Source organism: Ictidomys tridecemlineatus, chromosome 4 (genome assembly GCF_052094955.1).
Source record: "Ictidomys tridecemlineatus isolate mIctTri1 chromosome 4, mIctTri1.hap1, whole genome shotgun sequence".
Lineage (NCBI taxonomy): Eukaryota > Metazoa > Chordata > Mammalia > Rodentia > Sciuridae > Ictidomys > Ictidomys tridecemlineatus.
The window spans coordinates 6,619,036-6,670,960 of record NC_135480.1 but is presented as its reverse complement, the minus strand read 5'-3'; the positions used below and the strand labels follow the sequence as shown (position 1 = coordinate 6,670,960).

The following is a 51,925-nucleotide window of genomic DNA, read 5'->3' as shown; positions in this document are numbered from 1 at the left end:
CCTAAGTGGTCTCACTGTGCATGAGCACTGCTCTCCTCTTGGTCACTTTTGTATCCTGATCCCTAGTGGAGTCTGTGAAGAATAATAGAGTCTCATTAAATACTGGATAGATGAGTGAACAGATGGATGAGTGACAGATTATTGTGGTTATGATAGTTTCTAGAGCATCCCCATTTTTCAGATCAGAAGGCAACCACAGAACCATTAGGGAATTTGATGAAGTTTCGTCAGTCATCAAGTAGTGGTGCTGGAAGCCATCGGAGGCCACAAAATGCAGAGTGCTGGCTCCTGCCACTGTGCTGGTAGACCTCCTGGTGAAACCTCCCTGAACTCACTGAAACCACACCAAGCTATGGGCTGCCAGGTGCTCTGAAACTACAGCTCATCATCTTATTTAATAGCATCACCCACCCAAACCACAGATGACCAATTCCTCCTGAGGGGGAAATCTTCCTCTCCTGCCCAAGTCCAGTATCATCAGCCTGCCCGAGAGTCTCACCTGTAAGAGCTAGTTTCCAAGAGGTGGGCATTTTTTTTTTTAGGGACTTGGCTGTCGGGTCTGGCCTGGCTCTGTCATAGGAGTGACGATTTCAGGATGTGCCTGAGTTCAAACCTCTGCTTCCTAATCGGTCAACCAGGGCAGATGGCTTAGTACCTTCAGCTTCCACCTCTGTAAATTGTGAAAAGAATGACACTTACTAAGCATGGAGATCATTATGGATTTTAGGTGGATTAAGACACGTTAAACCCTTAGAATAGGACTGGGCATACTAAGTACTTCAAGTATATACGGTTATTTTCACTGTTCTTTGGCACCAAACCCTACTGCCATTTGTAGTGGGAAGAACTCCACTCCTCAAGCCTGAGGTTGTCCACAGATGGCTGTGGGCAAGGTTGGCATGCATGGGCCACCTAGTGCCTACAGCAGGGAGGAAAGGTGGTGCCCATCAGGAGCTTAGCAGATGACAGTCCCCATTCCACCCCTGTAGTACCCATTCTGTCCCTGTAATGCTCCTAGGACTGAACCTTTCTCCTGCCCTCCAGAGTCCCCTCTATAGTGAAGGAGTGACCCAGAGAAAATTTTCAGATATAAGGATGAGCACTGAAAGAAAGGTCTGAAGCACTGTTTGACATCAACGTCCCTAAAAACCACGACCTTCAACTTTCAAGCAAGGCTTCTGGCCCAAACCCACATAGCCAAACCAGCCCCCTAGGGAAAGTCCCCACTCTGTGGAGCGGTGGCTGGGGAGAAGGGAAACCCAGCTCTAGGAATGCTGGGTTCCCAGGTGAGAAGCGGTGCTTTCATTCCTAAGAACAGGATTCCTGGGAGAGGGTCACCCAGAGTCCCACCAGCCACTTTAAAGACTCTCAGTGCCATGTCAGCCCATGTGAAGACCCCTTGGGACGGACTTCTAAAAAGCACGAAAGGTGCCTATCCTGCCAGGGGAGGCGAGGGAGTCAGCAGATTTTTAAGTAACACTAACGTTTAACAAATCAAGCAGCTAATTACTGAGCAATTGGTATACTCTGGGAAAAAGGCCTGAGTAAGGCCTTTCCCAGTGGCTGTAAGTCCGCGGTGCCAAAGACAGGTGGCGCTAAAGACTCATTCACAGACATCCAGAGAATGGGAATCTGACGGATCCGATGAGCGTAGGAAGGAGAGGGCGCCAGGACCGAGTTTGGAGCATCCGGGTCAAATGTGAGGAGCTGGGACGACTAGCGGGTCTGGGCATACCCTGGAGGTGGGGAAGCCAGCCGCCCGAGTGGGCGGGGCTCGCCTCCCCAGAAGTGTGGGAGGAGTTGTGCCTTCGCTGGAAGCGTGGCTGGGAGAGTGGTTGGGCTTCGTTCTCTACCTGGACCGCATTTGTGCGCAGTTTGTGGAGAGTGGGCGGATATTTTTTAAATGTCTTTTTAGATGTTGATGGACCTTTATTTTTATTCTTTTGTTTATATTCGGTGCTGAGAATCGAACCCAGGGCCTCACACAGGCTAAGCAAGTGCTCTACCACCGAGACGCCACTCCAGCCCGGGAGTGCACGGATTTCAAGGGACTGTCGAAGGCGGGACTTGTGGGCATCTTCAGTGGGCGGGCCCAAGAGGAGGGGCTCTGTGTGGGTGAGCCCTCACCTGTGTGAAGTGTGGGAGCTGTGCGTGGCCCGAGTTCCTCCGCGGGATCCACGGGGTGAGGGGCGGGGCCTGTAGCCGGGGGCGGACCCTGCGGAAGAGTTGAAGGGGAACTTCGCACGTTTCCCTGGAGGGCGGGGTTTGCGTCGTCCCTCCTGGACAGAGTTAATGCCTCCGCTGCGGAGCCTCAGGTTCTGTGAAGGGCGGAGCTTGCAGTCGTGTTAGGGCAAATAGTTGCGAGAGAGTATGTAAAGTCTGGATAGAGTCGCACCTCCAGGAATCCAGGACTGGTAGCTCTGCCAGTCTGCCGACCAACCCGAGGAGGCGGGGCCCATGGTGTTGGTAGGCGGGACTGATAGGTCGGAGGGGCGGGGCAATAATTCTGTAGGAATCTCTGAGCTGGTAGGTGGACACGTCTTGAGGCCTTGGGGGCGGGGCTCTGGCCCGCTCCCTAGGGGGTCTCCAGACAGCAGGGGTGGGCGTGGCCCGTGGCTTCAAGGGGCGGGGCTGATAGCGCCGGGCTCCTGGGCGGCTCCTGGGTTGGGCGGGGCCTGAGAGCCAGCTCTGGGTCTGGGAGGAGCCAGGGCTCGGCGCTAGCGGGGGCTCTGCCCTGGGAGGCCGTCTGTTTAGGCCCGCACGCAGCTCCGCATCTGGTGCTCATTACCGGATGACAAAGAGCCGGCTCTGGGCCCCCTTCCCTATTCCCATCCCCCCCTCCAACTGCAGTACATTTAACTCCTTCTTGCCCTCGGGGCATTCTAGAACCCCTGCCCCGGGTCAGCTGAGGGAACTACAGTGAGCTACCGTCTGCGTCCCGGGAGATCTTGCCGTTCCCCAGTCTTCGCCCACACCTCCTTCCCAGACCCAGGCGTCTGAGCAGCCCTGCGACTCCCGGCCCCATACAGCAGACCTCCCTGGCGGCATCTGGGAGGTTAAAAGCTGGGCAGTATCTGGCGGGGGCGTCTGGTTTGAGTTAGGGGAACGTGAGAGCCGGCGACCAGGGGCGGTGCGTAGCCTTCCCTCCGCCCCCTCTACACCCCCCCTCCCCCGTTAGTCCACAGCTCCGGGCCCTCCTCTCCTGGTCGCCTGGGGCCCTGTCCCTGAGCCAGAGGGTGTCACAGTGCTCCAGGTAGAAAAGGGGCATTGGGCCACCCCTCTTCGCCTGCCCGGGTGGTGGTGGCGGCTTTGCCCCTTCTTAATTAGAGGCCCCAGAGACTGAAACTGAAAAATTACAGAGGCAGTGGGAACCGGCGCCACCCTGGCCCAGGTCCCGCCCCCTCCCCCCAAGGCTGTGAGCCCAGCAGGAGGGAGGTTACCCCACACGCTGTGATCTTTGACCTGCCTATACTCCAGTTCCTGGGACACCGCAGTCCTGATGAGCCTGCACCCTCGCTCAAGCTGGGCCCTGCTGAGTTTTTCAGACCCGGCACCACCCCCATTCCACAAGCGAGAAGAGCAAAGTGGGATCCCCAGGGGTCCCTCTTACTCCTGAGGCTGCTGGGGAGCTGATCTGGGACCTCTCTCTTGAGTTGGGCTCTCTTTCCATCATCTCAGCTTCCCCAGAGCAGGAGGGAAGAGCCTCCAAGAGCACCCACAACCCAAGGGCCTCAGCAGCCTTGGGTGTCCCTAAGTACCAGGCCCCAGTTTCTGGGCAGCCTGGGAAGAGGGAAGGAATGTTCAGAAGAAAGTTAGGAGAAACTCAGCCCCTAAATGCCCCCTTACTTTCCTGATTCACCAGCCCCAGAGTCTTCCCCTAAATCCCAGTTTGGCTGTAGTTCAACAGAAGCCGTAATCTCAGGACCCTCCCCCAGATTCAGTCCCACTTTCTTGGAGTTTTGGTAAATAAAGAGGAACAAATATAGAATTCTCTCCATGCCAAACCTCAGATTCCCAGGCTTGCTGTGTGACTATGGGCAAGTCTCTACCCTCTCTGGACTCCTCCTTCCTGAGAATTCCCCGAAGTACTCTCCCTTAAGAGGTCTTACCTTACCTAGACAAACCGAAGGAAGAGCCATTCCCTTTTTCCTGAGTCCTCCCAGACCCTCCCCTCAGGCATCAATGGGGGCCAAGAGCTTTGAGTGAGGTTGGCACCCCATTTATTGGAGAAGATCCCAGCACCCACCCCCTGAGGTCCTGAGGGCCTTGGTGTGTCCTCTGCCATGAGTGCTGAGCCCAGTGAGCAGGAAGCCTTCTGTCCAGCCGGATAGCCCCCCATGGGTCTCTGGTGCAGCCCCAGCCATGTGTCCAGCGCATGTCCCTTCCCCCTACCCTGCAGGGGACATCTGTGCCCCATCACACGCTGGTTCTGCAGGTCTGTACCCCTGTGAGGCTGTCTCTGGGGGGCATGGGTTCCGTTGGGCCTTTGCTCCCGGCATGGGTGACCCAGCGATAGCAGTCAGTAATACGCTTGTTGGGTGCATGGGGGCCACAGCGGGTGCAGTACACAATGCCCAGTGCAAGCAGGACAACCAAGAAGACGCATGTGGGCACAAGGAGTGCCACCAGCAGCCATCGGTCATCCCTCTGGCTTCGACCTGCCAGACCAGCCTCTGCCAAGGGTGTTGGGGCTGCTGTAGGTGCCACTGAGGGCAGCCATGGGGCCAACTTGGGACTGGAGCCCCCTTCCCTTGGGACTTGGGGGGCTTTGGAATGGGGATGTGTAGGGATGATAGGTGAGGTCTGGTTAGGAGGGGTTTGAGGAGGGAGGGGAGTGGAGAGAGCTGGGGATTGGGTGACAGCAGGCACAGGGACTTGATAGGCAGGGGTCACAGGGGACCTGGAGGTGGGGAGCAGAGAAGGCTGGACAGTAGGGATGATGGACAGCTGGGGAGCCTGGGTTCTAAGAACTAGAACATCTGGGGCCAGAGGGGATTGATGGGCACTGGGGGTGGTGTCAAGAGGGACAGGGTTAGATGGGATTCCAGGAAAATGAGTGGTGGTCTGGGTATCTGATACCTGGGTATTTGGAAACATGGGGGAGTGGTGGCCAGGGAACAGTTTGGGATATTTGGCTGAGAACATGGGAGGCTGATGGGCAGGGGGCTGTGCTGGGTAAGTGACAGAGTTAATTCGGGGCCGGTGGGCAGTGGGCAGATCTGGATAGTTGGTCTCAATCATGGGGAGCTGGTGGTCAGGGGGCACAGCAGGGCGTGTGGCAGGGACCAAGGGGGGCTGACGGGCAGGGCTCAGGGGTGGGTATGTGGCAGAGATAATAGGGGTCTGGCGGGCAGAAGGCAGTGTGGGGCGTGTAGCAGAAACTACCATGGGCCCAGTGGCAGAGAGCACGGAGGATTGGTAGGGAACCCTAGGGGCACTGAGTGGGGGTGGCCAGGTGGGCTCAGGGTAGGGTCTCCTGGGCTCTCGGTTCTCTGGGAAGCTGGGTCTATAGGCCAGGCCGAAATCTGGAGGCTGTGTAGGCTCCATCCACATGATCCCAGGCATCTCTGTCCAGCCACCATCGAAGACCTCCCAGGCCTCATCTTCATCCTCTTCCTCCCCATCATCCAGCAGTTCATCACCAAGGTCCTGGGAAGCCCTGGCGCCCATGGCCCCTGCGGGACTGCAGCTGATGCCATCCGCCTCAAGCTCATGACCCTCACTGCAATAGCACTCGAAGCCACCAACATAGTTGACACACATCTGCTGGCACACACCAGCGATCTGGCACTCATCCGTGTCCACACAGCGGTGGGGCTCATCCTCTGCTGGTCGGAAGCCCAGGCGACAGTGGCAGCTGTAGCCTTGTGGCCCACCAGGCTCACACTGTTGCTCACAAGGGGCTTGAGCGCAAGGGTCCTCACAACTGTGCCCATCTGCTGCCAGTCGGAAGCCCTCGGAGCAGCGGCAGGACACACGACCATCCTCCTCCTCCACACACTCGTGATCACAGCCCCCATTGTCTGGGCCACAGCCAGTCCCTGGGCAGAGGGGCCCAGTCTGGGACCAGCCCACACCACCCTCAGGCTGATTCACGCAGAGCAAAGAGGCTCCCCTGCCAGCCTGGCACTGCACGGCAGCCACAGAACCAAAGGGCAGCCACTCGAACTCGGTGGAGACCAGGTGAAAGGGGGTGGTGTAGACAGCTGGGCCGGCCTGGCCAGCTTCTTCTGGCAACGCCGGGCAGGCCCCCTCGAAGCCAAACTGGCATAGGTAGCCATCCACGGGCAGCGTGCACGAGCCTTCTTTCCAGCGATGCTCACCACTCGCCTCAAGGGCCACACAGCGCTGGGCCGGGCAGGGCCCTAACTGGGCAGCCTGGCCCCAGTTGGTGAAGGCCGTGTCCTGGTCTCCCGTGGTCCACGTGAAGCCGCGCAGCGGGCGCTGCTGCTGGCATTGCCGGGCCTGCCGCTGCAGCCCGATCCACAGCAGCTTGTTGGTGGGGCCAGCGCCCACGAGGCTGTCCACGCGCCGGGCCTCCTCGGGGGTCCGTGGCGTGGCCAGGTCGCCCCCCAGCTCCCGGCAGGCGCGCCAGGCCTCCAGGAAGGTGCGGCGTTTCGGGAAGAGCGCGTAGCAGCTGCCGGGACCGCAGGCGGCGCGGGGCTCGGCGTCCCAGGAGTCCTGGCCCAGCGCGGGCACCGCGGCCGCCCAGGCCAGCAGCAGGCGCAGCAGCATCGCGACGCCCCCCGACTGGCCCGGCCCGGGCTCGCGGCGGCTCTTGACAGGGGGAGGGGCCGGGGCCTGCGGCGGGCGGGCCGGGGGCGGGCCGGGGCGGGCCTCGTAAGGAGCGGGCTGGGGCGGCCGCCAGCTCCCGGCTCCCGCTCCCTCGGGGCCGGGGGAGCAGGAAGCAGTGGGGTGGGGGCTCCGGGTGGGGGCGGAGGACGGGGAGAGGCGCGTTAGCTGGCGCCCCGGGCCGCAGGGCGGGGAGTCCCGGGAGAGGGGAACGCCTGCCCGGAGGCAGCCCGACCCTCCGAGGTCCCCAGCGAACCCCAGACCGGGCTCAGGCCACGGGGTGAGGTCGCGTCCCAGACACTCGCAGGGACCCGAATCAGGACACACCAAGCTCCACACAGCCCCGAACGGTCTCACAGCCCCACCTGCCCCTCTCACGTCGCACATGCGCAGGCTCCTCTCCCCCTCCCCACGCGGGAGCAAGGGCGCGTGGGCACCCTGCGTGTGTGTCCCAGCCAAGCCCTGCACCTCGCCCGGGCCCACGCGGGCCTGTGGACCCCATCCCACACGCAGAGTCCGCCTGACGTGCTGCATCCCTTAGGTGCACCTTAGGTGTGGCATCCTACGTGGCCTAACCCATCAAGTCCCTGGAATTCCTGTGCAGGCTCTGACGGCGACCACCTCGATGACCCAGGCGCGGGAATCCTCAACCGCTCACGATTCACCAGCCCCTTCCTCAACTCACCCCACCCTCAAGCTTTCTGGCTCCAGCTAGGCCAGCTTAGGGGGGAGGGGAGGGAGAGGGACAAGGGCTGTCTTCCCTTCACCCCTGCTCAGCCTGGGGCCCTGGGAACCTGGGCTGAGAGGGGGAGGAGGAGGCCCCCAAACAGGAAATGCCTCTCTGGGCTCCTGCTGCAGGGTGCAGTGGGCTAGGGGGCTGGGTGGGGGCTGGGCTACACTCTGGGTGAGCAGGACTGGCTGCAAGGGGACCAGTGCACAGCCATGTATGGGCACAGGGCAGGCAGGGACACATTGCATGTATATGACATAGGCATCACCTCGTGGAGCCCCCTTCCTGCCCCCAGGGCCCACTGCTCAGGCCTGGTGGGGGTCCTCTTCCTGTCTCTCCTGGAGGCCTCTGGAGGAACTTGAGCCAAGCTGGTCACCCAGGATGGCCCCTGGGGAGCCAGCTGAAAGATTAACCCACGCACATCCGCTGTATTCTTTTTGTATATTATGTTTTATTTAGAGACAGGGTCTCTCTGAGTTGCTTAGCGCCTCACTTTTGCTGAGACTGGCTTTGAACCCACCATCCTCCTGCCTCAGTCTCCTGAGCTTCTGGGATTACAGGATTATTTATTTTATTTATTGTTTTTTAAGAGATGGTTTTTGCTATGTTGCCTAGGAACATCCTCCCTCAAACTCCGGGGCTCAAGTGATCCTCCTGCCTCAGTCTTCTGAGTAGCTGGGACTACAGGCATATGACTTTGGCAGATGTTCTTAGCAGATGTTTGAATCTGAGGTGAGGCTGTGGAAGACACTGCCCCATAGGACACTGCCCTGGTCTAGCTTCCTGCTGTGCTGCTAATCTGCTGTGTGACTTTGGGGAAGTCACTGACCCTCCCTGTGCCTCCATTTTTCTTATCTACAATATGGGGATAATGGGCCCAGGCTTTTTTTTTTTAGCTCAGCTGGGATATTGTATCATCACTATTTGCAAATGTGCTCTGTCAGCAGTGAGCATGAAACATATGTTCCTTAGTCTTCCCAACAAACCTGGGTGAGGCCTTCAGTCCTAGCTAGTGTCTGAGAACCAGGGCTTTTGAAATGCATGCCATGTGCCTGGAAGTTCCTTCTTACAGGGTGCACACCTGGGAAGCACACAGAACTACTCCCCTTCTCAGGAAAGAAAAGTCAATATGGTGCAGTTCACCCTTCCTTTGGCCTAGGCCCAAAACCTTGAGCTCATCCTTGACTTGTCTCTTTCTCCCACACCCCACATCCAGTCTCGGCAAATCCTGCTAGCATTGTTTTCAAAATAGACCCGGAATCTGAGCACTTCTCACCATCTTTGCCACCCACCCCTGGCCATGCCACTAGCATCACCCATCTAGAGCCTTACACGCCACCTCCCACCCCCAGACCTCCTAACTTTCTATTGCCCTCGCCACCCTGCCAGAGGGATCCTTTGAAAATGTAGGTCAGGGCTGGATATGTAGCTCAGTGTTAGGATACTTGCCTAGCATGTGTGAAACTGTGTTCAGTCCCCAGCTATACACACTCTCATACTCTCTCTCTCTCTCTCTCTCTCTCTCTCTCTCTCTCTCTCTCTCTTTCTCTCTCTCTCTCTCTCACACACACACACACACAGTGGACCAGGCAGGCATGGTCCACCTATAATCTAATCTGCTGTGTGACTTTGGGGAAGTCACTGACCCTCTCTGGGCCTCCATTTTTCTTATCTACAATATGGGGATAATGGGCCCAGAGTTTTTAGCTCAGTAACTCAGGAAGATGAGGCAGAAGGATTGCAAGTTTGAGGCTAGCCTCGGCATCTTGGCAAGACCCTGTCGCAATAAATAAATAAATAAATAAATAGAACCTAGGTCAGATCTGGTCCCTCCCCTGCTCAAAACCCTCTGAGGTCCCATCTGACTCAGAGGAATGACCCCAAGTCCTTGCCATGTGATCTGTTCCTAAACTACTCCGCTCCCTTTTACTGTGGCACCAGGCACTCAACCTCAAGATCTTTCCCTGTGGTCCCCTGCAGGGAACACTGTACCAGCAATGTCCAAATGCTCTGCTTCTCCACTTTCTTCAGGTCTTGGTTCAAGTGTCAGTTCCTGATCCCCACCTCGCACTGTTCCACCATCCCAGGGACTCCCTGGCCCTGGATCTTGCTGCGTTCCCTGCTGTGCACTTATTACTCTGACAATGTATATATTTATTTGTTGCTTTCCTTATGACCTGATTGCTCCTAGCCTTGGCATTATTGATATTCAGGGCTGAATAACTACTTATTACAGAGTCTGAGCTCTGCATTGTAAGATGCTTAGCAGTGTCCTTGGTTTTTGTTGATGTTGGTAGCATCCTTCTAGTTGGGACAATCAAAAATGTCCCCAACTGGATGCAGTGGCACATGCCTGCAATCCTAGCAACTTGGGAGGCTGAGGTGGGAGGATCGAAAGCTTGAGGCCAGGGCTGGGGATGTGGCTCAAGCGGTAGCGCACTCGCCTGGCATGCATGCTGCCCGGGTTCAATCCTCAGCACCACATACAAAACAAAGAAAACTAAAAAATAAATATTAAAAAAAAATTCTCTGCTCACTTTAAAAAAAAAAAAAAAAAAAAAAAGCTTGAGGCCAGCCTGAGCAACTTGGAGAGTCCCTAAGCAACTTATCAAGATCCTGTCTCAAAATAAAAAATTAAAAGAACTAGGTATGTGGCTCAGTGGTTAGGTGCCCCCTGGGTTCCTTGCCTGTAAACCCACCAGCAGAAAAAAAGTTTCCAGACATTAGCAAATGTTCATATCACCCCCGAGAGAACTTCTGCCCTTGGAGACTGCGAGCTCGTGGTGGCGGGGTCATTCATTCTCCTCTTCCCTACTCCATGCCCGGAGTGAAGAAAACTCGGGGCCCATAGATGCTGAGCTCTAAGGTGTGTGGAATGATGAACAAGACTCCAATGTGTGAAGAGCCTGGCTCAAGGAGATGAACTGTGTGAGCTGGGATCCCACCTGGGACAGAGACCACTTGCTCCCCACACTTGCTGGCCATCCCCAGGAGTCTGACCATCCCAGAACTGGGAGAACCCTGCAGACAGGAAGTCTTTTTGCATTGGGGGGGGACTGAGGCCTAGGGAGTCTCAGAACCACTTAGTGAGTGGGCTCAGACCAGGACCAATGTCTCCTGATTCTTAGTCCAGTTCTCTTTTTGCTGTAGCACCCTGTGGCACCGTTTGAGCAGAGACTGGGAATCAGGAATGATGGCAGAAATGCAGTTGGAGGCAGGAAGGCAGACCAGGAAGAGGGCACAGCCTGGATGAAAGCACAGAGGGCTCAGATGGGCCTGGAGAGCACAGCACTGCACTGGGCCCAGGGAGAGCCTCAGGAGGAGGTGAGGCCCGGAGAGAGGGAGCAGAGCGGAGTAGAGGCCTGGCTCGGCAGCTGCCATGGGGACAGAGGCATGAGGAGCCATCTTCAGGGATGGTGTGCGGTGGGTGGAGGGGGGCTGGAGGCCAGGGACCAGTGAGGAGGCTGTTGCAATCGTCTGGGAAAGGAGAAGGAGCTGGCTGGAGAGCAGGGCAGCAGGGCGGGCCGGGCTGGGGGAGGCAGCCTCTGGAGGCTCTTAGGGACGGTCCTGAGCCTGGTCCAAGGGTGTGGTGAGCCCAGTCATGATTCGGGCAATGGCCAGTGCTGGGGCGGCTAAGAGAAGGCTGCAGGCCATCTGGCAAGTGGGTGGGTCAGATCAGAGGTCAGGACCCCAGCTTCAGTGGGGTCAAGGGGTTGGGGACAGGCAAGGGAAATAGGAAATAGGGGGAGGAGGGTCAAAGGTCACATTCCAGAGGTACTATAACTTACTGGTGGAGGGAAGCCTGAGAAGGATGGGGGCTGGGGAGCAGAGGAGGGGCATCTCTGGACCCAACAAAGTTAAAGGGACTTGAAGACACTCTGGATGCCTAGTTTAGGAAGGTTCCTAGTACTCACTTGTCTCCTCCAAGTTGGGAGAGGTAGAGTAGCAATTCCCTAAGAACTTTCTGCTCTAGTTGGAATGGGGGGCACAGTGAGGACCACATCAAAGGTCTGGGATGAGGAGCTGGAGACAGGGCTGGTCGGGGCTTACTCTTCCTGCTGAGCCTGATGGGTCTTGGTTTATCCCAGCACAGAGAAGATGTTAATTGAAGAAATGAATGCTTGGAGCATATGTGGTGGGTATATGGATGGTCGTTTGGATGCATGGGTGGGTGCATGGATGGGTGGGTGTGTGAATGGATGCATGGATGCATGCATGGGCAGATGGTTGTATGGATGCCAATGTGGAAAAATGGTCAGGAGGAAGTATGGATGAATGGATGGTTGGTGGATGATGGACAGATGGATAGATGTAGGAATTATTAAGCGGAGGAGTATGTGGATAAGATGATATTTAGATGCATGGTTGGGTACAGGGACATAGGTTAAAGTCATAGGCCCCGTTTCAGAGCTAGTAGCCGCCATGGTGTGTGGTATGCTCACAACGGAACTCTCCATCTCTGCAGGAGGACATCCCAGGAACATGGAACAGCTTGGGCTACCACTGCAGGGATCAAGTGGGACTCTTCCCTGATACTACACAGTCATTCTCTCTGCTGGGGCCTGAGGCCAATGAAACTCCCACTGGGGGAGGGGACAATGTATCTTCCAAGCTCAGGACACCAGGCTCAGCTCACATTGAGGGTCAGGTGGCTGGGGTTCCCTGCTCTGATCATGGCCCACATAGGGAGTGCTCACACACCTCAACGGGACACGAAAACACAAGCCCAAGCCACCAGAAGGAGCCCTGGCTGGCAGCGACTGGGACAAGCAAGAGGCAGATGGTGGTTTTGGATACAATGTGTGGGCCATGGGGAGAGGTAGGCAGCCTGCAGAGGGGCTGGCCTGGAGAAGGCTCCAGAACAGCCAGGGCCAGGGGTCGGGTGTGGTTGGGGGGCGCCCCCTGAGCCAGCAGGCATCCTGGAGAGCCTTGGCACCCAGGCTGCTGAGCCAGCACATTGTTCTGTGTACAAGTCACCTCCTTGCCTCCTTCTGTCCCATCCCCCATCTCCCTCCATGTCTAAATTCTTCCCAAACCAATCCAGCCATGAGGCTGTCAAGAGGAAAGGCTGAAGGGTGGGTGGGAGGCGCCTGGTCTTGGGTGGGAGCCCGAGGGGAGGTGGAGGAGGGAAGGGAGACCTGGCAGCCTCCTCCCTGCTGCACCACACCCGGTGTGCTTCTGGGTAGGACAGCCCTGCAGGGAGCCCCCCTCCCTGTGGATGGGGTGGGAGTGCTAGGGTAGAAGGGGTGCAGTCCCTCCTCAGCATCCCCAAAGGTGGAGGCGGCTGTGGGTGCCTTTGCCCTGGAGAGAGCCCATGTTTGTGCATGGCCGTGTGCTTGCCTGTGTGCACACAAGTGTTTGTTTGCACAGGCCTGGCATTGCCATGGACACACACAGCTGGGTGATGTGTGTGTTCAGCTAGTCCACACCTGTGCCCACAGCTGTGTGAATGAAGCATATGGCTGCCCCTGGATTGCCCAACCTGGACCCAGCTGGAAGCCCCATTCGCTCTCCTGGAAGATGCCTGACATGAACATCTGGCCACATCTGCCCTCAAGAAACAGAATCCTGAGGCTGGGGCTGTAGCTCAGTGCTAGAGCACTTGCCTTGCACGTGTGAGGTACTGGGTTCGATCCTCAGCACCACATAAAGATACTGTACCAACTACAACTAAAAATATTAAAAAGAGAAAAAAGAGGGCTGGGGATGTGGCTCAAGCGGCAGCGCGCTCGCCTGGCATGCGTGCGGCCTGGGTTCGATCCTCAGCACCACATACAGACAAAGATGTTGTGTCCGCCGAAAACTAAAAAATAAATATTAAAATTCTCTCTCTCTCTCTTTAAAAAAAAAAAAAGAAAAGGAAAGGAAAAAGAAAAGAAAGGGAATCCTGAGCCCAAGTCAGAGCTAAAAGGAACTAGACTTGCCCCTGCGCATGTCCACAGCCCTTCTCAAGGATGAAGCTTCTTTAGTGATCCAAGGCTACCTGTGGGAGTGGAACCTCCCTCCTAAGCCTGCCACCTAGGGTGACCAATGTGTCCCAGCTTTCTGAGGACGTTCTGATTTCAGCACTACAGACCCCATGTCCTAGGAAGCCCCTCAGGCCTGAGCAAATGAGACAGTTGGTCCCCCGACATTCTTCCCCAGCTACCCCAGTCCCAGCCTCCCACAACCCCTCACTTCTGGAACTTTCTCTGAAGGCTCTTACTTTCCCTTCTCTTCCTGTCAACGCCTCCTCCTCCTGCCCCCTCAGGGTCCCCAAGGATCTCTGCATCTCGGTGTCTCTCCCTTTCTTCTCTCCCCCGTGTCTGGGTCTGCAGCTCTCCTGTGGGTCTTGGAGGTCTCCCTGTCTACTGTCCCCTGGTGCTCTGCCTCTTTCTGTGTTTTCTGTCTCCAGGGTCCTTCTGTCTCTGTCACAGAGTCTCTAGCTTGCCCCCAACCCTGGGTGGTCCAGCCTCTCTTCTCTCCCAGCACTGCAGCCCCAGGGCTGGCTGGGGTGGGAGCCAGGTCTGGGGGCCTGACCAGGCCCGGAAGGAGAACCAAGCAGACATGATATTTATGTTGGGACTTCAAAGTGGAGCGCAGCCCGTGGTGGGGGTTGAATGGCTGACAGGCAAAAGCCAGACTGAGGTCAACTCAGGCCCCTCCCTGGTGAGGGTCTCCTTGGTGACACACACCTCCCCTTGGGACTTGGAGACCAAGTGTAGGAACAGAATGGGCTATTTTGGTGCAGAGTTCCAAGAAAGGCACTTCCTGTGCCTTTGTCCTGCCCCCAGCCCCATCCTTTCTTCCTGTCACCCTGCAACCGGGTCTAGGCACTGTGGGCCCCACCTCTTCCGAGCATCAGCCTGGCTGGGGAGACAGAGTTCTAGGGGTAGCAGGCGCAGAGGGCTCCATCTCAGCAACATCCCTGGCGCTGGTACAGCCCAAGCATTCTGTCTCTCTGGAAGAATCCATGCCTGGCAGGGCCCGTGGGTCTGTAACCCTGTCGGCCCCAACAGACTAAGTTAAGCAGGCCCAGCCCCTTGGGACCTCTGAAGTTCATTCATGGGTTGCCTGCCCGAGAGCCTGAGGGGCCAGATGGGCCGGGAAGGTCACCCTATCCTTGCTCCCCCATCCGCCCTTGGCCTAACCCCGGTTAAAGTCACCCAGCTGCTGAAAAGGCATGGGGCCTGGTGGCTGGGTGGGGCGGGCAGGGCCCATTGTCTCATCCTGCAGCTCAGTTCAGGGTCCTAAGCCCCTCCCAGCAGCCCCGCCTCGCAGGCTCTCCTTCAGGCACCCCCTCAGGAAACCCCAACCCCAACTGAAAGGCTTGCTCTAGATCCCGGACTCCCCCTAAAGCCCACCCAGGCCCCCAGAACCCCAGTCCCTGGGCTCTGTCCCCTCCCAGACCCTCCCGGGCTCTTCCTGTGAATCAGGCCGGCTGGAATCTGATGAGCTCAGGCCTCCCCACCCAGCGAAGCCGGCTTCTGCCTCCTGCTTGGCCAGTGGAGTTGCCACGCCCCTCACTGGGGTCTTCCTAGCACTCACAGCCCCCCCAGGGTCTGCCAGGGGCCGGGTTTGGTGGGGGGTGAGTGAGGCAGGGTGGGCCAGGGCTGGGAAGATTAGTCAGGAGAGGGGCTTGGACCTCTCGGGCACGCTCGAGAGTTAAAAAAAAAAAAAAAAAAGTATGGTGTGTGCGCGCACGTGTCTGTGTGTTTGTGTGGGAATTTGCTCTTTCAGGGCTCAGACTGCAGGTAATGGCAGCCCTGTGCTATAGCAAAGTCGTGTGTGTGGCCATGTCTGAGCAGGTGATGTGGGTGTTGTGGCAGTTCTGCACAGGTAGGTCTGAGTGTGTCAGGAGATCCTGTGCAGCTGATCACTAAGGTCTCTATGCCAACTCGTCCTCATGGGTGCCCTACTGGTGCCTGGGTGCTCTTGTGCCTGCTGTGGTGCATGGGTATTACACTCTGTTGGAATGGGGGTCAGGAGTCTGTGTGTGTGGAATCGTGGGAGTTAACATGGGTCAGAAGGGGCTGGGGATGTGGCTCAAGCGGTAGCGCGCTCGCCTGGCATGCGTGCCGCCCGGGTTCGATCCTCAGCACCACATACCAACAAAGATGTTGTGTCCGCCGAGAACTAAAAAATAAATATTAAAAACTCTCTCTCTCTCTCTCTCTCTCTCTCTCCCCCCTCTCTCACTCTCTCTTTAAAAAAAAAAAAAAGAAATAAATATCAAAAATTCTCTCTCTTAAAAAAAAAAACAACATGGGTCAGAAGATGTTAAATGTTGAACATGGGTCACTGCAGGGTGTTAAATGTTGTACTGAAGGTGAGTCAGGTGCCTGCTGTCCACCCCACCTCTCCCAGGCCATCCCATAGGCCTTGGCTCCTGGCCTATGAGGCTGTAGAACCTGGGACAGGCGGCCCCTCCCTCATCCCTGTCCTGACCTGCTTTTGCAGGATCCCTACTCCACTGCTAGTGCCAGGCTGGGCATGGGTCCCAGGGTCCTGAGTCTCCTATGTATGGGCCTCCGTTTAGAAAATACCTGGCATGGAGCTGGAAATGAGGTGTGCACACCCCCTGGTGGCAGTGAGGGAGAACATGCCACCCCAGGAACTCAAAGGAGCCCTTTCAGTAGAGTCATCCTGGACCCATCATTCCACACTGTTCTGCACAGATTTACTAAGTGCCAATTCCGGCCCAGGCATTGTTCTAGGGCCCCCCGAGAGTTAGCTGGGAACAAGGCCAATTTGGCTCTGGCACGCTAGAGGGGGAGACAGACAATAAACACTCACACATTCAACTAGGGTGACTTTGGAAGTGATAAGTGCAACATTTCCAAGCAAGGAAATGACTGCTGCTCTCCACAGAGCCAAACATCAGTTCCGGGTCCCAGCCCTGCCCTGTAGCAGTGGACATTGCACAAAGTGCAGGACCTCTCAGCCTTGGCTTCCTCTTCTATAAGAACAAGCGTGGTTGGTGGCAGGGATGGTGCAGAACCCCCTAAAATGCAGCAGGCTCTTTACTTCCTCCCAGATCACAGCATGAGGAAGATGAGATTCCACCCGTTTCCTTGTGGGTTGTGGCTGCTTGGTGCTTGATCTACACAGGACACTCAATATATTACTGTTGAGTATTGAGTAAATGAGTCTGTGTTGGAGAACCTCGTGTTTGAGTCCTTTGTCCTGTAAGGAGCCACATGCCCCAAGCTAGCCTGTTTCCTATCTGTAAAGTAGGGATGACGCTGGCTTATTATCTCCTACCCTGCCTGGAGCCCCTGCCCCTTTATCATCACACTTGGTCATGCTGATGTGGCCTGGGCCCCTGAGAATCAGATAAACAAAAGTCCCCAGGATGCAGGCAGGACCTGGCAGTGCTCCCATGAGCCACTGCTGGAGGATCACTGAATTCCCAGGCCAGGAACTGGGACTGAACATGGGAAGGGCTTGCAAATGGTCAGAGTCAGGGGCTCAGAAGCCTCTGACTGTTCCTGTGAGACCCACTTCCACATCCGGCCCTGGGGGTTCTCTGAGCACCCCTGCAGACATTCCAGGTCCCTCCTCTGGGACTGAGCTTGACACATCCTGTGTTTAGTTCCCAGAATCTCTCTTCCCGTATCCCCAGGGCCCCTCATTCCTAGTTATCAACCTCTAATTAAGGGACAACATTTATTGAGCACCTATGGCATGCTAAGCACTGTAAGGCTCTGGGGCCAGAGGTTGGGTAGGGGGAGGACATACAACAGAATAAAGGGGAGACTCCCTACTAGCAAGTAGCTGGAAGCGGGGAGAACTTCTGGGACCTAGTGAAAAATTTGGAAGCCCTGCACCTGGGCTATATCTGGATCATCTGAAAGCAAATGTCCACAATTTTTACTTCCCAGTTGTCATGCCTGACACATGGGCTGATGTCCCTTTGTGCTTAGCACCTCAGGGTGGTGTCTCTGAGACTCTTTGGGGCCCTCCTCCATCTGGGGACAATCCTTTCCTGAAGAATGGCCACTGAGAGGCTGGCCTCACCCAGACCCAACTCTGAAGGACCTGAGGGCCAGTAGCTTCAGCCCCCACGCTGTTGCTGTTTCATGGTGGCAAACAGAAACTTGTGCTCCATGGCCCTTGGCTATCCTAGCCGCTCTCAGCAGCTCTCTGGGTTGTGCACGCCCCCTCGTGGTTGGTGGTCAGCGGTTTTTCTTTGCTTACATTTGAAGCCTCTTCTGGGCTTCCTTTTGAGGCTGATTTGCTGTGTGACTCTTGGGAGCTGCCTTCCCACACCTCAGTGGGGCCAGCAAGAACATAGCCTGCCTGCCCACAGAGCTTTTGTGAGGACCAAAAGATCTAATGCAGAGTAAATGATTTCCAAGCTCCACCTGCCCTCCACCCCATCCTGGAAGCGCATGGGCCACTGGTGAGCATTATTGCCCTTGCCCAATTCCCTGGGGATGCTGGAGTCCCGGGAGGACTGCCAATTTTCGGGAAAGATTGGAACAAGGGTACTTTCTCCCCGGGGTCTGACTGGTCTGACTCCTGTGCAGCAGAGGGTCCCACCTGGCAGGGAGCAGGCACCTGAGAGCAGGTGGGGGCTGTTAACGCCCACCTCCCCTCCCCCTAGTAAGAGCTCTGCTTTGCAATGAAACAATCCATTAAGGACCCTCGAGCACTTTTGGGTGAAGGGCAGGACAGCAATAGTGTACCCACTTTGCAGAGGAGGATGCTGAGGCTGGGGGAAGCAGGTCCTCTGCTGCCATTCTGCTGCCTCCTTCCCACACCAGGCATAGTTGGAGCTTTTCAGGGCCCCGAAGTCCACAGTAGCCCTGCCTATGTCACAGAAGGCAAGGAAACCACCCCCATGCCATAGGTTGGTCATCAGATTGATCTGTTCCCTGTGGGGCACACTCACCCCTGCGGCTGGGGAGGAAGAACAAGAAGCAAGGGTGCTTGAACACAGTCTGGGATCCCCCAAACCTCCTCAACTTTACTCTAGTTACTCAGAGGTGGCCAGTCTCCCAGCTCCTTGGCAGATAGGCTCACGGAGATAAGTGCCACTCAGAGGTGGTGGCGGACACCAGAGATGGCTGGGTGGGGTTGCCAAGAAGGCTGTGGCCTTGGGGGGTGGGGTTGATGGCTATGAGGGCCTTTCCCACCAGCTTAGAGGCTTCTGCCCCAGGTGATGCTTCTGGCCCCTTCTAGCTACTCCTCTGCTGCTTGGCTCCCGCAGCCTCTGGCTCTTGAAGGTCCCCCCTGACCTAACCCTCTCCTCCCTCAGCAGTTGTCTCTGACTCTCCCCCACTGTCCCTGGGGCTGGCTCTGGCTTCCACATCCTCATCTCCCTGCACCCCCTTCTCCTCATTCTGGCTACCTGACACTGGCTGCCCACTGCCTGCCTCCTCTGCTGCAGTCCCTGGGGTCCCAGGCCGCTCTGCCCGGCGGTAGACCAGATAGCCATCTGTGGGAAGCTTGTGGGCCAGGGCTCCAGGCTGCAGGCGATGGTAGTTCTGCTCCTTGTACAGGAATAGGCCAAAAGCATCTGGCTGGCTGACTCGAAACTTAGTGGCACAGAGCTGGTTCAGGGTGGCGATTGAGGCCCCAGGAGGCACAGCTAGAGTCTTGGAGGTACAACCGCTGCCAGGATCCTGGTAGGCTACTCGAAGGAGGTGCTGTGCAGGAAAAGAAGCAAAAACAAGTACTCAGTGCTCTCTGGTGAGGATGTGGCTCCAGAGAAGGCTACACAGGGACGGGGTGGGTGGTATGTACCCAGTGGTGGAACCAGTTGGCAGAAGCTTTGTAAACAATGAGAGGGGTTTGGGGCAGGGGGAGTGTGGCTGAGCTAGTAGGTCGTGGCTGCAGGTGCAAGGCCAGCCCAGCAGGGTCTCATGAGTCTAAAGGGACACTCAGATAGAGCTTACATTGTGCTCTAAGCATTTATCCTGCACCAACACACTTCAATCCTCATGGTAGCCCTGGGTACCCATTTTACAGAAGAGAAAATTGAGACACAAAGAATAACTTGTCCAAGCCCCCAAAACCAAGAAATGGTGGAACTGGGATGAACCCAGGACTTGGCTAGAGTCTGTACTCACAAGCAAGGCTGGAAAGAGTGAAGGATGGGGCAGTGGACCGCTCTGGGGATACCCAGGCCAGAGCCCAGGTGGATTCAAGAACTGAAGCCTGATGACAAAGGAAGGAGAGCCCTGGCTGGGGCTGGGTGTCCCTTTCTTTTCTACGTCAGTCTCAGTTTCTTCATTTGTAAAGTGGGGATAATAATGGTCCCATTTCAGTGTTTCTGTGAAGATCCAAGGAGGGTGCCCTGGAGCACTCAGTCCAGTGCTGGGCACAGGGGACCCCCTCCCTCGAAGGCTGGCTTTGACATTCAGGTAGGGCGCTGCTCCTATTGCAGTGTGATGTAGGACTAGAGGGGACTGGGTGCTGTCACAGTTGCTCTGGGCTCACGGGTTTCATGTGGACCCTGTGGCAGGCCTCTTACCTGGAAGTGGAGGGTGGAAGGCAGGCGGCGCTGCTCCCAGAGGCTCAGGGAGCGCTGCAGCTCCTGGGAGGGGTTGAGGGGGAGGGTGTGGGCCTGGCCTAGGCTGCTCAGCAGGGTCAGACTGGCCGACAGGCTGGTAAGGTAGTAGCCACCTGGGACACAAGGGGGCAGAGTGTAGCTCAGGCTGGGCATGGGGTGACCTTCTCCCTGGCCCTGCTTCCCAGGGCCCATATAACAGCTAAGGCCCCTTAGCCCTGCGCCCACTGAGAGGGCAGGTAGGGCCCTCACCCTCTCCAGTGAGCACAGCTGGCTCCAGCAGCTCCGACATGTACTCGGCTTCTAGCAGGAGGTCAGGAAGGTCACACTGGGCCAAGACAAGGCTCAGCAGAGGCAGGAATTCATCTGCGCCTGCGCCCTCCCCTGTGGGGACATAGGAAGAAGAAACTTAGGATAGAGTCCTCTCCTTCTCTTAGATACTGACCCCTCCCCTTAGCGCACCGGCCCCTAGAAAATGGGGTGTTCTATCAACCATAAGGAGGGCTGCAGGGTGCTCTCCTCTGTGGGTCTCAGTTTCACCATCTGAGATGGGAGGGTCAGGTTCTTCTCCCCTGTTGTGCTGCTCTCCTGGGGGGCCTGCTTCAGACTGGGGGGGGCAGGACAGGGCAAGGCAGTGAGGGGGCCATACCCACGTGGGTCCTCAGGGCCGTGTAGATCAACTTGCAGGCCTGCAAGAGCCGCTTCACCTGGGCACTGGGTGAGTAGGTGCGGAGCAGCTGCAGCAGCTTCTGGCGCACCTGCTCGGTCTCCGCCGGGGAGGGCAGGCTCAGGTGGGACGCGAAGGCTCCAGGGCCTTGCACTCGGGCCACACGGAGGCCCTCAGCCAGGCGGCCAAGGGAGCCATCTGCAGAAAACCGGCGCCGCAGGCGGGCTGCCAGGATGGGCCGGAGAGGCTTGAGCACTGAGCGATGCAGGGACTTCTCCAGGATGTGTTCTGCGGGAGGAGGGGCAGGGGTCAGGGGGGAAGGGGCAGAATTGTGGGGGAGCAGGAAGAGCAGGAGGCAGGGGGTGGAATTCACTTGAATGTTGAGACAAGGGTGCAGCAGAACAGTTATCAGAGAGCCAGGTGGCACGGGGCGAGGAGGGCGGTGGGGAAGGACTGGAGTTCTGAAGAGCTGGGGCTAAACTTGAGGCCAGGCTGGGGCCTTACCCAGCCTCTCTGGCGGTAGCAGCTTCTCAGGGCCCAGCTCTGCGCTCAGCATGGCCCGGGCCCGGCTCAGTGCCTGGCGGATGCCCTGCAGCTCTTGGGGCTCCGGGCTGGCCCGCACCTGGGTCAGTAGGTCCTGCACCAACTGGCCCACAGCTGTGTGTCTGTCCTGCATCAACACTGCAGCTGCTCGGCCCACCTGCCGCTCCGGAGCCAGCAGGGAGCAGAAAGCAGTGCTCATGGACCGGAGCAGAGGCCTGCGGCGGCCAAGGCCAGGGGATGTCATGGGACTCCCCCTGGACCCAGCTGGCCCCTCTTCCTCAGAGCTGCTGGGAGAGCCACAGTCCACCTCCTGGAGGGAGGGCAGGAGTGGGAGGACATGGCTGGTGCCTCCAGGCACACGGTACCCCACTGAGCTCTCCCTTCTCAGAAGCCGCCCAGGGGGCAGCCTTTCTGTGTGACTGGGGTTGGCCCCTGGCAGCACAGGGACTGGGGGAGGTGGCACAGCAGGTGGTGACAGGGGACTAGAGGTCTCTGTGGACACCCGCACTTTGAAGCTCCTCTTGAATCTCTCTCGCTTGGTGGGGCCCAGGTCTCCTGGGAACAGGGGGTTGAAGAAACAGAGGGCAGCGCCAGTGCCCTGGTCCAGCTCCTGAGGGGATCGGGCCTTCAGCCTGGGCAGGGGTGGGCCTTCAGGTGGGCCCTGCGGAGCCTTGGTGTTGAGAGAGGAGCTCCAGAACTCTAGGGACCAGAAACCAATGGGGTCTCAGAGAAGGCTCGGGAGGGTGCCCACCAAGGAAAGGCACAGGCAGGCTGTGGCTCTGGTGCCCTCCCTTCCCCTTCTGGCCTCAGCTTGTCCATCTGTGCAACAGGTGCAGGGAGCCCTTACCAATGCCCAGATGGGAGATAGCCTCCAGCTCCTTGTGGGTGGCTGCCTGGTGTATGGCTCTGGGGAGCCGGAGCGGGAGGAGAAGAATGTCTCTGAGGCCAGAGAGGGGGGCAGAGTCAGGTGGAGGAATCTTACAGTGGGGTGGGGAGGACAGGATGTCCGGGGAGCAGGGTCTGTGGGCCGACTCACCGGGTGTGGCAGTAGGCACAGATGAGCTGAACAAGATCGGGGAACAGGAGATCTGAGCCCTCCAAGGAGATGCCTGGGGGATGAGAGAAGTGAGACCAGAGAAGGGTCCATCCCCCCATCTCCAGCCCCTTCCTGCCAGGCTGTCCCTCTTACCCTCAGAGCTCTCCTGGATGTAGTGGCTGGAGACGAAAGAGGGGCCACTGGCCTCTGGTAGCCGCACGCACAGAGTCTGGCACTGGCGAGTGTTCGATTTCCGCACCAGGAATGTCTGTGAGTGGACAGTCACGTGGCTCAAGACCTCAGTGTTCAGCCCCGCTTTCCCTGTCTCGGCTGGCCAGTCCCTACACTCACCCCTGGGGGCTCGGTCCTCAGCACATGCAGTGCAGCTGCTGCATTGGCCCGCAGCTGCAGCCACACGGGTCGGGTGAGCAGCAGGCGCTCCCGCAGGCTCACAGTGCGTGCCGGCTGCTGGGGTCCACCTGTCTGCCCCCGGCTGGTGTCTGGTATGTCATATAGCGGGTCCTGGGCTGGCCTGGAGGTGGGCACCCAGACCTGAGCAGGAGGCGGGGAGGAGGGCTTTGCCCATCCCTTTCCCCTCAGGGGTTCCCACCTCCCCTCCAGATCCCTCCCTGCCCCACCTGGCTGTCCCTTCAACTTCACTAACTTTTCTCTCTCCAGGTGCCCAGGAGTGAAGCTCCGGCAGGGGTCTCTGAGAGGATGTGTTCCTGGCTGCCCAGCGTCTTCCATGGCTGGGAGCTCCTTTGGCTTCTCTGGGACTCAGGAAGAGAATCCAGCCCCCAAGGCACAGGCGGCGCACATTCCCGCACATTCCCGGTGGTGAGTAACACTTCCTGAGGGCGGTTCGCCCTGTCACACCCCAACCATTAACTCTTGTGTGTCCACTCTGCCTGGCCCCATTCCTCCTGGCCAGTGACAGCTCGCTCACTGTTCTAGTTCCAGGTTCAAGAAGCAAGGATCCCTTCCATGTCAGCGCCACTCTGGGAGCCCCAGCTGCAGAGCACCACCTCTGCACAGTGCTTCCTGCAGTCTGCCAGCCTCCTCACCCAGTGCAGCTGGGTGGGGAGGGGTTAAGCACGACTGGCTCAGTCCCCATAGGCACAAGCCTCGCCTTTGGGTCACCTTAAGTCTGTGGTCAGTTGCTCATCCGTCCCTGCCTTGTGGGTCAGCCTTGTGGGAGAGCACCCCCTACTGGTCACACATGACTCATTCCTGAGTCTAACTTGGGTTTTGGGATTTCAGGTTGCCATGGAGAAAGGATGCTGTGTCTCCATGGAAACCAACCCCTTTGCTTAACTGAGGTTCTGGGGGTGGTTCTGACACTCAGTGCTAACCAGGGGGAGTGTGGCTGTGAGGTCGTCAGCACATGGTGCTGCTGCCGGCTGCCTCCCACGCACAGGCCCTGCCAGCCTGCCTTGCCAATCTGCCAAGCAACTGGGGCAGGTGCAGACATGACCTGGTCTCTAAGCACGTTTACCAGTCCCTTCCCCACCAGGAGCTGCGTGCTTCTCATGCTCTGCCTTGAGCCACATGTGGCTTCTGACTCCAGGCCTGCCTCCCTCCCCCCAGCCTATACCCCAGACCTCAGAGGCACCAGAAGAAAGTCTGTCTCAGGTGCTCCCCAGGGAAGCCCTGATTTCCTTCAAGGTAAATCATACACACACAGGTCACACTAGAGTCCCAGCAAAGGTTTTAATTCTAGTCTTCAAAATCTGGGAGGCAGACACCAGGAATAGCCCTGAGAAAACCTGGGAAGCCTGGCTATCACCTCCAGCTCCAGCCAGAATGGACAGGCCCCCAACATAATGATATGTCAGCCCCTTGTCTGGCTCAGTTCCCATGTCACGGGCCCAGCTCCCTGGCTCAGTGGAGAGGTCAGCAGGAAGGGTATTGCTTTGGCTTAGGAAGGCCTGTCGTCTTGGCTGGAGGACAGAGGAGGTTTATCTTCAGGAGGGAGAGGTGGTCAGAGATGGAGACAACAGTCTTGCCTGGCCAGGTCAGCTCTGGGGCCACAGCTGTGCAGGCTCTGAGGAGGGCAGAGTGGGGCCCAGCAGTAACACTGGAGAGTGGTCTGTGCAGCCCCAGGAGCTTGTCTGCTGGAAAACGTGAATCCTGGGTGTGATGCCAGCTGCTCCGAGGGACCCTTGGCTGTGAACAGCAGAGTCATGGTCCTGGGGGTTGTGGGAAGGGGAAAATCACTGAGAGGAAATTAAACTACAAAGGAGGCGGCCACTTCTTTCAGGATACTGGGTGCCTCTCTCTGGGAGCCCTCATACAAGGGGCTTTGGCCCACCCTGGCCCAGATAGGCTGGGGCCTCTAATCTACCTCGCTCCATCAACCCAGAGACTCCCCATCCTGGTTCCTGCTACACACACTTCTCAGTCCTAGATCAGGCCACTGATTGACACAGCCAATGTCTTCTCTCTGGCTCTTTTGCTGGAGGCAGGTGTGGGGACAGGATGGGAAGGGGAAACAGGACACCCTGAGGTTCTTACCATCTGCTTTTCTCTTCTGAGGTGACACTGCTGCTCTGGCCTGGGTAGTGAGAAAAGCCTCCCTGAGAGCCCGCCTCCAGCTTGGCAAGCCCCCCCTCCATAAAGGCCTCTGAGGGGTGGGGGCTGCACAGAGCAGGGGGAGCAGGACACCCTTTCTAGGCAAAGTTTGGAGGTCTCTTGTCAGAGGCATAGCCAGTCCTATGGCCTTCCCTTCCTCCCTCCCTCCTTTTCTTCCATAGAGTTGCCTGGAACAAGGGGCGGACAGGGTGCACGTCCCTCTCTTCAGTGCAGCCTAAACTAAGAAGACCATGAGCTGCTGCAATGTCAGGGCACCTGAGCTGAGGCAAGGGGTGCCCAGGGTGAGCAGAGAACTTCTCAGATACCAGATACCGGCACCTAAGTGGGGGACCTGTGCTGCAGGCCCTGTCAGAGGCAGGATGGGAACTCAAGCAGGAGTGGATACATCTTTTTTTGGCACTGGGGATTGAACTCAGGGGTACTTGACTACTGAGCCCCAGCCCTGGCTGGCCCTATTTTGTATTTTATTTAGAGACGGTCTCACTGAGTGCTTTGAGTCTCCCTTTTTGCTGAGGCTGGCTTTGAACTCGAGATCCTCCTGCCTCAGCCCCCCAAATTGTTCGGATTACAGGTGTAAGCCACCACCCCCAGACGGGACCCACCTTTTTGATAGCCGTCCAGTCCTCGAGAATATCAATCTCCTGCAGCATGTACACGATATAAGGGCCTGTGACAGGGTCAAGGAAGCTGGACAGCTGCCGGAGGGGACAGGTGATGGGGGCTGTGCTGGGGAGGCCAGAGGTGGTAATGCCACCTATACAATGCTCAGGATAAGAGGTGTGTGGACAGTACTGAGGGGTCCCCCTCAGAGTCTGGATTTGAACACAGCCTCTGCCTCCTACCTCAGGGCCCCCTGGTTGTTAGGGATCCCCACAGCCTGTTTCAGAGTCCACCAAGCTCCCCTACCCTGCACCCTCACCTCCCTTCTCCAGGTCAGGTGGCAGAGGCCCGTTCCACTCTCAGGGGCCCTGCTCCTTCTTTTCTATCTGGCCATGTCACCAACTGGCTCCTCGTTGGACCTCTTCCCCCATCTAAAGGCAAATTCTGGCCTCTTCCATCCTGAAAGTACACTCCTGTGGTCCCCCCTCACCTGTGCTCTGCACAGGAGGTCTCTGCACATTCAGCCCCCGATGGCTTCCCGGGAAGTCACTACCTTCCAGGTCCCTCCCTCCCTGTCTCCATCACCACAAGGCAAAGGCTCTGGCTGCACGGGAAGGGGCACTCAGCTCATTGCTGCTGCCTGAGCAGGTGGGTGGAAGACACAGCAAGCTCCAGCCTGGGGCTCCTGCCTGAGGAGGGGTGAAGGCAGCAAGTTCCCTCTGAGATATGGGCACCTAGAGACAGGACGTGGTCGCAAAGACGCCACAAGCACAGGGAGACCAGAAGCTTCACAGAAGAGGCAGCCTGTGCAATGACATTAAGAAGGCAGGGACAGGCAGAACCTCCGAGTGGGAGGCAGCAGGGCTGGGGCAGGAAAGCTCAGACTACTGGGGCCCACACTTGGCATGTAGAGAAGGCCAGGGGTTCAAAGGCTCAGGAACTCAGAAGTTACGGGCAGTCACTGAGGTGAGCTTTCTATTTTTCTAGGGTCCATATAGGCAGGGAATACCCAGTATTCCCTACGAAGTTCCTGGACTGGCTTGGGCATCACATGACACTGAACCATCTATGTATCTAGTCCCACTGTCTCTCATGTCCCCTCCAGTCCCCTTTCCGGAATCTGGAGCCTGCCTGCCATTCTGTCCAGTTTTAGGCCACTTTGGATGGAAGGATACCAGAGACGAGAGGTGCTTTCTTCCTCTTGCTGGGTGGCAGCGAGTCCCAGGTCTTTGAGCCACCTCTGGCGTGCAGTTTGTCATCCCACCATTCTGTGCCCACAGACCCAGAGTCAGGATCAGGGTGAAGGTCCCTAGGCCACTTCCACCCCTGTGGCTTCTGTGTCCCCCCATGGGCCAGCCCGGCCTCCCCATCCTTCCCCATCACCACCCAAGGACTTAACCCTGGGCCTGGGGCTAGGATCCCCTTAGGGCTGCTTAGGTCCTGACTGAACAATGGTGGGGCTTGGGGAAGAAGCCACGGCCCTTCAGTGAGTCTCAGTTAACTATGTGTTTAGTAGAGAGCACAACGAAGACAACTCTCACCTCTTCAAGACCCCTACGAACACAGGTGCCATGGATGTGGAGGGGACTGTGGCCACTGTATATGTTGGCATATCAGTTACAACTCCCCATTTTGGAAAGGGGTAAAGGGGGCCCACTCTGCCTGAGCCACCACTATGCCAGACACTGGGCTGTGCCCTTCCAGGCCTGGTCTCACTCACGCCCAAGAGGCAGGCCCTCAGACCCTCCCTTGTGCAGCCAGGAAAGCTGAGGTCCGGAGGGGTGGGCACTGGCAGAGCTGGGCCCCGCCCTCACCAGAACTGATGTCCAGACTCTGGCGGTCCTCCTCCAGCCTCTGGATCCGCTCCTGCAGCTCCCCCTGCAGCGTGTCATAGAGCAGGAGCCTCTCGCTCTGGAAAAGGCACAGCTGCTCAACCAGGTGGAACCAGGTGGGCCCAGTTAGGCCCTTGGCCTTGCCCATCGTCCACTGGCAGACAGTCGGCTCACCTCCAGGTGCTGTCTGGCCCCCTGAAGCTCACACTCGTACTTATTCCTGATCACGTCCAGGCAGAAGCCCTTGTAGATCCCTGTAGAAGGAGGGAGACAGGCTCTGCTTGGCTACTAGAACAAGGTGAGGCAGGGCAGGGTCGAGAGCAGAGGGGGACAGAAAGCTGTGGGTTCCAAGAGGGGAACAGCACAGGATGACCACAAACCTGCCACCTGAATGCGAATCTTGAGGCTCCGCTGCAACCCCCCAAGAGGTTCTGTGTATTCAGGGGCTCTCTCAGCCCCCACCTCCTCAAGCCGCAACCGTAGCTGACTCAGCCGCTCTCGGAACAACCTGGGAGGTGAAAGGCAGCTGAGTACCACTGGCTCCTCCCATGGGCACCATCACTCTTGGGCAAACACTGCTCCCCACAGGCCGCTTGCTGGGTGCTTGTTACTCTGGACATCAGCACCAGCCCCACTAGCTCCTCACCCCCAGGTGCATCAGCCCAGCCGGAGGTGTACTCATACTCACTTCTCCTTTAGCTCTGAGAACTGCTTCTCCAGGTCCAGCATCTCATTGACGCACTCACTGCGACGCCGCTCGTAGTCCTCGTCATCCATCTCTGGGAAAGAGGCCAGTCAGGGCCGGCTCTGGAGGGGTGGGCGGCTACTCCTGTGTGCACACGTGCACCTGTATGTGGGGGCTCACCTGAGCTCTCCTCCTCAGACTCGGTCTGGCTGCCGCTGTGCTCCTCCTCACTTTCTTCTTCCTCCCCATTCATCTCAGTGGCGGAATCGCCCTCTGCTTCCATCTCTTCTGTGTCTTTACTCGGAGGCTGGACAGGCATCTGGGCTCTGGAAGCAGGAGGAAGTGAAGCATCACTCACTAGTGCCTATAGCTCAGAGCAGCACAGAGGCAAGCAGGGAGTCGAGCTCCACTGACCCCCAAGGGAGACATGGGTGGGGAGCAGTGACTGGCTCTACCACATGAGCATTACACTGGGTGGCATTTGTACCTTTTACAGGAGACTGAAAATCCTCTTGCCCTTGGATGTTGAGGACAACCCCAATTATAATACTGGTGAAGGGTGTGATCCACTTAGGGGAGAGGCCCACGGCAGGTTTCCCACTGCTGAGACTCCCAAACCTTCTGACTGGAGCTTTCAAGGCCCTTCATGGACTGAACTTGAACTACCAATCCAGTTCCTTCACCTCGTCTAATGGCCAGTTCTCACACTCCCACTTCTCTCCCTCCCACTGCCCATATAGTTCCTCTGTCTATGACTCCCTCAGCAGCTTTCTCTTCCTGATAACACTCTACAATCTTTGTCTTTTGCTGGTCTCTGGGTCAAATCCCATCTCTCATTTCCTCTGGGGCCTCAGTGCTCCCCTGTGTCTTCAGTTTCTGGCAGATTCTATGGTTTGAACGTGTCTCCCAAAGTTCACCTGCAGGAAACTTAATCCCCAATGCAAGAGTGCTGAGAGACCTTCCCAAAGAAAAGATTTCTTTGTCTCCAGAATCCTAAGAAATAAATCTCTGTTCTTTAAAAATGACCCTGTCTCAGGTATTACTGTTTTCTTTTTTTCCTTTTTTACATGTGTGGCAGTGCTGGACATTGAACACAGGACCTTGTTTTTGCTAAGCAAAAGCTCTACCACTGAGCCACATCATCAGTCCTCAGGTATTGTTATAGCAGCACAAAATAGACCAAGATGGCAGGATCCTTCCCATAGAATTTCTGATGTGCTCAGGTATACTCTACCATTAAGAAAAAGCAGAGGGGTTTAGGGGTGTAACTAAGTGGTAGAGTCTTTGCAGTATGCACGGAGCCCTGGGCTCCATCTCTAACACTACAAACACACACTAACCCTTAACCTTAACCACACCAACTTAACCACTGCATCACCCATTTCATAGCTATATATTTCCAGGCATATGCATACTTGCTCTTTCTACTTTATCTCTCACTCCTTTGATCTGTTTCTATACCCATTGCTCTCACTGAAACTGACCCTGTAGAGTTAACCAATGAGCCCTTTTGGCTAATGCCAATATTGTTCAGTGGTTATCTATGTTGACCTTTCAGGAATCCTGACAAGCATTCCTTCTTTTACTCATTCATCTAGTATTTACTGAGCACCTAAGATATTTTAGGTACCATCAGCTACTGTAGTAGTACAACTCTGACAGACACACTTTTTGTCCTCAAGAAGCTTTCGAGTTCCTGTGAGAGGGGGCAAAGGAACAGTAACTACAGCATGAGGAGCGTTAAACACTGGGGTGTATAGGAGGGGTATCTAGCCAGAATCTGGAGCTTGCTATAGCCAGGGCTTCCAGAGGAAAACAGAACAGATAGGGTAGGGTGTCGTGCTGACAGAGAGGGAACATTCCAGCAGAGTGAGTAGCAAATGCAAAGACCCAGAAATGAGAGAAGGGTTGAACTAGGCTCTGAACCTCAAGACCTGGGCTACAGAGATTCAATCATCAGCATATACAAAGTTCCTCAGTCCACAGGAGGATGCAACCAGCAAGGCAGAAAGAATGTGGGGAGTGAGAAGGTACCTGTGATGAAATTCTCAGGATCAGCAGAGAAGGAAAAACCAAAAATCATGGAATATTTCAAAAGGAAGGTGCAGTGATAGTGCCCAATCCTGCCAAGAGATGGCCTAAGAACTAAACATTCCTCTCCACAGATCATTTCTGCCACCCAGGGCCTTCTATTTCAGTGTGATGTTCTTCCAACTTCTCTGGTGGCTGCTCTGTAAGCCTTTAGAATGATGTAGACACCACTGCCTCCAGGAAGCCTTCTTGTTTACTTCTCCTATTTGTCCATGCTGAAGTCTCTCTCCAGTGAACGTGGGAGCCCTGCGAGGTCACGAGCTCCTGTGCTCCTTCCTAGCGCAGTACTGGCTCACTTAACCACTGGATAATTTTCAAAAACAAAGTAACCATAAAATAAACTTTTGCAAGCAGGGATTAGTTTTTACTTCTTGGAAGCCCCGGTGCCTGTAGTGGTGGCTAATTTTTCTTGACACCAAGTCAAGCAGTGCTTAGTGTCTGGCCTCCAGAGAGTTCAGTCACATTCCTCCATAATTTCACCAAGGTTCTGAACCTGACCTGAAGATCTCGGTTCTCCAAACCTGATTCATTTTTACGCTTCAGTTCCTAACGCTGGCAATTCCTCTTCACCATTAAGTGTATGTAAATTGTAAAGACTCATCGTGTGAGTACTATCTCTTTCAGAAGCATCTCTCCCTTCCAGCTTATTCTGATTATAAATGTGTTAAATTAAGTCGCAACCCCCTCCCCACCCCGCACCACCTCCTTAACCCGGGTGCAAAAGGGATGGAAAAGCACACCGTAAAGCGTGGCGAACAGCAGTTTCCAGACAGTAAGCTCCTCGAGGGCAAGCCCCCGGAGAAGACGGACCCCTCCCCACAATCGCAGAGCCACCTCAAGACACTCCGCGGCCCTCCGGGAGCCTGTCGCCCCGTTCTACCCTCAGATGCGCCGACGCGGGCCAGAGAATAGCTAGGGGGCTCTTCTGCCGCTGGCTTCGGCCCCACGGCCCCGCGCGCGTCAGGCCGGTTAAGTCTCTGCTTAGGCTCTAGAGGAGGAAATGGTACCGTCTCGGACCGACTGAACAGAGAGGCCAAACCAGGCACCGGGCAAGGCGATACGCACCGCGGGGACTGGGGCCTCCGGCTTCACGTCCGAGGCTCCCTGAGACGTGCGCCAACTTGCCGGTACTGGCCGTAGCCGCCGGGCTCCCGGAAGCGCAGCGCAGACCCCTCTTCTTCAGGAGGCGGGGCCTGCCGGCGCTTCCGTGTGAGTCATCAGGAGGCGCCCGCCGGGGGAGCTCACAATTGGACCGCTGGGGCCGAGGCATGCTGGGATACCGCGGGCCAGTCTCCATAGAAACCCGCCGACATTCACGCAGGCCTTAGGCTAGCTGGGAAGGCCCCAGCGGTTTCCTCGCTTTGCTACAGGTGCCCCTGGATCCGCGGCCCTTTCCCCCAGAAGTGTAAAGGGAGAACCCAGGGGCCCCAGCTCAGGAGAGTAACGAAGCCAGCTGTGGGTGTGAACACTCGTTTATTTACACATTGTCATCCGAAAGCAAAAACCCTACCCAGCCTATGGGAGGGTACAGATCTCAGATTGTCACTCATAGAGTCTGCGGACCCTTCCCCCCTCCAGAGCCCCCGAGGATGGAGGCCTGGAAGAACCAGGAAGTTTAGGATTCTGCTAAAAATTAAACTGTATGCTTTCATCCGATTTCTTTCCAAAAGGCCAATTTCATTAAGTATTCCAACTTAACTCTGCACCATTCATACTTTTAACTCTTCTATTGTCCATCCACCCAAAATTGTTAATAATAATAACAATAGTAACAATAATAATACTGTAATAATATTAATAATACTTCACATTTGTACGAAGCTTACAGAATGTTTTCACATATAGCATCTCATCTGAACCTCCCAACAGTTCTGTGAGGTAGGTATTCTCACCTCCCTTTTTACAGACGGCTTAACTGAAGCTCAGAGAGATAATGGGATTTGCTCAAGGCCACACAGCTAGTTAGTGGTAAAGCTAGGACTTGATCCCAGCACCCCATATTCAAGTCCAGTGTTCCAACACCATAGCTACCTCTGTAAAGTGGAGTGACATTTCTTACCCCAGTCAGGCCTGAGGGGCGACCTGAGGAGCCAAAGGCTGAGAATTCTCAGACTAGGGGAGGGATGGACTCAGCAGCGGAGGGGAGAGTTGGGGTACTTGGCCTTCAACTCCTGTTTGAACTGGCGGTAAAGGATCTTATTATGCTGATTTTCAACCTCCTTTTGTGGATGGAACTTCAAGGCTTCTTTGAAGCCCTTATGAACCAGGAAACCTTCATTCAGCACCTCAAAATCAAACCCTGCCACGTGCAGCTCACAAGCCTGTAGAGAGAGAGAGAGAAAGAAGAGTCAGCAAAGTTTAATTGAGTTCCCAGGGCTCAGATGGGCTTCCTCACCCTTCTGGAGGTATCTTAGAAACTGCACTATCCATCCCAAACTGTGATCTCCCCTGCTTTACTGCCTCCTTCCACCCAGGGCCACTCCATCCCTGACCCCACCACCACTTTTACCCATCCCCCTTGCCCTCTCCCTTTTAGGTACCTGGCTGATTCGATTGAAGCCATACTGCCGAAATCGCTCATCAAAGGTGGGCACCTTGCCTCCAGCCACGTAAAATGGCTCCCAGGGGTCCTGCCAAGGCACCACGTAGGCAGGCCTCAGCAAGCTCTCTTCTGGCAGATTGACCCAGCGGGAGTAGTTGGTAGGCGCCTGGCAAGGTGTGCACAGTCCATAATAGAAGGGCCGGACCTCGCCCACCTGGTAGAGCTGCAGCAGCTCAGTCTTGCTCATGGGCATACGGCGGGCTCTGCGGATCTCAAAAGCAGGCACCACCAGTGCGGTGCCCCCCCACTGGTTGCTCTGATCCAACATTTCCCGCAGGCCTCTCCAAAGCCCCTCACTGGGCACCATGTCCACGTCGATCACCAGGGCATAATTGGCTCCCTCACGAGCCAGATTCCTCAGCAGGTTATTAGGGTAGGAGACATTGGTGCCTAGGGCGTAATTAATCCCTGGTTGGGCCACCCTGGCTAGCTTGTCGAAGACCTCCTGGCAGGAGCGCAGTAGGGCAAATTCCCCAGGCTCCCGGGGGTCAGGCACTGCTGCCTCATAACGCGAGGGGCACACCAGGTGCATGGCGACCCTGGCGCGCATATCAGGGCAGTGGCTGCTCAACGCGTAGGCCAGCACCGTGGCCAGCTGAGCTTCCTCTTTGGTAGCCGCGAACACTGACACGGACAGCGGACCCTCCCAGCGCTCCAGCAGGCCGGACAGGTGCAGCAGGTTGTCCACGCTGGCATGCGTGGCCAGGATCACATCGTTGGGGTCCATGGTGGTCTTCAGTAGGCCCCTGTAGACGCGGTAATCACCGCTGGCGTCCAGGACACCTCCTGAGGCCAAAGCGGTGCGGAGCTGAGCCTTCACCTGGTCCACGGATCTCGGGGAGGGCGGGAAGAACTCGAAATATTGATCCTGCTCCTCCTGCCCATGCAGTCCGGACAGAAGCGACAGGTAGAGTAGCTGTAGCATCGCCACCAGCATGAGCGCGGCCAGCAGCAGCTGGTAGAAGGCGCACCGGATGGCGTAGGACATCTGCATGGTTCTCGGGGCTTGGAACACGCAGCAGGGACCACCGGGCCGCAGACTCTGCCAGCGACCGCAAGCCCGGATTTACCGCAGCCTGCCGAGCACCGCCGAGGCGAGCCGAGGCGAGCCGAGCCCCGCGCACCGCCCCGCCCGCCGTCCGCCTGCGGGCTTCGGCGCGCGCCAGCTCGCCCTCTGCGAGAGAGGAGGAGCTACTGCACCCGCCGCCCGCGCCGCGCGCTTTGCAAAAGCCGAACCTACCCGCCGCCCGCCGCCTGCCTCCGGCCCGGGACGCGCACCGCTCCCTCCGGATCCGTGCGCAGCCCCTGGTCCAGCGGGTCCTGAAATCCAGGCGCTCTCGCCCAGACTCCGGAAGGGGAAGCTGTGGCAGAACTAGGCTGTAGCTTAGTGAAAGATGGGGCGGTTGCAGGCTGAAGTGGGCCAAAAGGAAATTAAAAAGCTCCTTTCTACAGCGTTTCTCTCCCCTGGGTCCTACCAGGTTGGTACTAAGAAGTGAACGATGGAGACACGGAAGTGCGGAGGAGATGAGAGATAAGAGAATGTGGAAGAGGCACTGCGTGTGGGACGAGGTGGCCGAGTGGTTAAGGCGATGGACTGCTAATCCATTGTGCTTTGCACGCGTGGGTTCGAATCCCATCCTCGTCGGGATCTGTTTTACAAGGAACACTCCTTAATTTTCTACATCCCCCTGCCTGGGACAGTGAGTTGAAGCAAACTGAATTTGAGGATGCTGGTGCACTTTCCGTCTCTCTCCTGTATTTGCCCATCATTCGTCTTCTCCCTCGCAGGTGTTAGAACGTTCGCGGGCCAGGTCACAGGTGTACTTTTCCTTCTCCCTATAAAGAGGGCTCATGGGTGGGTGACACCTATGACTGGCACTGAGATTCCGGGCCATTCCTTGTTGGCTGGATGGGTTATCTGCAGGAGTTAGAGAAGCCTGCACTCTGCAGTGTTTGATCATTTCTTTTATTTCTCTATTCAGCCTACTGATTGTCCCCACTTACCATCACCTCCCAAGGTGGTGAACTCCTGCCCACAGCCGCCTCCCCAACACATACACATTTAAGCTGAAGGCCTGGAACATTTCAGTACCAGCTACCATACATGGAGGGCACTTAATGCTTGTAGATTAGTTGATCCATGGGCTCTTGAAAAGAGGAGTGGTTTGGGGAAAGTCTGGCACCTCCACTGCTAAATCAATTGTATATGATAAATGTACCCTTTTTGGCCAAATTAGGAGAGCCCCCATGGAACAGAGCACTGTGAAATCTTGGGAAGGGATGGACAGACTGTGGTGGGCTTTGAATGCCAGAATAAGGTATTTGACCCCAGACTCATGGGCAGTAAAGTGCCAAGGTTGTGAGGGTAAAGAGCGACCTTTTTTTTTTTTTTTTTTTTAAAGAGAGAGTGAGAGAGGACAGAGAGAGAGAGAGAGAGAGAGAGAGAGAGAGAGAGAGAGAGAGAGAGAGAGAGAGAATTTTTTAATATTTATTTTTTAGTTCTCGGGGGACACAACATCTTTGTTGGTATGTGGTGCTGAGGATCGAACCCCGGCCGCACGCATGCCAGGCGAGCGCGCTACAGCTTGAGCCACATCTCCAGCCCAAGAGCGACCTTTAAGTCATATTTTGCACGGAATTTGGTGCACATGCCTGTAATCCCAGCTGCTCAGGAGGCTGAGGTAGGAGGATTGCGAGTTCAAAGCCACCTTCAGCAAAAGCAAGAAGCTGAGCAACTGTTTGAGACCCTGTCTCTAAATAAGATACAAAATAGGGCTGGGGATGAGGCTAGTAGCTGAGTGCCTCTGAGTTCAATTTCCAGTACCTCCTCCCCTCCAAAAAGATATATTTTGCAGCTCAATAATACCTAGAAGGCACCTGTTCCCTGCCAGGGGCTGTGTTGGCACAGGGACACAGAGCCTGGGAGACATGGGTACTTAAAGGTTTTTCACCAGGCGCAGGTACGAAGAGTGGAGAATGGAAAGCCCTTCAGCACAGACCTTGTAAGTGGAAGGCTCAGAAGCCACATTTGGTGGCATGTGGGTTTTCTTAGAACTACTCAGGGTTTAAAAATGACAATTCAAATCACATTAGTGGTTAATTTTAGTGAACTGGTAGATTTCATGTAAAATCCACATTCTGTTTAATTCTGGAAGATCTGGCAAAGAAAATTCTGTGTTCCCACAGCGTGACCGTTGGCCTGAGTATCAGAGTGGCTCCCATTTTTGCTATCCTAACAGTCTTCTCTTTCCCTCCCTATACACCCCCAGCCCTTTGAACATTTGAGTTTTATCTGCAGTGTTCACACAATCCCCAGTCACTATCTCCATTGTTGAGATTCTCCTGGTCATCTGCCCACAACCCCCCCCCCATTGTGCCCAATGCTAGGCACATTACATGTTATTAATAAATGAATAAGATACTTATGAAGTGTCCTCAAGGCCTCTAGACTAAAGGGAGACTTTAAAGTAACAAATAGACCTTGGTGAGGTGTCAAAATCAAGAAAAGCAATATTGAAGGTCCAGAAGGTGGGCAGAGGCAGCTGGCTGGGGAGAGGGACTGGTTGTGGCAGAGAGGAACATGGGGGATTCAAAGACTGGTGTAAATAACTATAAATGATGGATCTGAGTGACTTTACTGCAGGCCAAGTGGCAGGGCACTATGCCTTCTGGGTCCTGGAGAGGTTGGATTTGTTAGGATTCTCTAGAGAAGCAGAACCAAAAGAGAGGGAGAGAGAGAAAAAAAAGATATTAGTAGAATGATTTTTATGAATTGTGATCTTGAGGCTGGCAGGTCTCAATTGTGCAGGGCGGGCAGGCAGGCAGGAGACCCAGGACAAGCTGAGGTTGCAGCCCAAGTGTGAAGGCCACCTGGAGGCAGAATTCCCTTTTCCTCAGCCTTTCTTCCTTAAGACCTTCAACGGATTGGAGGAGGCCCACCCACACTGCCAAATATGCGATATTATGATATAGTAAGAAATATGTATTTGGGGCTGGGGCTGTAGCCCAGTGGCAGAATGCTTGCCTGGAACATGTGAGGCACTGATTCTTAGCACCACACACACACATACACACACAAAATAATAAAATAAAGGCATGCTGTCCATCTATAACTACAAAAAAAAAAAAAAAAAGAAAAAAGAAAAGAAATACAGCCAGGCGCAGTAGCGGACACTTGTAATCCCAGCGGCTTAGGAGGCTGAGGCAGGAGTATTGCAAGTTCGAAGCCAGCCTCAGCAAAAGTGAGGCAATAAGCAATTTGGTGAGACCCTGTCTGTAAATAAAATGCAAAATAGGGTGGGGGGTATGGCTCAGTGGTTGAGTGCTCCTGCGTTCAATCCCTGGTACTGCCCCCCCCATAGCCAAAAAAAAAAAAAAAAAAGAAAGAAAGAAATATGTATTTGGTCTCTGTGCCTGGCTTCTTCTGACTCACCGCTTCTGAACCCCTTGGAATCTCCTGGGCGACTGGTGCATCTTTTGTTCTAATGAGCAAGTCTTGTTGAGTTCCTCGATAGCAGGGATCCAGGATGAGTTGCCAGGGAGATCAGTTATGTGATTAGATGTTTGGAACTCTCAATCCCTTTCCCCACCTCTAGGGAGTGGGGAGAGGGACTGAATGAAGGTTGAATTGATCAACAATGGTAAATGGGTCAAGGATGCAATCAATCATAATGAAGCCTCCGTTAAAAACCCAAGGGAGCTGGGATTTGTGACTCATTGGTAGAAGAGTTGCCTGGCACATGCCTGGCACAGCACCACAAAAATAAATAAAATAAAGATATTGTGTTCCTCTATAACTAAAAAAATATATTAAAAAACACACAAAACCAAAAGGACTGGATTCAGGAACTTCCAGAAAGCTGAATATCTGATGGTTCCAAGAGGATGGCATGACTTGCCCCAAGAAGGCCGCACCACCTGCCCCCATGCTATACCCTATGCATCTCTTCCATCCGGCTCTATCTTTTGTAATATCCTATAAAATGAGTAGGTAAATGTATTTCCCTGACTTCTGGGAGCCACTCTAGCAAATGAATTGAACCCAAGTAAGGACTTGCTGTAACTCTGATTTACAGCTTGTCATCAGAGAACCTGAAGTGGGGGCAGGCTTGTTGGATTGAGCCTTCCACACCTGAGATCTGCAACCATCTCCAGGCAGACAGTGTCAGAATCAATTGAATTGTGGGACTCCCAGCTGGTGTACCCTGGAGAATTGCTTGGTAGGTTTTTGGGGAGACCGTACACATTTGGTGACTAGAGGTAAAGTTTATATTGAACGTGACAGTAGAAAGAAAAAAAAATACTGGTTTATTTCTTCCCCCTCAGAGAAGAGAATTTACTTTACTCAAAGACTACTGATTTAGGAGTTGGAGTGTATCTCAGTGCTAGAGCGCTTGCCTAGCATGTGTAACGACCTGGGTTTGATCCCCTGCACCACACATACAAAGTCTGATTTAAATGTTATCTCATCTTAAAATATCCTATAGTAGCCAGGTGTGGTGGTGCACATGTGGTGGTGCACACCTGAAATCCCAGTGGCTTGGGAGGCTGAGGCAGGAGGATCATCAGTTCAAAGCCAGTCTCGACAATGGCAAGGCACTAAGCAACTTGGTGAGACCCTGTCTCTAAATAAAATACAAAATAGGGCTGGGGAGGTGTCTCAGTGGTTGAGTGCCTCTGAGTGCAATCCCTGGTATCCCCCCAAAAAAATACCCTCACATTGACAGCCAGACTGGTGTTTCATCAAATATCTGGGTGCTGTGGCCTAGCAAGTTGACACACAAAATTAGCCACCCCAAGGCTCTTTTGCTCGCTGACTCAGGGCACTGAGCTCTTTCTGCTTGCCTCCACACAGCTCCAGTCAGACCCCAGACTCACTGGCCCTACAGATTCTACCCCAGTCCCCTTTATGGGCTGGTTTCTGATGTCTACACTCCACCCCACCCCTCAAGAACCAAGTTGGTTCTGTCTCAAACTGGGCCATTCAGAGATGGGTGTCTGTCGGGTGAATCTTGGTTTCTCTCTTTGTTTACTGTCCTGGGGTGGAACTCAGGGGTGTTTCCCCACTGACCACATTACCAATTCTTTTAATTTTCTAATTTGAGACAGGGTCTTGCTAGGTTGCAGAGGCCGGCCCTGAACTTGCCACCCTCTTGTCTCAGCCTCCCGGGTAGCTGAGATTACAGGTATGGGCCACTTCCTGGCCCCAGCTTCACATTTCTATCCCCAGTCAGATGAAGGCTTGATTGAGCCTTGAAGACAGTTAACCAGGCCCTTTCCTTGGCCAAAGGTGACGGCCAATGGCTATAGTTTCCTAGCTTGGTACTCCCAAGCTAGGGTGCCTCCCTGTTATAAGTCAGACCAAGCCAAGGGCTTTGCCCATTCTGAAATTTCCCAGCTGTCCCTGGAGAGTAGTCTGTCCATTTCCCTTCCAGAATGCTCTCAGCCTGTACAGCTATGCAGCCTTCAGTGGCCCGCTTCAGGATTTCCCAACTCTCAGTATCCCTTCACGTGCTGGAAGGCCAATTATTGTTTGAATCAAGCAAATTAATGTTTGGCTATTTATCTACTGTCCTCTGAGGCACCCTGGGGTCTCTGAAGCTACTTTACTTGAGGGGCAGGACAGCAGAGTGTAGGTTGGTAGTGTTGCCATCTTAACAATATATATCTTCTGACCCATGAACATGGGATGTATTTTAATTTCCTTAGGTCTTCTTTAATTTATTTTAGCAATGTTTTATAATTTATTATAATTATTTATTCTAATTTGTTATACACGATGGCAGAATGCAATTCATTTCATATTACACACATAGAGCACAATTTTTCAAGTCACTGATTGTACACAAAGTATTTTCACACCTTTTGTGTCTTCATACATGTACTTAGGGTAATGATGTCTAACTTATTCCACCATGTTTTATAATTTTTAATGTACAAGTCTTCTACCTCCTTGGTTAAATTTATTAGTAGATATTATAGTCTTTTAGATCTTACTAAAGTTGTTTCTTAATTTCCTCTTTAGTTTGTTCATTGCTAACATGTGGAAATAGAACTTAATTTTGCATGTTAACATTGAGTCTTGTAACTTTGTCAAATTCATTTATTAGCTCTTATAGTTTTTGTGTATTCATTAAAATTCATTAAATTTTCTATATTCACTAAAATTTTCTATATATGTTACATGAGCTGTGAATAGATATAGCTTTACTCCTTCCTGTCGAAATACATGATGGAATCAGGGTCATTCCAGGTGGATTGGGCTGGCAACGAGAAAACCACACAAACACAAAAAATACTTTTTTCAGGGCTCAGGACGGTTTTGCACCCTTAAGAATAAGGCACCCATGTTGGAAGACACGGAGAGCAAGGGAGGCAAGAGGCAGGCAAGAGAGAGAGCACACCTGAACCCCTCCCTGCTTACTGGGGAGAAGCCAGTCTTAGAATATTCCACCCAAATAAGGCAAGGGATTGGATTTCAGAGGGTGGAGTCTTGCTTGGTGATGTCTTGATGTCAGTGGTCAGCAGATTGACTGATATCTTGGAAAGCCACACCCACGTCAGGTGCTGTGTGGCACATGAAAAGGCACACTTAAGGGGCACAGCCTCATAAGCAACCTCAGCCAGTTCCCTCACAGGCTCAAATGTGCAGAGCTCACACACACAGCCCATGGCTGGCTCCTGACAACTTCCTTTCCAATTTGAATACCTTTTATTTCTTTTTGTGCCCAGTTGCTCCAGTGAGGACTTCCAGTACAATAGAAGAAGTTGTGATGAAGTGGCACCCCCTTTTTCTCCACAGAAAAGCCCTCTTCACCATGGCTGATTTTAAGACTGTCAGCAAAAGAGTCTCTGCAGCAGAGTCCAATGTAGATAAACTTCCTATTTTTGTGTCGCCCTGGTTTACTTGGCCACTGGCCGGGAAGATACCAGCACTCCAGGTGCTGGACACCCCCTTACTAGTTTTTCACAAACATATCCAGTATAGTTTGTAGAAATGTGCAAACCAGGCCTCTGGCCTTGAGCTGGGCTTCACAGAGATGTCTACATTTTTAAGATAAGTTACAAATGGGCTCCATGGTAACAGCTGGCAGGGGGAGGAAAGAGAGGGGAGAAGAAGCTCTCCCCTTCTCAGGTGTTGTCATTGAAGGGTTAACTTGCCCAGAACAGTGACAGAAAAAGCTGCTGGGGTTCAGGGGATTAATTGATTACAGCAAAAGCTGTACCCTCTGAACCTGGCTGCAGCCAAATAAAACTGTTTCCTGCTATCTTCAGTGCCTTGCCTCATTTTTCCCTACAACATTTTTGGCGACCCAGATGGGACAGAGGAGGTAAAGAAGGCTAGTCTGCCTCTCTTGTCTCTGGGGACCGGCTTCCCTGGGGTGATGGGGGACAGCAGTCCCCTTAGCGTGCCCAGGCCACTCTTGGCCTGAAAGAGGATCGACTCACCCAGCACCCTGGGGCTGCCACCCGGAGCACAACGGAACCCACAGGCAGCAGGAACCAGAATTAGGGTTTTAGAGCACCGCCCAGCTGAAAGGTAGGACCCGGGTCCATTTGGTTTTGCAGCCCACCCGACTTCCCCTTGGAGGCCTAAGTGGGTGGAAGAGAGGCTTGATCACCTTCTGTTGGGTCTCCAGCACCCTCCAAAGTGGTTGAGCTAAAACGGACCCGGGGAGTCGCCTGAGTAGCCTCTGATCGGGGTCAGCGAGCAGAGGGGAAACCGTGACTCCCTTTTCTGTTTGGTTTAGAATTGTTGGAATTTGGGCGGTATAGAAATTCTGTCCTGGCCATGTCCGTGTGAAAGTGTGTGAAAGCCTTTCTTTCTGCATGTCCATGATCTGTCTGGAGTAGCTATAGGAGTTTTGACTCAGATGCTGGGACATGGCACCGTCCAGTGGCCTATTTGTCCAAACAGCTGGACTCTGTAGCCCAGGGCTGGCCACCTTGTTTATGGGCCCTTGCAGCCACAGCTCTTCTGGTGTTGGAAGCTGATAAACTGGCCATGGGACAAGAACTGGTTGTCAGAGTTCCTCATTCAATTTTGACATTGTGAAAATATAAAGGACACTATTGGTTGACTAATGAAAGAATGGTCAAATACATATCCACATTGAGGTCATCAGAACTCTAAACCCAGCAACTTTGCTGCCCACTGGACCTGGAAAACCTGATCACAATGTGTTGAGGTCATGGGTGAAGTGTTCTCCTGCTGAGGGCCATTGCCAAGTAGGAATGACACATCGAAATTTCCTTGCCAGCGTACCCCATGTTAAATGGACTTGCCTTGGAAATCCGCTGTGACCTTGCATGTGTGTTTGAGAAAGGTGACCCTGCTCAATGACCAGGGTGGATCCAGGTTTAAGGTGTATTCTGCAGGTTTGAGGAAGTATCCCGCTCCTTGGGTTTAGGGCGTTCCCGGTTTAAGACAAGTTTAAGGCATTCCTGGTTTAAGACAATGTGTTTTTAGGGAAGTTCCAGGTTTAAGTTTATTGCTGCTGGGAAAAGGGCGTTCCTGCTGCCTGAGTTCCTGCTGAGTTCTCGTGGAATTGAGAAAGTATTTTGGGACGTGAATTGGCGGGCAGAATTTAGATTTCCCCTGAACGTGTGTAGAGGCCGGTGTGAGTTCGGGAATAAAGAATTGCTGTTTGAATCTACAAGGTGTGTGGTGGCTCGTGATCTTGTGCCCAGCCAAGACATTGGCATTCTCCAGCAGACCAGACCGGGCAGACCAGCCCTTGGGGACGCCAATGCAGAGTACTTCACAGATGGAAGCAGTTTTATAAAAGATGGGGTATGATTTGCTGGATATGCAGTGGTCACTCTGGACTTTACTGTTGAGGCAGAACCTCTGCCTCAGGGAACTTCAGTACAAAAAGTAAAACTTATTGCTTTGACGTGAGCACCTCAGTTGACAGCAGGAGTCTGTGTGGATATTTACATAGACTCAAAATATGCATTTGCTACCCTTCATGTTCATAGGGCCTTATGTAGGCTAATTAACTCAGGAGAGGGAAAAAAAGGGACATAATTTATGGGCAAGAAATTCTTAAACTTTTGGATGCACTGTGGGCTCCCAGGAAAGTTGTGATTATATATTGCTGAGGTCATCGAAAGGGAAACACTGTGGTTTTTTAGGGCAACCGGAGAGTGGACAGAGAGGCCAGGTTAGCTGACTGCAAGAAATGGGCAGAAAATCCAGTCCCAGGTTTATATGCTGCCCTTCTGCCTGGCTGACTAGCTAACAGAATGGGAGCCAACACACTCCCAACATGAAAGTAAGTGATTTAAGACTAAAAAAGAAATTTTTCTTCCAGGTGGATGGTGGAGATTTTCTGATGGCCGGAATAGCCATCCCGGAGATTCTAGCCCCAGCTTTTATCAGACAGTTTTGCAGGAAAACATGTTGGACGTACAGCACTTGAGACAGTTCTGAATCAACAGAAATGTCACACAAGCAACACCTGGATGATCTGCAAACAATGTGAGGTCTGTGCTCACAACAATCCTTGTCAGGGGCCAGAGCTCCCACCAGGAATCCAAACTATAGGAGGAGCACCTTTTGAAGGCTTGGAAGTAGACTTCACTGAACTACCACGCTCACGGGGCTATAAATAACTTTTGATTTTTATGTGTTCATATTCTGATAGGTGGAAGCCTTTCCCACCTGCACTGAAAAGGCTAGGGAGATACTAGGATGCTTCTCTGGGAAATTATTCCCAGATTTGGTGTCCCAATAACTATTGGCTCAGAAAATGAGCCAGCTTTTGGGCAGAGGTGATAGATTACTGACAAGAGTTTAAACATCAGATGGAAGTTACATACTGTCTATAGGCTACAGAGTTCTGGTAAAGTTAAAAGGATGAACAGGACTTTAAGACTCAAATGGGTAAGCTGTGTCAGGAGACTCAGTTACATTGTGATGAACTTCTCCCTATTATACTGCTGAGGATTAGATCCACTAGGAGGATTGGATTCTTTTCTTTTGAAATAATATATGGGAGCCCCCCCCCTCTTACTAGGGGACTACAGGGAGACTTAAGAGAGATAGAAAAGTTAACCCTGAGACAACAGCTTCAGGCCTTAGGAAAAATTTTACACGTTCTCAACCAATGGTTAGGGAAAGATTGCCAGTAAGTTTGACCCAGGTGCACACTCCTTCAAGCCTGGAGATAGAGTCTGGGTCAAAGAATGAAATATTCAACCCCTGAACTTGTTTGGAAGGGCCCTTTCACTGTTATTTTATCCACCCCAACTGCAGTCAAGTTTGCAGAGAGAGAGAGAGGTCCCTGGATTCACTACACCAGACTCACGCCTGTAGCTGAGGACTGGGCATGCCCTCCAGATGCTGCTACGCCCTTGAAGCTGGCCATCCCAAAGAAAAAGGAGCACCGGAGAAGCTTGAGGATCAGAAGGACAACAGCTCCAGTCACTCTGGAAGCTAAAACTGGTTTATGCACTGCCGAAGCTTGAGGAGATTACGGCCCTGTTTCAGCCACACAGGAGGGACTGGCTGATCAATGCCTGGTGAAAGATAAACTTCCCACCAGAACTAGTGAACTCTTTCAACCTCTGAGATAGTTCTTATGCTGTAATGCATTGCCACCCTTGCTTCTAGATACATACACAGTTCTCTGTTTGGTTTTTGCTACTGGTTTGATAACAGTAACTCCTACTGACTGAATTCTGGGTAACAAAATTTCACTTAGACTTTTTTATCTTGCTTACATAAATTTTCTAGGATTTGTTTGGTGTTATTAGTTTGGCTTCGTTAATTTATGCTGTTTAACCTATGCTAACCAAAATGTTAGTCTATTATTTAGTTTGGTTTCCTTTGATAACCATAAGGGGTTCTGCTCTACTCCTATTCCAACTATGGAGCTCATGTGAACCATGTGTCAAGACAATCCACTATAACCAAGAGGTGGTAAAACATGTATTTAGGACCTGTCCCACCAGAGGAATGCTATAGATGAATGACTGTTTGGAAAGGAAAAAGAGGTTCATTGGAAAGAAACTTGATTTAGGAGGTCACCAATCTTGGGGTGAAGGTAACTGGCCACCCCAGAGGATTATTGCCACTTATGCTCCAGCTACCTGGGCACAAAATGACAGTTGGAGCTACAGAACTCCTATTGACATGTTAAACAGAACTATTCACTTACAATCTGTACTAGAAACTATTATTAATCAGACTGCCACAGCCTTTGACCTCCTAGCCACACAACAGACCAGATGTGAGTGGCTAACTATCAAAACTGCTTGGCATTAGATTACCTACTGGCTGAGGAAAAAGAAATATGTGGAGAGTTCAAAAGCTCAGATTGTTGCATCCAAATGGATCACAATAGACAGTTAAGAATATAGCCAACAACACAAGATAACTAGCACATGTGCTAGCTCATACCTAGAAGGGCATTAAAGTTTGGGTCCCAAACATGCTTTTGGGAGATGGTTTTCAACTCTTGGTAGATTTAAAAGTTTAACTGGTATTATACCAGTATTCTGCTATTAACCTGTTCATTGCTCCCATGTTTGGATCCACTGTGCATTAAAACTATTGGGTCCACTAAAGAAGCTGCTGTTGAAAGGATGATTAACAACTAAGGTTTTGACATTACATAAAGCTTTAAGCCAAGATAATGGTAATGATGCTCCTAAATTTAAAGGATTAAATTATGGAGAGCATCATTAAAGGGGGGAATTGAAGTGGCACCCCCTCTCTCCACAGAAAAGCCCTCTTCACCATGGCTGATTTTAGGACTGTCAGCAAAAGAGTCCATTGTAGATAAACTTCCTATTTTCATGTAGCCCTGTTTACGTGGCCAGTGACCGAGAAGATTCCAGCACTCCAGGTTACTAGTTTTTACACAAACTAGTTTTTCACAAACGTATCCAGTATAGTACTTTGTAGAAATGTACAAACAAGGCTTCTGGCCTTGAGCTGGGCTTCACAGAGATGTCTACATTTTTTTTTTAAAGAGAGAGTGAGAGAGGAGAGAGAGAGAGGGAGAGAGAATTTTTAATATTTATTTTTTAGTTCTCGGCAGACACAACATCTTTGTTGGTATGTGGTGCTGAGGATCAAACCCGGGCTGCACGCATGCCAGGCGAGTGCGCTACCGCTTGAGCCACATCCCCAGCCTGAGATGTCTACATTTTTAAGATAAGTTACAATTGGGCTCCATGGTAACACCTGGCAGGGGGAGGAAAGAAAGGGGAGAAGAAGCTCCCCCCTTCTCAGATATTGTCCTTGAAGAGTTAACTTGCCCAGAACAGTGAAAAAAAAAGCTGCTTTTATGTGAACTTCTGCAGACTGTGAACTTTACTGCATTTAGTGTCCCCTTTTTCTTTTTCTCTCTCTTTTTTTTAAGAAGACAGAGATGGCATAATCCTTACAGTGCAGGGAAGAAAGGAGGGAATTCCACAAAGCAACAGGGCTTCAGCAGCTGCTGGGAGTCCCTCAGTCTCTCCTTTTACTTACAGGATTAGTTCCTCTGGTTTGGTTCCATCTCCTAACATTTCAGTAGTCAGCTCTCAAAAAGTTCCAGGGCGGGATATCAAAATTTGTAACTGAAAGTTTGGTTCCTGACCTTGAAGCCAATTAATGCCAATTTAATAATGAGGACAGGGTTTTGAGAAAAAGAAAAAGTGAGGTTTATTGCTTTGCTAACAAAGGAGAAACACAGGGGACTCTGCCCCAAAGATTGTGACTCTCTTGATCTGGAGGGACAAGGGGTTTTAAAGGAGTTTCACTTGTTAACCTGGGAGATACTCAGTTCTTAGATCCCCAGCAGGCATTGCCCTCCTGCAGTGGGTGTGCTCCAGGCAGCCAACTAGGGGCTTCTCTCAACCTGCTTAACAAAGGGGGTAAAGTTCATCACAGTTCCTTAAAACACAGTCCAAAGGGGTGTCAGGCTGACTTGCTTTATTACCCATTTTCATGTCCAATATCCTTAAGTTTTTACCACAGAAGTCACACAACAAAAGGCACAAAAACAAACAAACAAAAAACATATAGAACACAGAACAAAACACAAGAAAACAGAAACCCAGCGCCGAAACAGAAAAACAGAGGAGCAATGCAATGTCTTGCTAAAGCTCCGGGGTAGGAGCGTGCGTGCCCGTCGGCACCTCTCTACCCTTCCAGAGGAATTCCCTACAGAACAGAACAGAGGACAGAACCATTTCTCATTACTGTCCCGGACAGGAGTATATGTGAGCCTCGCCAGGCCACCTCTCTGTCATCAGAAGAGATCTCCCTTAACCGGATACCAGGTGTTATAAAGGTGCCACTTACCTATGGAGGCCTCCTCCACCAGGTGCTTGCTGATAGTTTTAGTGAAGCAGTTCACTGCAGTGCTCCGGGGACCGAAGGCTCACTCTGAGGCCTTGGGACCCCCTAGAGTGGCTCTCCAGCCCGGAACCCTGGAGCGAAGGCCGGCTTTAGAATTTCCAGCAGTCTGGTCTTGTGGTCTGGTCGGGCAGGGTCATCTCGCTGGGGCCTCCAAAATGTTAGACCAGGACGCAAGAAAAGACCACTGACTCCAATTAAAATCAAATTAAAGCAAGCTTATTATTTCAACCGGCTGGGCTGCCTCTCCCACCCAAAACTTCGGGAACAAGACAGCCCCCGCAGCTTTCCTGCAGCCCAGCTTTATAGCCCAGAAAGTTACATAAGGGAGTTATAGATAACAGAACTCTGACGAGCATAACACTAATGGTAGTTTACATTTTTTGCTGGCTCCGACATCAGAATTTATGAAGGTCATTAGAGCCTCAGAGAGGGTCGGTGTCTGGCCAGGGAAGGCCAAGATTTGTGAGGCGTCACTAAAGTTTCAGAGAGGGCTGCTATCTGGTCAGAGAGCCAGGCATGGGTGAGTTCAAGGCACTGGTAGGCATTCCAAGCAGGTTCAGAATTTGCAGTAATTTATAGTAAAGCCAAAATTATCTTTTCATGGCTTTGTGGTGAGATGGCTCCCATTTTTAAGAAAAGATCAGGTTGGATCTATCAACTTTCACACAAATATGGCCAGGACAGAATTTCTATACTGCCCAAATTCCAACAATTCCAAACCAAACAGAAAAGGGAATCACGGTTTCCCCTCTGCTCACTGACCCTGAACAGAGGCTACTCGGCTGACTCCCTGGGTCCGTTTCAGCTCCAACCACTTTGGAGGGTACTCGGGATCCAACAGAGGGTGATCAAGCCTCTCTTCCACCCGCTTAGGCCTGGAAGGGGAAGTCAGGTGGGCTGCAAAACCAAATGGACCTGGGTCCTACCTTTCAGCTGGGCGGTGCTCTAAAACCCTAATTCTGGTTCCTGCTGCCTGTGAGTTCTGTTGTGCTCTAGGGTGACAGCTCCAGGGTGCTGGGTGAGTCAATCCTCCTTCAGACCAAGAGTGGCCTGGGCGTGCCAAGGGGACCGCTGTCCCCCATCACCCCAGGGAAGCCGGTCCCCAGAGACAAGAGAGGCAGACTAGCCTTCTTTACCTCCTCTGTCCCATCTGGGTTGCCAAAAATATTGTAGGGACAAACGAGGCAAGGCACCGAAGATAGCAGGAAACAGTTTTATTTGGCTGCAGCCAGGTCCAGAGGGCACAGCTTTTGCTGTAATCAATCAATCCCCTGAACCCCGAGTTCAGGGAGTTTCAGAATTTTATACACAGCGTGTAATCGGAGGGCCTCAGAAATTCACAGTCTGCAGAAGTTCACATAGAAGCAGCTTTTCCTTTCACTGTTCTGGGCAAGTTAACTCTTCAAGGACAACACCTGAGAAGGAGGGAGCTTCTTCTCCCCTCTCTTTCCTCCCCCTGCCAGCTGTTACCATGGAGCTCAATTGTAAGTTATCTTAAAAATGTAGACATCTCTGTGAAGCCCAGCTCAAGGCCAGAGGCCTTGTTTGCACATTTCTACAAAGTACTATACTGGATACGTTTGTGAAAAACTAGTAAGGGGGTGTCCAGCACCTGGAGTGCTGGAATCTTCTCAGCCAGTGGCCAAGTAAACAGGGTGACATCAAAATAGGAAGTTTATCTAGAATGGACTCTTTTGCTGACAGTCCTAAAGTCAGCCATGGTGAAGTGGGCTTTTCTGTGGAGAGAGGGGGTGCCACTTCAGTACAATGTTCATTTGCATGTAAAGTGCCAGTTTTATTTACAAATTAGTTAAGTACACTTTTGAGTCTGCTCTGAAGCAATGAAACTGACAACTTTCAACTACCTGGTAGTTGTAACTGGTGTTTAATCCTGCAGAGTTGTCGCTCCCTTCAACAAGGGTAAGTGGGAGACAGGCAGGATCAGCCCGTCCAGCCTGTCGTCTCTGAGGCACCAGCTGTCGGAACCGCCCTCTGACAGAGGTAGTGAAGCACACTAGACCAGCTAGTGTCTCGAGAGGGTAAGTGTCGTGACCAGGCCCGCCACCCAACCTGGCCCAGAATCACACTGAGTTGGGAGATGAGTCAACCATGGAGGTACAGCAATCTCAACTTTATTGTATCAGGGACAAGGTTATATAGTGATAGGAGGGAGTAAGAAGAGACAGTAGCAAGAACCAATAAGGGGCCTAGACAGATTTCAGATTAAACCATTAGGCGGGGCTAAAGTCAAAAGCCCTCGCAGGCTAAAAGCCTGAGAACGCCAATCCAGCCAGGTCACCTATACGGAAACACTGGAAGAACACAAGAGGCCACCTCAGCCAACACCCAATAATGGCCGTGGTCCCAAGGGAGGTAAAAGGTCCCAACACAGGGTCAGGCTTGCTTGACAGCCCCCTCATTTGAAGCTGGGATCATCATCGTTAGTGCTATGGTGAAGATTGTCAGGCTGCTTGCAAAAGCCAATAAGGGTTGATTGAGGTAGCTGTTAGGTCGGTGGTGGCAACTTTCCCGTTCAGGGAAAAGAACGTCAATCAGATGCCAGCGGAAATGCCTGTCAATCAGCCAGATCTCCTGACTAATGCCTGTCAATCAGCAGGACTCCGTGGCGAATCCTGGAGTTCAGCCAGCTCCCTTGACCAACTCCAAAGGGACAAGGGACCCTGAAAAAACCTTTTCCTGTCCCAAGCCCTTCCCTTCCTGCTGTAAGCCCCATAAAAGTCCAGTCCAGTCGAGCTTCCACGAGGTTTCTCCTCAGACCCTTCTCCTGTCCACTCTGTGGGTCTGATTGAGTTCCGCCTGGGAGTGATATCTCAATAAAGCCTCATTCAGTGGCCCTTTTAAATCTGCCTCCTTTGGTTGCTGCCTGCCTCGCCTGATCTGACATCTTGGTGCCGAAACCCTGGAAGGAATCTTTGGGCTTCTCCCTCAGGAAATTGAAGCCCATCCCTTCCCCCTTGAAACAAACTGGGAAATTTCTAAGCAGCTCTTTCCCTCTCCCTTCATCCGGCTGACAGGAGTGGGGTAAGTTCCTCCTTTCCCCTGACCTTCCAGACCCTTTCTTTCTGTCTGTCCGCAGGGGCTATCTGTAAGTCACGCATGCCCATAGGCCCCACCCGTTCTGTTCAGGGCTCTGGGGACTATGGAGACGTCCCAGTCCTCCTGAGAGCCCCCCACCAACCAGGTTGGCCAACCACTGGGGCCCATGGAGGCTGCAGGGACGTTTCAGCCTCCACCCTGGCCTGTATCTGTTCCGGAGGTGAGTGCAGACAGAATTTGGGACGCCTTCTTCTGCTCCCACTCACCCCTGAGGGTGCTGGAAGGTCATGGGAAACACAGAGTCCTCTCCTTAGACCCCAAAGTCCTTTGGGTGTCTATATTCAAATTCTGCCAAGTTAGGGCTCATTCAAGAACCACCTGGTCTTTTACTGCAGTTAGACAATGGGTCACAATGGCCCCCAGAAGGAACTGTTGATCTTAAACCCTCACTGAATTGGACAATTTCTGTCGCCGGACAGGGAAGTGGGAAACAACATTCAGGCTTTATGAGATTCACTCCCATCCTGCCCCCTGCCCCCTGCTCTCTGCTCCCGATCTTCTCTCTGCTCTTCGCTCCTGTCCTTCCCATCTGCTCTCCCTCCTGGCGGTACCGGCACCGTGTCCCCTCCTCCTCCCTGCTGCCACCTCTGCAGCTGCTGCCACCAGACACATGCGCCCTTCCTCCCTCCCTCGCTGGCTCCTCACGCACGCCTCCCTCCGCCTCCCTTTGCCACCCAGGTTCCGACAGGCAGGCCGAATGGGTCCCACCTGGCTGCAGTGGGTGGGATCTCTGGATCTCTCCAAACCTCTCCCCCACTCTGCTCACCTCTTCTACTGATAAGCCCTTTCCTCTCCCCCCACTCACGCCTTTCTTCTCCTGTCACTTCTACACCCAGTCGCACCAGGCCCTCCCATCAGCTAACCCAAAGCTCCTTTGTCTTCTCAAGGAAATGGCTGCTGCTGAAGGGATCATTCGAATGCATCCCATTCTTATTTCAAGATCTTTCCTAGAATCCAGATGAAAATCCAGCCTTATTTCTCAACCGCCTTACAGAGACCCTAACCAAATACACTAAGCTGGATCTTGAGTCTCCCACCAGGGCTACAATGTCAGCAACCTATTTCATTACTCAATTGGCCCATGATATTAGAAAAAGCTCAAAATGAGCTGAGGAGGACCCTCAGACCCCTATCTGAGATCTGGTGAAAATGGCCTTTAAAGCAGGCTCCATTGCAGAAAAAGGTAACACCCCAAACCCAGGCCTTGGCAGCGGCCCTGAGGCCTAGGTCCCCAGCAAAAGTTTTAGAGGGGAACCAGCATTCCTCTCTGTCAGGGACTGGCTTCAAATGTGGATGTGAAGGTCACTGGGCTCGCCAATGCCCAAATCCATGGCTTCCTCCCAGGCCATGCCCCACCTGTAAGCAGACAGGACATTGGAAGAGTGACTGCCCCATGACTGGCCCTTCCTTGGCAACTCTACACAGGGGTTTGCAGAAGACTTCTGCAAGGCGGTCACTTCTCTTGAACTATTGGGGTTTGCAGAAGACTGAAGAAGCCCAGACTCAAAGACCCCCATCACTCTCGCCGAGCCCAGGGTAACACTCCAGGCAGTGGGTAAGTTCATAACCTTCCTTGTGGTCACAGGGGCTACCTATTCTGTCTTGCCTGCCCACTCTAGGCCTCTGTTTCCTTCCCAGGTCTCAGTTATGGGGATTGATGACAAACCCTCCTCCCCAAACAGAACTATAAAGCTGGCCTGTGCCCTGGAGGGACACCCATTCATACTCTTCTGGTCATTCCATCCTGTCCAGTTCCTCTCCTAGGCAGAGATGTTCTCCAATTACT

At 53.4% G+C, this 51,925-nt stretch overlaps 4 protein-coding genes, 1 long non-coding RNA gene and 1 other non-coding gene across 9 annotated transcripts; 2 read left to right on the top strand and 4 right to left on the bottom strand.

Moving 5' to 3' along the window:
- Positions 1 to 4,197: 4,197 nt before the first annotated feature.
- On the bottom strand, positions 4,198 to 6,780 carry Cd248 (CD248 molecule). Its single transcript, XM_005333556.4, has one exon. The coding sequence runs from the start codon at positions 6,733 to 6,735 to the stop codon at positions 4,417 to 4,419; it is 2,319 nt and encodes a 772-aa protein (XP_005333613.2). The 5' UTR covers positions 6,736 to 6,780; the 3' UTR covers positions 4,198 to 4,416.
- Positions 6,781 to 7,713: 933 nt separating this feature from the next.
- On the top strand, positions 7,714 to 13,368 carry LOC120889525 (uncharacterized). The gene is made up of 3 exons (XR_013437411.1): positions 7,714 to 10,846; positions 11,988 to 12,341; positions 12,964 to 13,368. It is a non-coding gene; the product is annotated as an uncharacterized LOC120889525 (long non-coding RNA).
- Positions 13,369 to 18,433: 5,065 nt separating this feature from the next.
- Rin1 (Ras and Rab interactor 1) lies at positions 18,434 to 23,808 on the bottom strand. Its single transcript, XM_040284072.2, has 10 exons — positions 22,903 to 23,808; positions 22,616 to 22,796; positions 22,418 to 22,532; positions 22,265 to 22,337; positions 22,076 to 22,167; positions 21,190 to 21,927; positions 20,668 to 20,973; positions 20,271 to 20,402; positions 19,983 to 20,134; positions 18,434 to 19,155 (listed from the first exon to the last, which is right to left on the bottom strand). The coding sequence occupies exons 1-10, from the start codon at positions 23,091 to 23,093 to the stop codon at positions 18,745 to 18,747; spliced, it is 2,391 nt and encodes a 796-aa protein (XP_040140006.1). The 5' UTR covers positions 23,094 to 23,808; the 3' UTR covers positions 18,434 to 18,744.
- A 147-nt stretch (positions 23,809 to 23,955) lies between these two features.
- Brms1 (BRMS1 transcriptional repressor and anoikis regulator) lies at positions 23,956 to 31,290 on the bottom strand. 4 transcript variants are annotated; one of them, XM_013361976.4, is made up of 10 exons: positions 31,130 to 31,290; positions 28,154 to 28,299; positions 27,977 to 28,067; positions 27,669 to 27,796; positions 27,463 to 27,542; positions 27,271 to 27,382; positions 26,632 to 26,724; positions 25,459 to 25,523; positions 24,779 to 24,818; positions 24,308 to 24,453 (listed from the first exon to the last, which is right to left on the bottom strand). In XM_013361976.4, the coding sequence occupies exons 2-10, from the start codon at positions 28,290 to 28,292 to the stop codon at positions 24,446 to 24,448; spliced, it is 756 nt and encodes a 251-aa protein (XP_013217430.1). In that variant the 5' UTR covers positions 28,293 to 28,299; positions 31,130 to 31,290; the 3' UTR covers positions 24,308 to 24,445. The 4 variants fall into 4 exon arrangements, with proteins under 4 accessions (XP_040140007.1, XP_040140008.1, XP_013217430.1 ...); XM_005333388.5 differs by having other exon boundaries at positions 27,271 to 27,367; XM_040284073.2 differs by lacking the exon at positions 24,779 to 24,818 and having other exon boundaries at positions 23,956 to 24,453.
- Positions 31,291 to 31,520: 230 nt separating this feature from the next.
- On the bottom strand, positions 31,521 to 33,822 carry B4gat1 (beta-1,4-glucuronyltransferase 1). The gene is made up of 2 exons (XM_005333387.4): positions 32,605 to 33,822; positions 31,521 to 32,385 (listed from the first exon to the last, which is right to left on the bottom strand). Exons 1-2 carry the CDS (start codon positions 33,658 to 33,660, stop codon positions 32,194 to 32,196), a joined length of 1,248 nt encoding a protein of 415 aa, XP_005333444.2. The 5' UTR covers positions 33,661 to 33,822; the 3' UTR covers positions 31,521 to 32,193.
- Positions 33,823 to 34,229: 407 nt separating this feature from the next.
- Trnas-gcu (transfer RNA serine (anticodon GCU)) lies at positions 34,230 to 34,311 on the top strand. The gene has a single exon. It is a non-coding gene; the product is annotated as a tRNA-Ser (tRNA).
- The last annotated feature ends 17,614 nt before the right edge of the window (positions 34,312 to 51,925 follow it).

Bases quoted from the DNA above. Each gene is read 5' to 3' on its own strand.
- Cd248 (XM_005333556.4), bottom strand. From the start codon at position 6,735: ATGCTGCTGCGCCTGCTGCTGGCCTGGGCGGCCGCGGTGCCCGCGCTG.
- Brms1 (XM_040284073.2), bottom strand. From the start codon at position 28,292: ATGCCTGTCCAGCCTCCGAGTAAAGACACAGAAGAGATGGAAGCAGAG. The intron at 27,797-27,976 runs GTGAGTATGAGT...TTCACCTCCCAG, and splicing joins TTCTCAGAGCTAAAGGAGAA to GTTGTTCCGAGAGCGGCTGA. The intron at 25,524-26,631 runs GTATCCTTCCAT...ACCCTGTCACAG, and splicing joins GAAAGCACCTCTCGTCTCTG to GCCCTTATATCGTGTACATG.
- Rin1 (XM_040284072.2), bottom strand. From the start codon at position 23,093: ATGTGCGGGAATGTGCGCCGCCTGTGCCTTGGGGGCTGGATTCTCTTC. The intron at 22,338-22,417 runs GTAAGAGGGACA...CTCATCCCCCAG, and splicing joins CATCCAGGAGAGCTCTGAGG to GCATCTCCTTGGAGGGCTCA. The intron at 22,168-22,264 runs GTGAGTCGGCCC...CTCTGGCCTCAG, and splicing joins TGTGCCTACTGCCACACCCG to AGACATTCTTCTCCTCCCGC.
- B4gat1 (XM_005333387.4), bottom strand. From the start codon at position 33,660: ATGCAGATGTCCTACGCCATCCGGTGCGCCTTCTACCAGCTGCTGCTG. The intron at 32,386-32,604 runs GTACCTAAAAGG...CTCTCTCTACAG, and splicing joins GCTTCAATCGAATCAGCCAG to GCTTGTGAGCTGCACGTGGC.